The sequence below is a fragment of the Rhamphochromis sp. 'chilingali' genome (genome assembly GCF_963969265.1).
Source record: "Rhamphochromis sp. 'chilingali' genome assembly, chromosome: 3".
Classification (NCBI taxonomy): Eukaryota; Metazoa; Chordata; class Actinopteri; order Cichliformes; family Cichlidae; genus Rhamphochromis; species Rhamphochromis sp. 'chilingali'.
Genome location: NC_137931.1, coordinates 14,880,892 through 14,941,839, shown reverse-complemented (window position 1 = coordinate 14,941,839; position 60,948 = coordinate 14,880,892). Strand labels below are relative to the sequence as shown.

General features: G+C 40.0%; 4 protein-coding genes across 7 annotated transcripts in view; 3 read left to right on the top strand and 1 right to left on the bottom strand.

Annotated features, from left to right (window-relative positions):
• Positions 1–1,044: 1,044 nt before the first annotated feature.
• On the top strand, positions 1,045–34,270 carry LOC308394043 (uncharacterized protein). 2 transcript variants are annotated; one of them, XM_080878178.1, is made up of 36 exons: positions 1,045–1,312; positions 1,444–1,601; positions 2,607–3,181; positions 5,458–5,478; positions 5,570–5,629; positions 8,066–8,119; positions 8,211–8,255; positions 8,445–8,471; positions 8,825–8,869; positions 8,983–9,027; positions 9,367–9,420; positions 12,445–12,513; positions 12,615–12,683; positions 14,375–14,443; positions 17,048–17,116; positions 17,907–17,975; positions 21,569–21,637; positions 22,244–22,312; positions 22,428–22,499; positions 23,280–23,348; positions 23,436–23,507; positions 23,617–23,685; positions 24,175–24,243; positions 24,921–24,989; positions 25,625–25,693; positions 26,635–26,703; positions 28,206–28,274; positions 28,412–28,480; positions 28,572–28,652; positions 28,853–28,888; positions 28,967–29,003; positions 29,168–29,725; positions 30,987–31,267; positions 31,358–31,532; positions 32,981–33,175; positions 33,337–34,270. In XM_080878178.1, the coding sequence occupies exons 2-36, from the start codon at positions 1,451–1,453 to the stop codon at positions 33,342–33,344; spliced, it is 3,627 nt and encodes a 1,208-aa protein (XP_080734304.1). In that variant the 5' UTR covers positions 1,045–1,312; positions 1,444–1,450; the 3' UTR covers positions 33,345–34,270. The 2 variants fall into 2 exon arrangements, with proteins under 2 accessions (XP_080734304.1, XP_080734303.1); XM_080878177.1 differs by having other exon boundaries at positions 1,046–1,312; positions 30,987–31,273.
• Positions 34,271–37,619: 3,349 nt separating this feature from the next.
• On the top strand, positions 37,620–47,612 carry LOC308393220 (kelch-like protein 41b). Its single transcript, XM_080876821.1, has 6 exons — positions 37,620–38,851; positions 39,753–39,910; positions 40,281–40,388; positions 43,665–43,850; positions 46,962–47,108; positions 47,211–47,612. Exons 1-6 carry the CDS (start codon positions 37,739–37,741, stop codon positions 47,320–47,322), a joined length of 1,824 nt encoding a protein of 607 aa, XP_080732947.1. The 5' UTR covers positions 37,620–37,738; the 3' UTR covers positions 47,323–47,612.
• Positions 47,613–47,751: 139 nt separating this feature from the next.
• Positions 47,752–53,556, top strand: LOC308393221 (2-oxoglutarate receptor 1). 3 transcript variants are annotated; one of them, XM_080876823.1, is made up of 3 exons: positions 47,752–49,769; positions 50,668–51,639; positions 51,762–53,556. In XM_080876823.1, the coding sequence occupies exons 2-3, from the start codon at positions 50,677–50,679 to the stop codon at positions 51,993–51,995; spliced, it is 1,197 nt and encodes a 398-aa protein (XP_080732949.1). In that variant the 5' UTR covers positions 47,752–49,769; positions 50,668–50,676; the 3' UTR covers positions 51,996–53,556. The 3 variants fall into 3 exon arrangements, with proteins under 3 accessions (XP_080732949.1, XP_080732948.1, XP_080732950.1); XM_080876822.1 differs by having other exon boundaries at positions 47,752–51,639; XM_080876824.1 differs by having other exon boundaries at positions 47,752–51,899.
• A 1,644-nt stretch (positions 53,557–55,200) lies between these two features.
• LOC308393950 (heparan-sulfate 6-O-sulfotransferase 3-B-like) overlaps positions 55,201–60,948 on the bottom strand; it is a 23,015-nt gene continuing 17,267 nt past the window's right edge. The window contains exon 2 of the mRNA XM_080878025.1: positions 55,201–56,703. Coding sequence (XP_080734151.1) covers positions 55,935–56,703 — 769 coding nt within the window. The 3' untranslated portion in view covers positions 55,201–55,934. The remainder of the gene's footprint in view (positions 56,704–60,948) is intronic.

Here is a 60,948-nt window from a genome sequence, read left to right as displayed (position 1 = left end):
CTTTTCAACTCCCGAGTTTGTTTTGCAAGATCTTGCAAAAGTTTTGCGAGATCCCGAGTTTGTTTTGCGAGATCTCGCAACGGGGCTGCTTGCACTGGTTAACCTACAGAAAATGACCATGGAGTGATTGTTCCCTTGGCTTGATGGAGACTTCAAGCTTTATTTCTTTTACTCTTACTATTCCTTTTAGCCACAAATAGATTCTAAAAATCCAATATACATTAGCGGTATATTCAGACAGAAAAAACAATGAGCTAAATGTTTACCTCTGTTAATGGTGGGGTCCAAAATCTGAGCTAAAAGGCTGGACTTACAATTATCAGGTAAACACAAATATGAATAAATATTAAAATAATATTAAAATAAATACTACTGGCTTAGATGGAAGGCTAATAACATGTACAGCAGGGGGTCAATGGGACATTTTTAGATGAGCTTCTGTCATACATCTATAAACTGCAATGAGTTCACAGTGGCTCCAAGAGGCAAAATAGTTACCTGAAATAGCTAACCTGGACTTCAATGGTCCAGTCATATTGACAGTTAGATAATAGAGTAACACCAGTGGAGAGGCTACAGCTCAGGAGGTAGAGCAGGTCAACTACCAATCAGAAGGGTGGTGGTTTAAGCTCTGGGTACTCGAATCTGGATGACCAAGTATCCTTGGGCAAGGATAACACAAAAAAGCACTTAGGTGTATAAAAAGTGCTTGGATGAGTGAGGCATCTTGTATATTGAAAAACTAGATAGATTGCCCATTTTCTCACCAGACATATTATAATATCGTTATCTTTATGTCCTAAATTGCCCTACTGCCACAAAACACACTGAAAACACGGATAAATACTCACTTGGAACCCAACCAGCAATTACAAAAAAATTAGCTTAGAGGGAAAGGTTACTGGTTGCTCGATCATGTCTTTCTAGAATGTCTGTAACTGCCTCTCTACCCCACCCACACTCTCACCCAAAGGGAGCGATCATCAGAAAAAGGGCCGGACTTCTCTTCATTTAATGCAAGCTTGGGGATGGCTTGAATTTATGGGAGTCCCATGAGAGCCAGAATAAAGGTTTGGGGTTTTTCACTGCTGCTTCAGCTTCTGGTGTGACCATATGCTGCCTGCTGCATCTGGAGACTCTGCAACAACTTCTGCAACAGGCCAATAAACATGACGCACAGGACATGGAATCAAACTTACTCTGACTGAAGAAATTCTTATTTGTCCTATTTTAAACTTTTTCCTGAATTTCACTGCCAGGAGAGCTACGGAGTACAGGGCACAAGTTCTTAAGGAGTCAGCAACACTGCAAGGTATGCATGCTTGATGGCTGAGTCTTAAACATTTATGCTTGTTAAAGCTTGTTCTGTGAGTGTGTACAGGGTTTTGTGCGCAGTATTCAAATGCATCTCTTTTTTAATCGTTTTTCCTTTACCCCTGTTAGAGAAGTCATGGTCCCCTCCATGCACTGGCTCCTGCTGCTGTGGGGACTTCAGGGTCTGTTGGCACAGGACTATGAAGAAGGCGATGAAGAACCAGCGGTAACCCCTAAGAAGAAGAACAAAATATATTCTTCAAACTTCATACCTCCAAATGGCAAATGTAAGTTTTTTGTTTCAAGAATTTCTAAGAAAACCAGAGTCTACTTTTTTTCTTTTCCACTAATACTCTAATTTGGAGGAAGTGGTGTGGAATTTGTTCAGGTAAGGAAACAGTACAGCTACAGGTGTAAAAAGTAGAAGATGATATTCAACAAGGACATCGCTGCAGGATGCAATCCACCTGGATTGATCGTATCTCTGAGGCTTCTCAGAATCATCCATCTCCCTCGTGACCATTCAGTGCTCTGTTACCCAAACGTTTTATTCGCTCAGAGTCCTGTTTCCTCAGGCACATTCTCTCTGTGACATATTCCCGTGAAGATTAATGTGATTTATCCTCAGCCTGTATTAGATCTGTGACCTCCTTCCACCAAGGTTGGTGCAGCAAGTTGAGTTACTTTTATTTTCTTTTTAAAATGACATGTCACATTCACAAAGTCATCACACTGTTCTGGAAAAGCGATCAGCCTATAACAGTCAATAAACCTAATAAATCACCTTTCCCCCCTCTAGAGGACAGTCTGATAAAAATGTCACCCCTAGTAATGAAATTTGTTTGACTGTGATCAGTGGGGTCTTTGCATTTGGCTGGTATCATTAAAATGAAAATTTCCAGCCAACAAATACAGGAAAATTCATTGTATCCAGAGGTTTGCTGTGAAGCTTAACAGCTGTCCTGTAACAGTGAAATGCAACATGTGCTTTGTTTGCTAAATACTTACTTGGTCCTTTACGCTCTGCATTTTAAATGTTAAACATTAGTTGATATCACTCATTGGTTATATATATATAACATAATGTAATATGTTAAACATAATATAATATAATGCGATTCGATTCTGACCTGAGGCCCTTTGCTACGTGTCGTCTCTGCTCTCTTGTCTTGTTTTCTCCTGCCTCTTCTCTAATAGCTTCATTAATATTTAAAAGCTGAGAGATTTCAGTTTAAGGCAGCTGATATTTTTGCTATTGCATGTTTCATAAAGCCTAACTCCTCTCTTTTCAGCGCTTGTTGATGAGGACTGCAGTTTGGAGATAGCTTTTCTTATCGATAGCTCAGAGAGTGCCAAGGACAACCATGCCCAGGAAAAGCGCTTTGCCTTAGACTTGATGGACCGGCTGCAGGGCCTGCGGCTGCAGACTGGACGGGGGTTGAGTTCCCGTGCAGCCCTCCTTCAGTACAGCAGTCACGTCATCATAGAGCAGACTTTCAAACAGTGGCGAGGCACAGAAGACTTTAAGGCCCGAATTTCTCCAATTGTGTATATTGGCCACGGCACCTACACCACCTATGCCATCACTAACTTGACCCGCATCTACTCAGAAGAGTCAGATACCAGCAGCGTAAAGGTGGCCATTCTGCTCTTTGATGGCATCTCTCACCCAAGGAACCCAGACATATTTTCAGCTGTGGCTGATGCCAAGAACCAGGGTGTCCGTTTCTTTGCCATAGGAATCACGCCTGAAGCCAACGAGCTGGCTAATAAAGCACAGCTGCAGCTAATTGCTAACTCTCCAGCTTCCCGCTACCTTCACAACCTGCAGGACAGAAACGTTGCGGAAAAAGTTATTAAAGAAATTGTGAGTAAAAACAACATTTAGTTTTTGCTTGTTTTGGATTGTATGCTACAGACTGGCTTATTAGCTTTTTATGGTACACTGCAATAAAAAAAAATATTTGCCCCCTTTCTTGATTTTTTAGTCTTTGGCATTTGTCACACTTACATGTTTCAGATAATCAAACAAATTTCAATATTAAAAAAGATAACCAGAGTAAACACAAAATGATGATTTAAGTTATTAAGCTGTAATGCTGCCCAAGCCTTCCTATGAGACAAGCCTTTATGTGTTTTTCTGGCTTGGACTTTTCCCACGGATGCCATTTTTGTCCAGGCTTATTCTTCCTGTTGAACCCTGACCTTAACTGAGGAAAGTGAAGATTGCATTTCTTAAGTTTCTTGAAGACGTTTCACCTCTCATCCGAGAAGCTTCTTGAGTTCGTAGAGAGTCCCAGATTTTAAGCCCTATGGGAGTGTCATGCACCCCCTACTGATCGTCTACCTAATCACACGAGCCAAGGTGTCAAAACGGGTGTGGGTCAGTGGGTTCACCTGAAACCTTGGCTTGGATTGTGACCCACACCATTTTCACACCTTGGCTCGTGTGATAAGGTAGAGGATCAATAGGGGGTCCATGACCCTCCTTAGACTTCGATGACCTTGATGACTGAGAACCTTTACAGACATTTAGATGTTGTTCTGGGTTCTTTTGTGACCTGTTGTATTAGTTATTGAGGCACTTTTGGACCACTGTTTCTAGTTTTCTCCATTTGTGAATAATTCTTCATGTGGGTCAGTAGAGTCCAAAGTTTTTCCAGACTCTGTTCTTGACATTGTTTTTCAACAGTTTTTTTTTGTTGTTGTTTTTTTTAAAGAAAGAGTCATGATGTGTTAGTTTCTGAGATCATTTAGCAAACAGGTTTGTCAAACAGGTTCTTTTTAAGTGATTTCAGGATTTATCGAGTATGGCATTAATCAAGCCTGGGCATGCCTAGTGAAAATGAACTAAGCTTTGGATCCCCCCCCCCTCCCCCCTTAAATAATCATTAAAGAACCACATTTTGTATTTATTCATGTTGCTTTTTCTCATGCTAAAATGTGTTTAACCTGATGCAAAATTTCATTTTTTGCTTTTTGGGGGTTTGACAAATACGCACTAACGCTAAGAAATCATGCAGGGTGCAATTAATTTTTCATGGCACAAAAATATAAATTGCCCAATTATAGTTTTCTAAATACATTTTCATTTAAGCACCTTGGAAGAAAAGCCTACGCTCATGCATGTTCAGACTTACAAGTTATCATTCTGAACTGGCTAGAAACCATATACCTACGGCTCTTACACTGCTTGTGAAATTGCATGTATGTTTGATATTTGCCTGTTTCCAGAGGGGAAAAGAATTATGACAGATAAAATCTTCAAAAAGCCATTATGCAGACAGATGCTTTCCAAATCAAAAGTCTTTAGTATCTCAAGGCACTGAATAAGCACTTCCACTGCTGCTGCCATTGTTACCACCCACTGCTTTGATTTCTTGCCTTATTGCATCCCCTATGTACACCTGCTACCGGCTGCCATGGTAATAGATCTGCTGTCATTAGCAATAAAACTCTGTAGAGAAACGTGATGAAACTAAGAAACATTTTATGTTGACTTAAGTTAGGTAAGTTAACTTTTATAAGTATTTCTGCCAAGACAATTGCAGCATGTGTTGCTCTGAAACATTCTCCAGACATGCTTCCAGGCTACTGGCAGCAACATGTGCTTCACATTATAACTCTTTGTGGGAAAATTGGGTGCAGTAAATACAGCAACACAGCAAACCCATGCAAGCATGCTTCATCATTCAACAAGCCCCTCAAATGCCACTCAGGCTTCAAACTTAAGCTGTACTGTTGACACAGGTGGTACACATGACAAAGGAAAATCTTTATGGAAAACCTGCACCGAGGTTCCCAGAACACTGGATCTGACAGACTGAATTCTCATGGCATGCAACAGCCCAGCAGCATCTACACTCACGACTTTCATCTCATTGCCTTGTACAGTCAGCATCTGTATGTCATAATCATGTAGTCCTGTCCCAGCTGAGAACTTGTCTTTTATCTTTAGTTCCCATTGAACAGCAACACTCAGGTCCTCTAATAACAGACGTGTCTTTAGATGTGTGTTTTGAAGCCAGAATACTGAGAATATTGTCTTACCTTCAATTTTGAGCTACTCTGTTGAATTGTATATATGTAAAAAAAAAAAAAAGGTTACAACATCTTGATATTGTTCTGCTTCTTCCATCACAGACGGCTGTGGCTGATGAAGGGGTAAGTCTTGAGCCTCATGTTTTTCCAGACATATTTTGTTATATATGCCCCTGTATGGTCCATCTCACTCTTCTTCTCTTGTTTTTTGAAGTGCCCCCTGCAGAGCAAATGTGCATGTGAGAAGGGTGAGAGGGGACCCAGTGGACCTGCTGTGAGTATGCCAACATCTATGGAGCAGAAAAGTGTCCAATAATCAATAATTACTAAATAAAGTATTTAATATGTAACTAGATAAATAAAATTGGGTAACATTGCCTTTTTTCTTATGTAACAACACAAGGAAAATAACTGCATTTTACATATAAATAAAAGATAAATATTTAATTTAATTTTACAGAGTTGCTCAAAACCAGGTGTGAGAGGTGTGACCTCTATAAAAACAAGGATCTTGAATGTTCACTAGTCTGTAGCATTCAGATATTTGTTAACACAAAGCAGGAGACTCATCATCAGTAACCTTAAAAAAATCAATCACTGTTCTTCATCAATCTGGAAAGAGTTATATGGCCATTTTCAAATAACTTGTAGTCCATCATTGTACAGTGAGCAAGATTATTGAGAGCAGAAAATATTCACAAATTCCCAAACTTCACCCAAATGTCAAATATTGCAGTGCTCAAAGAAATTACTAAAAAAAAAAAGCCCAAGAGCTACTTTTCAGACTTTACAGACTTCAGTTAGCATGTTTAATTTTAAAGTTGTTGCCAGTACAGTTAAAAAATTGACTGAGCTATCAAAATTACATATACTGGCTCATATATATATATATACGTATATATTTGGCTGGATGTCCTTTAGTAAGTCAACTCTGCACCAGATGCTTCCTGTATCATTCTGATGGATATTTGACCAAACTTGTTTTTCATAGGTCATTTAAATTGGTTGGTTTCCTGATAGAGACCCTGTTTTTAATCATAGTTTCAATATGGCTGAGGTCAGAGCTTTGAGATGCCCACTCCAAAAAGTTAATAGTTTGCTTTATCTTGCTTGTGTTATCTATTCAAAAACCAGTTTTGATGTGGGTTTGGGATCATTATCATGTTGGAACACCCAAATATGTCCACGTTTCAACTGTTTACCTGATGATTTTAGATGAAGTTAAAGAATTTGGAGTTGGTCCTCTTCATTATTTACTTTTTGTAATGTACCAGTATCGCTGGCAACAGAAAAGCCCCAGAGGCTAGAGGCTACTAGACAGTTGGTACAGTGTTCTAAGTTTTGAGCCTCACCCACCGAAAGCCTCCAAACATACCAGGGTTGGGGTTGTCACTCACTATAGAGCTCTGTTTAACAGAAGCAAATAACTGCAGCATTTGAATTCTAAATATCTTCTTCAGAGAAATACAATTTAGAAGAAGTTAAACAGTTTGAGTACACTGCTAAACAGCCTTTCTTCAGTTACATTTTTAGCTTTAGTCATTAGAAAATTGTATTTTCTGCTTTTCCAGATCAAAAAATAATAAATTAGAATGACATTTAAAAAACGCCACTATGTAAAAATTTCTGTAGTATAAAGTTATGAAATTATATTTAATAATTCATTTATCAATTTTCAATTGTTATCATTTATTTTACAGTCATAATCCATACTTTTCTACTGTGCTGAAAAGACAGTGACGCCAAAACTGGCTTGCTTGATAACAAGCACAGCACAGATAACAACTCAGTGTCTATGCCAAAAGACTACTTGCACATTTTTGGAGGGAGTTTAGTAAATCTTATGGTTTTAAACAACCCTGAAGCAGTTAGAGTACATTCCTCTAGCGATTTTTTTCAGAAATGATCTAAATGTACATGAGAAATCTGCTGAATCACGTCTGTTAAAGCAACCCGTGAACTTTGGATTGTGTGAGGACACATCTCAGCAGATACAATGTTACAATGAAAGACCTCCTTTGCCTGCCAAAGCCATGTCGTGACAAGAGGATATCTTTTATTGTGGCGAGAAGGTCAGCTTCAATTAGACACTGCAGTTTTTCTTTGATGTATTTTCACAGGATGAGAACAGCGTAATTACCCTCTCAAACCTAATGCTCCAAAACCACAGCTGTGTCTATCTGCACACACTGACGGAAACACTGTATGAAGACAGACACACACAAGAAGGCGTATACTTACAATGTAAGAGCATGCATAGTTCACAACACAAAAACAGCAAAAACAACCAGACGGTTGTTCGTCTACGGACTTACACTCGCATGCAGACCACATCTCTTTTGTCTCATCTGCTCCCAGACTCAGCGGCTGTGATGAACTGGAAACATGTTTCTGTTAAACAAAAAGAGCTGTTATACTGTGCATTGCAGCACAGCAATAGGAAGAAGGAAGGCTATTTTATTGGCCTTCGCTTCCACTGACAGCTGTTCAACATGCTGAAGGGTCTCCTGCAAGAGATGGCATGGGCCACACTTAAAGGTGTATTGCTAGGTAGTTACAGTAAAATACAGTTATTCACTATCTGTACTGGGAATAAAGTTAATTAAATAAGATTTAATATATTTATTTTATACAAAGTATTAACAAACAGAAATGTTACTCTGTCGATGATTATGTATCTTTAACCTTGCTACAATGTTTTTCTCTACAGGGCAAGAAGGGTCGTCCTGGAGAGGATGGAAGCCCTGGCCCAAAAGGACAAAAGGTGCAGACTTGTATTTATTTCACACAGTTAAAGCACATGCAAACAACGTGGCCTGCCTTTCCTTTTTAAACTAAAATTCCCTTTTTCACAGGGTGAGATTGGGCTCGGTGGACTTCCAGGTCGAATTGGAGCAGAGGTGAGCTTAAATCAAGTTGGTAAGGTCAAGGCTAAGTCAAGACTGACAAATTCAGTGTGAAAGCCTTAACATCGCTCTTCCATAAATCATTATTGTAGAATGAGAAGAATGAAGTATTTTTTTGTTAACTGTATTCCAGCGCTTTTCTCTTTGTCTTTATCCTCCTGACGTGATGTTTTGTACACACAGGGAAAACCAGGATACAAAGGGGAGAAGGTAATGTATAGATTCTAGTCTCTCTTTATGTCTCTCTCTCTGTCTTCATGGTTACGCAAACTTCCCCATGCTTGTGGGAAACTACAGAATTATATCCTCCGTACATGATATAATACAGTAATACTGGAAATGTGATGCAGTTCAGTTTTGTTTCAGTTTTACAACTTTGTTCAACTATCTTTGATGCCAATCTTGTGTTTACATATTTCCCATTGTACAATGATAAAGTTATCCTTGGGCATTACACTCTGTGTCATAAATGTGTCACAGAAAAACCATGGGATACAAGTCCTAAATTATGCATAATGATGCTATACTAAAGAACTCACCTAACACTTTTTATTCTATCACAGGGAGAGAGGGGGGAGTGTGGCACACCTGGAATTAAGGGAGACAGAGTATGTTGCAATTTGAATGTTGTGAAACAAATCTTATATATGTGTTCAAATATTACAAAGTTGCTAAAGCACTGCTTGTGAATATGAAGCTTAACAAATGTCATTTATTACAGGGTCCTGAAGGACCAGTTGGACCAAGAGGAAATCGTGGACTTCAAGTAAATTTAAATTTTATTTCTCTTGGTATCAAATCACCTGTCAAAACATCCCACAATGCACTTAAGAATGATAAAAAAGAGGACAAATTTGTATCATTAAATTGTATGATATTTTTTAAATAGTGACTGTTAGTGGCAGGTACACATCAACAGGTGTAGCCTATCCATACAGCCTTAGCATGTTGTTGTTCAGGTCAGTAGGACATCAGGACAGTATTTTTATTTCAAAGATGTCGGTCTATGTTATCCATAATTAATTTACATTAACTTAATGTACTACTTCTGTCTACTACTTACTTATATATAAGTGTGTCACTCACACACTCATTTAACTTTTAGGGCTTATCCGGCCCACCTGGTGATACTGGACCTGAAGGTGTGATGGGCAAAAAAGTAAGTACTCCTCTGTCTCAATGAAGCCAATTGCAGTGGTTGACATGTTTGAAGCTTCCATCTAAAATACTGATTGTATGTAGTGTAGTGTAGCCTCGGTTCACATAATGGGTAGAGATCACTGCATCAGAGAAAGCCTCCAGCAGTCTAGGACTATTGCACCGTAACTAAAGGAGGATTCAGTGTGATCTGATCCAGCCCTGACTATAAGCTTTATCAAAAGCGTAGATGAGAGTACTTGAATGAAGAAGTTTGAATGGGTGGGTAAGTTGTATAAAATGCTTTGAGTTCTCAGAAAGAGTAGAAAAGCGCTATGTAAGAATCAGTCCATTTACCATTTACCTCACCTTATCCAGCCCTAACTAAGCTTGATTACAAAGGAAAATTTTAAGCCTTATTCTAAAGGTAAACAGGCTGTCTCGTGGGAGTTTGGCCCACAGAAGAGATGCTAGACTTAACGGGGAGCCAATGAAGGGAAACCAATATGGGAGAAATAGGCTCTCGCTTTCTTGTCCCTGTAAGTACTCTTACTGCAGCATTTAGGTTCAACTGAGGGCTTTTCAATGAATTGTTAGGATATTCTGATAGTCCAGCCTACATTCAATGTATTAACTTGTTTTTCAGGTGATTGGCTATTCAGAGTAAGTATCTGGTTAGTGTTGATGCAACCCCACTTTGATTAATACATCTCCAAATGGATACAGTAGATTTAAGTCATTTTAAGGTGGCTGGATTTAAAGTCACACAATTCATGTGAAATAAAGGGTTAATGTGTTTTATTTATTGCTTTTCTTTCAAAAAATTTTTTTTTCTTGTTACACACAAAAAATGTGTTGATTTTCTTACTCTTCCAGGTGTCCAATAAGTTAACCAGTAACTGACAGGTTTAGCCAGAAGGTAATAATTAATGTGAAGACAGAAAATTGACTAAAAGAAAAACAGTTTATAAGTAAGAGCAGAAAACAAATGTTTGAAAAACATGGCACAGGGAAATTAAAAGTTATGTTAAAAAAATGGGGAAATTACTTAAGAAAAAGAAATGAAATAAAACCGTTAGATGTCCCAATGAAAACACTGATGAGAGTAAAAATTCTCCAAAAAGCACCAGCATCACTGGTTGAGTTGAAGCTTAAGTCACCTGTGTAGGTAAACCTATACCCATGCAGGTGTACCTGTCAATTAAAGCAACCATAGATACACCTACAATATCATTTTAAGCCTGTATCCAAATACTTAATTAAAGCAGTAGTACAGTTGAAGCCAAAATAGTTTTTGTGCCATACTCAAAATAAGGGGCAGCACGGTGGCACGGTGGTTAGCACTGTTGCCTCACAGCAAAAAGGTCCTGAGTTCAATCCACTATCAGTCTTTCTGTGTGGAGTTTGCATGTTCTTCCTGTGTTTGCGTGAGTACACTGGCTTCCTCCCACAGTCCAAAGACATGTAGTTTGTGGGGATAGGTTAATTGAAAAATCTAAATTACTTATAGTTCTGAATGGCTCTCTGCGACAGACTGGCGACCTGTCCAGGGTGTACCCTGCCTCTTGCCCTACGACAGCTGGGAAAGGCTCCAGGGACCCTGAGAAGGATAAGCAGAAGCGAACGGATGGATGGATTCTAAATGAGGTTTTTAATGTTGTAACGTTGGACATTTTAACTGGTGAGTCTATCAGGACTCACTCACTTTCAGAGCCACCTTAAGTGGCTTTAGAGGAACTTTATTTTTGAGCAATCAAGCCAGTCCCTACTTTTGTTTGATTGTTGTGTAGAGAATAAAGCATTTTTTACATTTAAGATAGATGCATCTGATTGTGGCAGCCTTTTCACTCCACCTTCCACTGTGGCCCCTGTGGAAGGGCTAGAAGTTCATTTGATTTTCAACAAGGCTGCACTACATGTCTTTAGAACTTGTTCCGAGAGTACAAAAGTGAACTAAAGGAGACATAAATCAGACATTCCTTTATATGTGATGGAATTCTCTCTGAACCAGAGACTGGCCTTTCCCCTTGTCCAGCCCAAAATCATTCATCAAAGGTGACCCAAAATCTTAAAAACCAGATGTATATCTAAAGGATACACTTTTTTTTTAAGCTGGACACATAAAGTCCTTTGAAGTCTGCTTTGGGTTAAGTCTTACATAGCCGTATCAAAGGAGCCTCCAATAATTCTGGTACCTGTGGAGTAGTAGTGGTGAAACATGAAACGCTTTGCTGCCTATGGAAGAATGTGACATAAATAAAGTGTTTGATCGTCAGATGCAAAATATCACACGCACAACATTGACATTTAAAATGCAATTTGATTAACTTCATCCAGCGCCGGCATAAATAACATCACAAATGTCAAGTAGTTCTACTAACTGATAACACTGATTCAATGACTATACATTTGAACGCTTTTATTGTGAGTTATGATCCGTCCCTGCTGGAACATTGGAAAGCCCTCTGAAGTAGCTCATCTGTTATTACCTTGTCAGCTTATTTGTCTGTTTCCACTTTTTAAGCCCCCAGTCCCGTGTTATACCTGCCAATTCTGCCATAAGCACACACTCCCCCACCAAGTGTTCCCTCCTTAATTATTTTGGAAGAATGTTCATGTTGATAATCTGGCTGTCATCCTATATCACCTCAATGGCAGACTAATGTCTGGCATTAAACATTGTCCCAACTTGCTTGAAAGGGCAACAGAAGAAAAAAAAATCTACTGGTATGCGCCTGCTAACATTTCTACAGCCTCTTCACGCCTTTTGCTCGCCCTCCTGTTGCACAGCAAAGCTGTGATTTATGACCTCTGCGTGAATAATTGCATTCTTTAACAATAAAGCTAAAGGAATGAAGGAACCCCGTAGTCCTAAATCCCCTTTAAAAACAGCTGAGAAGGAGAGGAAGCAGAACATGTATGTTTATGTGGGTGTGGGAAAGAAAGTCAGTCATTTCGGATTTTTTTTGCTGTTGTTTACAACTGTACGTGCAACTGTTTATGCGCCTTTGTATCCACAAGTCTGTCCCTGCTTGTCTTTTTATAGGGGGAAAGGGGACTTCCTGGGCCACCTGGAATCCAAGGGGAACAAGGGATTGGCCTTCCGGGACCCAAGGTAAAGTCTGCTACCCAATTCTTTTGGAAAATTAAGTTACAAAGGCATAATAATCCACTTGACTCTCACCCTGTATGAGCACTCCTCTCACTTTCTTGCAGGGTGATATTGGTTTCCAGGGGCAACCAGGGCCTCCAGGTCCTCTAGGAATTGGTGAGCCTGGACCACCGGTGAGATAAACTAGCAACTCACACTTCACATTAGCATTGTAGATGATGGCAATGTAATGTCAAAATGCCAAATGTACAATGTAATGGGTATGGAGTAATGATGTCTAGGGGGTACTTAAACTTCTGGATACATACATAAATAAATAAATAAAATGCGAGAAGATAGCATTTTTCGCTCTTGGTACCTTCTTCCAAGCAGCTGAAATAGTGAATGGTGAAACAACCTGAGTAACTATGGCAACTAGCTTGCTAAACTGGAAAAGTGCTGTTTTTGGACAAGGCAAAGGAGGCAGAAACAAGAGCAAACCTTGAAAGGTGTGAAGATTTGTCCAGTGGACATTAAATAAAGACCATTATGAGCATGTTTAGGAAGAAAAATACCTCTTAGACACATACAGCTTCAGCAGTGTATTAAATAGTTTAAAAAGTGATCTATTTCTGTATAAATGTGAATGATAGAATCGTTTGACATGTAAAGAAGCGACAGAAGAAAATATGGACAGCCATGCAGAGACATATTTTACCTGGAGAGACAATCTAACTTACATTAATTGTACCATTGAGATCAGTGTGACTAAAACTCAAAGCAAAGTGCTTGACAGCTGGGATATGCCTCTCTTTTTCCCTTGCAATGTTTTGCACCCTGCATAAGCATTGCAACTTTAGAACAATAATTGCTGAGGGAATAATGTATCTTTTGTGCAATATGTTGACCATTTTCTTATAGATTTTGTTACTTACTGTGTTTGTGGACAAATGCCTTCAGCCATACAGAATGCGGGCATGTGGTCAGGCGCTGATATGAGGAATACTTGATCTGGTAATATCAATCTGTCATGTTAATTTAATTACGGGAACCCAAAATCGTGATTGAGATTCAAATGTTATTAATTTTGGAGGCTAACATTGTGAGCTGGTTTTAAAAGTCTTATATTTCAGGGCTTTCAATATATATATATATATATATATATATATATATATATATATATATATATATATATATATATATATATATATATATATATATATATATATATATATATATATATATATATATATATATATATATATATATATATATATATATATATATATATATATATATGGGCTTTTTTTTTTTTTGCCATCAACAGTTTTTATTAAATGTAACAAATACTCAGGAGGGCTAGCTACACATAATATCTAATTCAAGTTTTAAACTTCTGCCGCAGGTAAATGATGGCTAAATCTAAAATCAAAGTGCAACTTAAAAGTAATTTAAAAAATTTAAATATGAAAGAATAACAATAAAAATCAGAATTTTGATGTTTGGAGACACATGGAACACCAACCTCAGTCTCCTGTCTCTTGTCTGTCAGACATCCAATAAAACCTAATATATATGTGAGCCTTGCTGCTCTATAAACTACTACACCTGACTTTTAAAAAAGCTTTCTGGCAAAAGTCCCTGAAGGCAAACCTTCCCCTCTGTGAACCCCCCTCACTGTTTAAGGATCTATTGCTAATACCTTGGCCAGATGGAAACATTTGGCGGGGGTTAGATCCAGTTTGTCACCACACCTTAGACAAGAGACAAGTAAAGAAGCAACAGAACGAAATGTTGACATCCAAGCAGGGACATTACATTTTATCTTCAGAGACAACCTAGTTTTCATGTGAGACATCTTTTCAGTTTCCTTTGTTTTACTCAGGGACCTCAAGGACCACAGGGAGTCCAAGGAGAGAGAGGGCTGATAGGAGAAGGTCTGCCTGGACCAAAGGTGAGTTAGCGTTCATGCTTTTTAAGTCTGACCTTTTTCGTGTAAAAAACAGCCAGGGAAACTCTTTTAACCCCTTTGACCCTGTTTAAGGCATTCATACCTTTCATATCTACAAACTGACCTACACAAAGATCCATCTGGGCTCCAGATTCCAGAATGTAATGACAGGAAATTGATGATGTGTAGGATTACAAGACATGATAACTCAACACAAAAGTTCCATAAATTAACAGTGTGGTATGGCTCTCATTACCTCGTGCTGTGATCTAGTCCGTTGATCGTATCCAGCACAGGACATGAGAACATCTCCACATAAAGCATAAAAAAGTTTCAGAGATGGTTCAAGAAAAAAGCCAGGGCATCATGTCAGTGACTCACTGAGAGAGGAAATAAAGAGTCTTTTCGTATGTCTGTGTTTTCTCAAGGCCATCGGGCACACACATTCATATATGCACACTCAGTGTCTTTTAAGCACATGTGGATATATACGTTCTCTCATGTTGTTTTCGTTTTCCAAAGCAATTTCCACATGAGAGATATCTTTGACATTTTTGGGCCAAAAAAATTTTTCATTCAGTATTTGAGTGTGTCCTTATACTGTGCAGAAGACATACACAGCATGTTTTTGTGATGCTTTAATGTTTCCTATTGTTATTCTTAGTTTTCCCGTCCTTTTTCAGATTGCACAGCGTGTTTTTGTTTATGGGCTTCTGATTGGCCAACATTTCTGTATGTTTAGATTTATGCCTCCACCTGTTCTTTTGGCATGATTTTGAGTGACATGTTTTTTTGTGTTTTCATGCAGACAGAGACATTTTTGAAATGAAAGTGGAAAATTTAAGACAATTTGAAACATCCAGCAGAGTTATTTCATTCTTTTTAATGTTGAAAAATATTAAAATATTTATCAGACTCAGCCCTAAGATCATTTTAATTATCTCTCACAAAAGTTGTATTGATTCCCCAAGCAATTAAAAACAACATAGCTCAACATCAGTGTAATTGCAAAAATGTATTATTACTTTTGGAAGCGTTCCTTTGTAAAATGTTTGTGGTTTCTTTCAAATTACAGGTGTCAGATCTGTGCATTTGTCATGCAGCTCTGTTGTTTTGATAAATGCACACAGCTAAATTAAACATAGTTACTGTAAAAACTCTGTGACTTTGTTATAAGACTAACAGAGCAGTTTTGTATCACAGGAAGTGGAATTCAGGTGAAATTTTCAACTTTAGACTGCTTCAGACTACTATTTGATTTATCACTTGGCGACTTGCCTTGGTGATGGTATCAGCCATGCCCCCCCCCCCGACACACACACACACACACAGGAGAAGGTGGATCCCCCACTGCTGAAGATTGGCCTCAAGGGTGCTTTTTCCCCACTTTTTTTAATGGCGTTCTTGTTCCAAAGCAGCATTCTTCACATGACAAGCCTCGACAGGCTCCAGATTCACAGGAGCTCTGCAGCTTTTTCCACATCATTAGCACCTCAGCTTGTGAGGGATCATAGAGTTACGACAGTAAATCTTTACCTCTTGAGGCTAACATGCAAGAGCGGCATGTTAATCAGTGTACTCCTCTATGCGACATTGTTTCTGTTGATCTTGGATGTCCTTGGAAGACGCAGAAATATTTCCTTAAGGGAAATCGGATTTTTCTGCAGTCTATAAAGTGCAGGACATTATGCAGCATTTTTTTTTCATTTTACTGACTGTCATCCTGTATTATCTTTCTAATCCCTCAGTGAATTTCTCCTCCTGCTTTTTCTCTTTGTGTAATACTTATATCTCCTCTAGGCACGTTTTGATATACATGAAATACCACAATATTCCTATATACTATATAGTATGGCTACTTCTGCTTTCCGTAGAAGAAACAGAAACTGTGTGCAAGTTTGGATCTTTCAGGCCACTTCTGGTGAGCAAGTTACACTCTTCTATCAGTAACTGACATAAATCAAACTGAACATTTATAATAACAATAAGCATTTTGTTTTTGCTAAACCATCACAAGAAGCCATGAAACTAACTGAGAAACAGCTCGTAATGCACATTACTCCAATGGCAGCTTTTCAGTTACAAAGCCATCATTCTCTTTAAAGTCAGATTAAAAAGATGAAATAATTCATTGTGAATGAAAAGCATGCTGTAGTGGTTAACACATTTGCTTTACATATAAGACATCCCCAGTCTGACACTGAGGAGACATAAATCCAGCCTTGGGTGGGTGAGTGGGAGGGGTTATAAACCAGTGTATTCTTAGTGCAGGGCCCAGGCCTGTATGTTGTGTCAGGAAGGGCATCTGGTACAGAAACTGTGCCAAATCAAGTATGTGGATCCATCTGCTGTGGTGAAACCTCGGGGAATGAGGAAGCAGCTGAAAGATGATACATTGGTTAAACTAAAACTCCTGTTTGGCTTCAAAGTCGTGTAATGTTTTACACTGTGTGAGTTCTTTTGGAAAATAACATCTGTATTTTGACTAATATCTTATTATTCTAACTTTTATACTTATTTTTCTGCTCCTATTTTGGCATTATTTTCATACATCTTACTGATATTTCAAGAGTCAATTTGCAGTAACTTTTTTGTCCATCTTGGCAGGGAGAGCGAGGCTTGGAAGGGCCACGGGGACCCAGAGGACAGCCGGGTGCTGGAATCAAAGGAGACAAGGTGGAGTTTAAAGAGGCCTTAACTAAGGCGCCTGCTGAAAAGCCTTCACACAGCCATGAAGAGAAAGCCGGAGTCCTGTTGTGAAGAAGGCCATAAGTTGGCAGAGCCACGGATGAATGCATTCAGTGCAGTGTTATGTAGGAGGTCACAGTCCACAGATGATGAATCAAGGTCAAAACATGGATAGTGTAGGAGGAGCGCAGTTTCACTGCTTGTGCTGATGAATGTGGAAAAGTTAGCCTGCAGTCAGGTACAGTCAGACATAGACATAAAGGTAAAGGTTTGTCTTTCAGGATGTGTTTGTAGAGCTTCACAGCCATCTGGCAGCATTTTAGCTCACAGACTTACAGACAAAGAAAGGCTGAGTTGATTTTTAGCTATGTAATTCTTTCTGCTACATGAAAAATCATTTCCCCCCCAAAAAAACTTTTTCGTTGTGATTTACACGGGTGTTCTCGACACCGATGTTGCTGACAGTTTTACCGTGGGCTTTGTAGTGAAGTTTATTGGAGGTAATCACAAAGTTTTCATGCAGTAATGACAAACACCGCCTGCAGGGTTCTCTGCATTACCATCATATATTTGTGATGTGATTATAGCATGTGACAGATAAAAGGAAGTGAGGCAAAAGGAGCAGATGTCATCAAGTGTGGCCTATATTATTAATTCATTAAAATGCAGCGCTATAGAATTGTATACAGATGGGTGTTTTCCACATATAATAAATCACATTTCAGTGTGAGGCACTGTCAACCTATTAACATTTACATGTTGTTATCTGAACTTGTAGGGGGATTTTGGGCCACCGGGTCTTCCAGGGCTTGTCGGTCTCCCAGGACTAGGCATACAGGGTGAGAAGGCAAGTGTTGGACTCATAATATGATTCCCACAGTGGCTCTAATACATTGATTTTTTCATGTTTTTATAATCACAGTGGGCTTATATTGATTTTTTTTAATAGTTTTTTTTAATTGTTACTGTCACCATCCATGTTTTGACTTGTTAATGTAAGGCAATAGTGATGAACTGACAATTATCAATAACATAATGAGGAAAATGTATTGTTTAAGTAAGATACCATATGCAATATGACAGAAGTTTGTAGTTTATCAATGATTCTCAATCCAAGCGAAGCCCTTTTTTAGTGCTAAGGAGCGTGCAAACATTCCTGCCTGTGCACTACTGGCTCTGTTGTGCTGGCTCCGGGTCCAATGTGTAACTGATGCTACCAACATTAACAGGACGCTTACAGCCTCTTATTGCGTGTTTGTCTGGGTTTCCGGTGTTCTGACAAAATGTCCTACTTTGTCAAAACATCTTACCGTAGCGTAAATTTATAGTCATGTCAATCAATCTGTGCTACCTTATCAGAATATACTGCCTTACGTGGTTTATGCCTCCATCGTACATATCTATAGGTAGGACGCTTTGATGGCCAAATCACACTTATCAAAACGTGCTTCCTGCTTGGATTTATACAGTAAATAAAATGACCAATGTCAAGGTTCTTAGAAATTAAACAACGTTATCACTCAATTAACAAGTATGTAGTGCAATATTACTTTCTTCGACATAACAACGGAGCGTGGTGTCCACTAACTGCAGGAGGACTAAAATTAATTGACAAGGTTTACACTGTATGCCAGTTTACAGAAGTTTAGAAGTACTAAATCAAGACTTGAAATATGACTTCAATTGAGACTCCAAATTGGAGTATTTTTGCACAAATGAACGCATGTTAGCTTGAAAAGTTAACAAATTGACAACAGCTTAAGGAAAACAAGTATCAACTGTAATAAACTGTCAGTAAGAACAAGTAGGAGAGCTTGATAGGTAGGGTGTTTTGTCAGAACACCGGCAATGCGCAGAATTACCAAAATTAGAGAGGGGATAACCTAACATATGAAACAGGAAAAAACTGCTGTGTAATCCATTTATTCCACCAAAGTAACTGTATTCTAATTATCATCTATTTAAGCGGTAACTGTAACAGAATACAGTTACTCATATTTTGTATTTTAAATACGTAACGCCTGTTCGTGTATTCTGTAACTCCCCAATACTGACCACAGTAAACAATAATTCTGCCAAGATCTTCATTGTAGCACGTTCATTGAGAACAGGTCAATCTGACATTAGCATTTAGCTTAAATCATGCCCGTGCCAAAATAGAACACCTTCAAGCTGCTAGCATCAGTACAGGGAGTGCAGAATTATTAGGCAAGTTGTATTTTTGAGGAATAATTTTATTATTGAACAACAACCATGTTCTCAATGAACCCAAAAAACTCATTAATATCAAAGCTGAATGTTTTTGGAAGTAGTTTTTAGTTTGTTTTTAGTTTTAGCTATTTTAGGGGGATATCTGTGTGTGCAGGTGACTATTACTGTGCATAATTATTAGGCAACTTAACAAAAAACAAATATATACCCATTTCAATTATTTATTTTTACCAGTGAAACCAATATAACATCTCCACATTCACAAATATACATTTCTGACATTCAAAAACAAAACAAAAACAAATCAGCGACCAATATAGCCACCTTTCTTTGCAAGGACACTCAAAAGCCTGCCATCCATGGATTCTGTCAGTGTTTTGATCTGTTCACCATCAACATTGCGTGCAGCAGCAACCACAGCCTCCCAGACACTGTTCAGAGAGGTGTACTGTTTTCCCTCCTTGTAAATCTCACATTTGATGATGGACCACAGGTTCTCAATGGGGTTCAGATCAGGTGAACAAGGAGGCCATGTCATTAGTTTTTCTTCTTTTATACCCTTTCTTGCCAGCCACGCTGTGGAGTACTTGGACGTGTGTGATGGAGCATTGTCCTGCATGAAAATCATGTTTTTCTTGAAGGATGCAGACTTCTTCCTGTACCACTGCTTGAAGAAGGTGTCTTCCAGAAACTGGCAGTAGGACTGGGAGTTGAGCTTGACTCCATCCTCAACCCGAAAAGGCCCCACAAGCTCATCTTTGATGATACCAGCCCAAACCAGTACTCCACCTCCACCTTGCTGGTGTCTGAGTCGGACTGGAGCTCTCTGCCCTTTACCAATCCAGCCACGGGCCCATCCATCTGGCCCATCAAGACTCACTCTCATTTCATCAGTCCATAAAACCTTAGAAAAACCAGTCTTGAGATATTTCTTGGCCCAGTCTTGACGTTTCAGCTTGTGTGTCTTGTTCAGTGGTGGTCGTCTTTCAGCCTTTCTTACCTTGGCCATGTGTCTGAGTATTGCACACCTTGTGCTTTTGGGCACTCCAGTGATGTTGCAGCTCTGAAATATGGCCAAACTGGTGGCAAGTGGCATCTTGGCAGCTGCACGCTTGACTTTTCTCAGTTCATGGGCAGTTATTTTGCGCCTTGGTTTTTCCACACGCTTCTTGCGACCCTGTTGACTATTTTGAATGAAACGCTTGATTGTTCGATGATCACGCTTCAGAAGCTTTGCAATTTTGAGACTGCTGCATCCCTCTGCAAGATATCTCACTATTTTTGACTTTTCTGAGCCTGTCAAGTCCTTCTTTTGACCCATTTTGCCAAAGGAAAGGACGTTGCCTAATAATTATGCACACCTAATATAGGGTGTTGATGTCATTAGACCGCACCCCTTCTCATTACAGAGATGCACATCACCTAATATGCTTAATTGGTAGTAGGCTTTCGAGCCTATACAGCTTGGAGTAAGACAACATGCATGAAGAGGATGATGTGGACAAAATACTCATTTGCCTAATAATTCTGCACTCCCTGTATTTGTTTTTTGCAGACCTACTAATAAATAAATAAAGAAGCATCTGCTTTGAGCTACTTTTTCCCTATTCTTTGATAACAAATGACAGAAAATATGATTACATGGTGTTGCTTTATTAATACAAGCTTTTGATCAACAATCATAATTTAACCAACATGATGCAGAAGTGCATACAAATTCATGCTCTGACACAATAACCACAGCTAGTGGAAACTGTTGGTTGCTGACAGCTTAGCCAAAGAGTTTTTCACTGTCATCAAAACATCAGCTAATTGCTATCAGAACAGGTCTGGTTCTAGTTCACCATTCACTCACTTGTGGAAGAGAGGGAGACAGGTGTGCTCTCACACTGGGCTTTGTGTACAGCTGAAGTTATTTAAAGAAAAGGCTTCATAATAGGACTGAAAAAGTCTCCATTAATCACCTGATTATAGAAAATAATAAACCAGCCTACTGGAAGAAGAAAAACTTTTCATGCTAAACTGTTTTTAATTTTAATATGTGTTTAAACCAGAAACATATATTGCACTGAACCAATGAAATCATTTAAATTTTGTGTTAGAAGAAAAGTTTGCCTCCTTCTGATGTCCAAGAAAAAATTCTAATTACTCTGCCTTCAGCAAAAACACTCCCTGTTTACAGATTCCATTCAGGCTTCTTTTAATTACTGCATTTATTCATACCTGCAGGGCATAGAGGGTCCAAGGGGGCCACCGGGAAGCAGAGGTCCACCAGGAGAAGGCATGCCTGGGCCCAAGGTTTGTACATATGCTCAAAATCTTAGTGGTAATAACAAGGGGTCAGGATTTCTATGTGGAGGCCACAGAGTTTATAGTTGGAACTGGATCATATGACCCTGAAACGTCACATAGTTAAGTGGTATAATGCTTAGCAATAATGACTTAAACTGCAGGATCTGGCAAGCTGATTAATGATTTGATAGCCAAGCAAGCAAGGCTGATGCTTTTAGTCACATTTATCTCTATTGTACGTGTTCTGCTCTCAGCACTGAAGACAGAAATTAAAGGTTAACCTACAATTGGAGCGATACTGTATATCCACATAGATTATCAAGTGTACAACTGGGTGAGGATGTTAAATCAAAGTAAATTGAATGCTAAACTGACCAGGTACTCAGTCCGTCCTGTATTTTAAGCTGTTATGTAAACTTTCATTGCAAGTCTTCCTGGTGTCTCAGCATAAACGCTGGTGTGACCAGGCCTGTACAAAATAATGCCAGCAAGTATATTTTCTTAAAAAATACGTGGCTCTCTGGTAATAGTCCGCTTAGCAAATATTAACAATACTGGTGTAAGTGTTTTAGTAATTACGACAAGATGTGAAGATGTTATTGCCTAACACAGGGAGACCAAGGGTTTCCAGGTGAAATTGGTGCACCAGGGGAGAGAGGGGCTGGAGACCCTGGAGCTAAGGTGAGTTGAAACCATTTGGTAAAAACCCACATCAGCAGCAGTTATCAGTATACATTATTTAAAGTATTAAACATTCCCTCCATAAACTCATACAGAGCCACCAATCTGTCCTCAGGGTGAACCAGGATCATCAGGAATGCCAGGTTTGCCTGGGCTTCCAGGGGAGGATGGAGCCCCTGGACAGAAGGTAGTTTGAAGATGTTTTAACCTGAGCAAACGCAAAATGCAGTTTTTAAATGATCATTTTATTTATTAAGGGAAAAAGCTATCCAAATCTATCTCGCTGTACATGGTAATTAAATTTTCTGTTGTATCAAAAAATCCCTTAAGTAAAACCTGTCTGATCAAGTGTAGTAGGCTAAAAGGTCTCAAGAACCAATGCAGCATCCCATGATATATAGAAATTTTCTAAAGATAGTTGACATCTATCAGTTTGGGAAGGATTATATATCCATTTCTAAGGCTTTAGGACTCAATCAAACCACATTGAGCTCCATTATGAACAATGGTGGTATGATTGTCTGGGGATTTGCTGTTTTAGGAGCTGGACAACTTGCCTTAATTGATGAAACCATGAATTCTGCTATCTGTGAGAAAATCCTGAAGAGAATGTCCAGCCATCAGTTCATATCCTGAAGCTCAAGCCCACTTGGCTTACTCTGAATCACTCAAAAACAACCAAATGAAGGTTTTGGGTTTTTGAAAAGTCTCCAATTAAAAAGTTTGTGCAAAGAGTGAGCCAAGATTCTTCTGCATTGATATGAAAGACTCTGAAGAACTGCAATTCAGCAACTGCCAGTTGCTGAATTGCAGTTCTTACTAACAAGGGTGTTACAACCAGGTTAGCAATATCTATTATTACATTTTGTTTGATGATGTAAAACATGTAAGTATGACAAATAGGCAAAACATTAAAAAAAACAAAAACAGGATGGGGCCAAATACTTGGATGCATGTGTGTCTTTAGGGCGAGCCCGGAGCTATTGGCCTAAGAGGGCCAGATGGCGCTCCTGGAATTGGTATCCAAGGTGAAAAGGTAAAAAAGTAATATTCCATATTTCATTTTCCTGCAAGTCAGTAAGTAAGTCAGACCAGTGAGTATATTCCTGATGTGACCTTCAAGGGTGACCAAGGCCAAAGAGGAATCAGAGGCTTGACTGGGCCGCCAGGCATTGCTGGACCCTCAGGACCAAAGGTGAGCAATCATTAGGCCATCATTAACATTTACCTGGAAAGAGATAATGAGAAAATATCCTCTGTACGTTTTTGGTCTTAACCAGTTTTCATACAATAAACTTTGTCAGGGAGAACCAGGAGCGCAAGGCAGGCTGGGTTTGCCTGGTCCTCCAGGACGCTTCATCACTGGACCCAAGGTATAAGATTCAGTTTTACTGAGCCATCAGTGTAAGACTGCGGAGATTCGTCATGTTTTCTTCACATTTTCACAAAATATGTGGTTATTATTTTAGGTTGTTCCAAGACTCTTTGTAGAAAGAAACATTGATTCTCCTGATGCACGTAAACTTGTTATTGGCATTATTGTTATTGTACTACATACATACTACATTATTGTAGAATCTCTGCTGTGATTTGGCACTATATAAATAAAACTGAATTGAATTGAATTAGTATGTTTTGTTCGTAGCATTAACCCATTATTAAACAATATTATCAGTGGTAGAAGTCTTTAATTTGCTTCTAAGTAGCAACAGCACAGTTGCACAATGTTCTACATTTTATATTGTATATACAGTGTCTATTAAAGTTAACCTTTTTATTTTAGATGTACAACATCCATGTTGCACATCTATGTACAACCTTCTGTACTAAGGGGCAGCTTTGTTACTAAAAATGTGTTGTAGGGTGATCCTGGTCCAAATGGCCCTCCTGGTCCAGTTGGGGAGACTGGCTATGGACTTCCTGGTCCTAAGGTAAAACTGATATTATTATTCTCTGGTTGAAAAAGAAATACACATATAAATATGTATTGCATTTCTATTGGGTGCCTGCCTGTAGAAACAAGCATGAGTCAGATTTTCGAACAAACACATTTAAACATGTGCTGAGTGCGTCCAAATCTGGAAAAGAATCAATAATCAAACAAGTAATGAGGGGCAGATCAGGAAACACGTGTTTGTGCTTTCATCATCAAGGCCATTTACAGTCCATCTAGAAAGAACAGAGAATATGTCAAAAATTAGGATGGGAAGCACAGCTGTACATCCTGTCATGCTTTCCATACGCTAACATTTGCTGAAAATCTCAGCTAATAAAATGCTACAACCTGTTTTTATGTTTTGCTCAATACTTAACCCTCTCAGGCTCAAATTAAGTTTTTGTTGCTAATGCACAAAAGAATACCTGCAGTGGTACTTCTAAGTAAAAAAAACCTCATAAAATATGTATGTGGGGTAATCAGGTTGTTAGCTTTTACTTGTTGCAAATCTGCAACGCCTGCCTTGAGAGGGTTAATATAAGGGACCAAGCAAAGGAGCATATGTGTCCATTTATGTGCATATTCCACTTTAGTTTGTTTTGCAAGTCTGTAACTCTCTTTGTATCCTTTGTATGAATGAATTATTGATTCCTATGTATCTGCCTCCTGTAGGGTGACCGAGGAGATCGAGGCCCTCCAGGCCCATTTGGTCCCAAAGGAGACGGCTATCCTGGCCCCATGGTGAGGAGCTGATTTAGACAATGACATATGTCTCCTCATAAATCTGTACAGCCATACCTTTCATCTGCATACTATATCTAGTCCTCCATCCATCTAGCATTTGCCTCTCTTGTACTGCCGCTCAGTTCCAACCCTCTATCAATCAGTGAGACATTTATAACCCAACTTTACAGTAGGTGGCCCTTACACATATCCTGAGTATGTTTCCTTTAACTTAAACCAGAGGGAGATGAAATTAACATGACTTTCATTAAGGGCAGTAAGAATAAAGGTGGTGCCTTAAAAAAATAAGAAAAAAAATCACTTACTATATTTTACTTTCTCATTGAGGGTTGGATATGAAGATTGAAACCAAATGTTTGGTCTGTAAACCAGATGCTTAGCTTACCTTAGCATAAAGTCCGGGAACAATGAGAAGCCGCTAACCTGGTGCTGTCCAAAGGTAACAAAATCCCCCTGTGGTGCTAACTGTTCCAATTTTTACACATTAAATCCTGTTTTATTGCATTATTTTATAAAAGCCAGACAATTTCTTATTCAATTTCAAGTATTATACTCTGCTTGTTTCAGAGTACAATATTAACTTACTCTTCTTTCTGGAAATCCATACTTAAGTTAGCTTTTTGCTTTTTCAGGGTCCTCCTGGGCTGCCTGGACTTCCAGGAGAACCTGGGCCGGAGGGAGTGGGCGTTCCTGGACCGAAGGTGAGAATGTGGATCCATAAGATAGAACTTTCCAGCGTGCATTTCTTTCAAATGTCAGTGTAAAGTTGGGTCTTTGTTTAAAAAAAGTTGAGAATTATAGTAAGGTTACAGTAGGTTTCCACACTTTCCAGCAGACTTTGTGGTTTGTACAAAGGTCCCAGTATAGTGATGTGTTGGTAATTTGCAGGTCTACATAGTCATTTTAAAAATATGTCTACACACTAAAGCTATATGAAATCAATTCACTTCCATTTTCAAATCAATTTTATTTATATAGCACCAAATTACAACAACAGTTGATGTGCTTAAAATTGTAAGGTAATGACGAAACAGTACTGCAGAAAAACCCCAACATTAAGACAATACCCTATCAGCACACACTTGGCAACACTGGGAAGGAAAAAACATAGGAACTATGCTAAAGGACCAGCAACAGCACAAACATGAATAACAGAAGCCCACATTAACAGTTGTTGCTGTTTATGACGCTTCCCGCAGGTTCAGTATACAATTATAACATGTAGACATGCGGTCTGCAAAGCTCCTGGATCTGTCATACAGTATTGTGATGATAGTTAGTCACTGCTTATAAACATTATGGAATTCATTATTGGTTTGAATGCAAAATTCAATCAAAAATGTCCCATGTTTCAAAAATCTTGTAGGATGTAAACCTTATATGACATAGATGGTTCTTTCTGTGAGGTCAGAATTTAGAGCCAAAGCCATTGTCAAGTCCTGGTAAGATGAATTTCCAAGTTGTGTTTGAATCTGCACTGAAGATAAGTGAGATTATCTCACCATGGAAAGATTTGGTCTTTTGTTTAGGGAAGCTAATTAAGGGAAACACGATTTTAGTCAGTGCACGAGTTTGTTTGACAGATTGTAAATTGCTGTGCTGTCAGTGTTCATCTATCTTTGCTGTGCATTCATCTTTGCAGGGCGATATTGGATTTCGAGGGTTGCCTGGTTTACCAGGACTTCCAGGTGAAGGCCTCCCAGGACCTCTGGTAAATTTAAAACCTTTACATTTTTCAAATCTTTAACCTCTGCTGTTTTAAGCAACTCCCTTTTACCTGTTTTGTAATCAGAAATATTATAATATTATTCATTTTTATTTGGTTTTTTATTTGGTTTATGGGAACATGAGCCGAGGACAACATTCTAAGATGTTTACTTGAGAGGAGCCTTTTTCAAATTTCTCCTAAGTACTGCCAGATGGTTGTGACTGAGTTACATTCTCTGAAGAATAACAGGTTGAAAAAAAAAAACACAGTGCATCGTCTTCTGTGCAAACATGCCCACAACTGGGCTGCTTGTTCATTTTTTGGTGGCATTTATCGTGATTTTTCCAACAGCACTGTGACACATGGGTGCAGGGTGTGAATCTCCACAGACATATGTGTCTGATGAGAAACACTTGGCCTAACAGGCCTTACTAAAAGAACACCCGGCACCCCGCATGTCCTCACATATCATATCCAGATTCCCCACAGGCTTCAGGCCACTGTCTGTGCAGGTCCGAGCTCTGTCAAAGTCATGCAGCAGTAGGCAGGTTTTAATTGAAGACGCAAATAATAGGAAAAAATGGGAAAGCAGAGCACACTGACACTTATCAGCTCTTGTCCGTGCTGAGAAAATGGTGATGTGAAACATTCACAACAACACTGGTAACCTTGAAGTTGCTGCTCTTTATTACAAGAATACAAAGTGTGTTTCATACTCTTATAGATAAAGTAAATTTTTTGTTGGGTTGAGTTATTAATTGCACATGTGATATATATAGCTGCTATTGCCTTTTCTCACATTATGAAGTCAACCCAAACAGGAAACGTATTACAGTCAAAATCTTTTGTGGGTCATGACATCAGATAATTTCTTGGATTAAGCTGTTTTCACAGATGCACTGCAGCCCAGAAATCGAGTTGTCATAGCAGCATACAGACAACAAAGCATTCAAAGTAGAGGAGTGTACACATGTCACACATGCATGTGCAAGATTGAGTTGTGTATGTTTTCTAATCAAAATCAGTAATCTTATTTTACTTATTTTCTTTTTTTTAAGCCATTCAAGAAAAATTGAGGATATTTTGCCAACTTTAAGCTTTAATACTGAACACAGACAAGAGAAAACACATTACTGAATTCACTTTGGAGTTTGATGATAACTGGTAGCTGCACGTGACTTGAATTTGCTGTAGTCATGACTAGTTGACATTCAGTCATGACTACAGCAAAAGGCTTAAGTAATAGAGTATTGTTCCTGGCTTTTTTAATAACATTCCACCTGACAGGTGTCTCCCTGCCTACACCTCGCCACAGGTGGAGCCTGTATACTTATGTGAACAGCAAGTCAGCAGGTCTGCTGCCTTGACCCCAGTAACTGTGCCATTTGTATGGCTGCAACAAATATTTCTTTCATAAATTACAAATCTGCTTTTTTGTCACATTGTAGCTATTTTGTAACTGACCTTGAGCTGTAGTTATATAAGCAACATGTTTTGACTTGCAGGGTAACCCTGGGAGACCTGGTCCACCTGGGCCAACAGGTCCTCAAGGGCAAGGAGTTCAAGGGCCAAAGGTAGGCTGTAATTTATTGTCCTTGATAGACATTCACATATCTATAAAATATCAAGACATCCAGGGCTCTGTGTACTACCTAAACCTGTAAGTATCTATCACAAGCTGTAACACAACTGCCTTGTGTGTTTGATTCAGGGTGAACAGGGGGCCCAGGGTGTGGTAGGACCAAGAGGAATACCTGGAGAAGGCTTTCCTGGAGCTAAAGTCAGTTACTGTGTTACCCGGGACTGAATGTGGGGTTGTGAGCATTTATAATTCTTTGAGTGCTGATGTTTTGCAATGTGGTGTGCAACAGGGTGATCGAGGTTTGACAGGGGAGAGGGGGCTGAAGGGGATCAAAGGAGATGTAGGAGACCCTGGAACCCCAGGGCAACCTGTGAGTGACGCTAATGATTCCTTCATGTCTCACTTTGTTGTGTTCTGTTTTGTGATGGCTGGGGAGAGGGCTCCAACCCCTGAACCTGCTCCTATTCTGCTTGTTATCGCTACTGACATTTGTCTGCCCCATGAAACTGGAAGATTTGCAGAAACAGTGACACTTTGTGAATAAACGTTTTTTAATATTTTTGATCCTAGGGCCGACTCGGTGCCAAAGGTGAAGCTGGCCTCACTGTGAGTGTCATGTGTTCATATCTGTATTGTTTTACTTTTTGTGATTATCCATATGCTTATATTGTGTATTCATTGCAGAGAGAAGACGTCATTCGATTGATCAAAGAGATCTGTGGTAAAATATCTTTTGATAGCATAAATATTGTAGTAGATTTAATTTCTCAATGAAAGCCACTGTGTCATCTGATCTGTAAAGTGCTGGATCCAGTTCCACAGACTGGAACTCATCAATGTGACATTTCCGCCATGATCTCATATGTTGATGTGATGTGATTCTAGGATGTGGGATCAAGTGTAAGGAGAGGCCTATGGAGCTGGTGTTTGTCATTGACAGCTCAGAGAGTGTGGGGCCTGAGAACTTTGAAATCATCAAGGACTTTGTGAATGCATTAGTGGACCGGGTAACAGTGGGCCGAAACGCCACCAGGATTGGCCTGGTCCTGTACAGCCTTGAGGTGAGAACTGTATTCAACTTGGCCCGCTATGTCACCAAACAGGATGTCAAGAATGCAATCAGAAACATCCCATATATGGGAGAGGGCACCTACACTGGTACCGCTATCCGCAAGGCGACGCAGGAGGTCTTCCATAGTTCACGTTTGGGAGTAAGCAAAGTGGCCATCGTGATTACTGATGGGCAAACCGACAAGCGAGAACCAGTGAAGCTGGATATAGCTGTGCGAGAAGCACACGCTGCCAATATTGAGATGTTTGCCCTGGGGATCGTTAACACCTCAGACCCAACGCAGGCCGAATTCCTGAAAGAACTGAATCTAATCGCATCTGATCCAGACACGGAGCACATGTTCCTCATTGATGACTTCAACACCCTGCCAGGTAAGAGGCATTTTCTTTACTTACCCTTAATATGAGTCTTTGTTAATGAGTTGAGTTGCTTGCTGATTGTATTCTGATTATATTCCTATAGAACAAGAAAAAGCAACATAAATGTGATTTTCGGTGATTTATTACAGCTAACTGTAATAAAGCATTCTTCAGCAGCATCCTTCACAAAATGTGAAGAATTGACTGAAGTATTGTGATAATATCCCTAAGGAACTGAGACAAGAATTCTAAAATTAAAATAAAAATAATATCCTCTGGCAAATTAGTTGTATTCATTCAGCACAGCCAAAATAGCATGAAAAAACCCCCGTAATGGCACAAAATGTCCCCAGGATTACCTTAGGGATGTCGTATTGTGAGTTGCCTGGTGATTCCCGCCTGTAGTGAACCAATTTTTAAAAAATAGATTTTTCCATTTTTATACGGATCCATTTATATGTGAAGTGCTTGTGTGACTTGAAATCTACAATTTTTGTGTTATATTATTAAAAAATCATATCTTAACTTATATCTTATACAAGCTATTTTAGACACCTATTTAGCGCACGTTTATGTACCCTATAGTTACATTTACTTTTTTTTTTTAACAATGCACCAAGTCTAACTACAGATATGCAAGTCACATATACTCATTATTATTTAATCTAGGCAGAATAACCTCATAGTGGTTTCAAATCTCATTAGCGTTCTGATCTTCCACTGTTAGTTGGTTAGTTTGTGGTTAGCCCTACTGTCTGTGGCAATCCATAATTTAGCATTCTATGTTGATGTGAGTGACAATTTGAAGAAATAATGGATTATGCATCTTCAATAACACTTCTGAAGAGCTTAACCTAAACCAGCCAGCTACTGTACTTTTGCACACTTAGCCAGTTTGGTTTCACTGTAGCTTTGCACGTTACTGGAGCAAAAGTAGGCATTATTATAATGAATGTAGTGTGTTCACGACCCGGAATCTGCTAATTAGCAGAAGGCAAAGCTTTATAAAGGCATGGGCGATAGGAATGTTTATTTCTCAAGTTTTATCTGTTACTGGCACTAAATGAAGTATATTAGTATTCCACCTCTGCATATGACCTGTATGTTTGTTTGTGCACAAAATTAATGCAAAGCCATCTGATAGTTAGAAATTTAACAGAAAAGAATTCCTAAAAAAATCTTTTAGGCTATGTCTGGCGAGCGAATAGTGACAAAACAGTAATTAGTTAAATCCTTTTTCCTAGTTCCTAACTTCTGTGTCTTTGTGTCACAGCCCTCGAATCCAAGCTGGTCAGCCAGTTCTGTGAAGATGAGAATGGAGCCCTAATATATAACAGAATAACTAATGGCTACAACGGCTATGGAAACAATGGTTATAATGGGAACAAAAATTTAATCAATGGAAAGTATGCTACTGGTGGCTATGGGTACAGGCCTGTGACCCAACCGGAAGTAGAGAATGGACGTCAGACTGGTATCAACACTGGTATCAGCACACACAGCCATGGAGGAATGATAGAGACCACCCAGCATGAGATTAAAGGATCCAACAAAGTACATGTATGAAAACAAGAATACATCTTTATATGTACATTACACACATTTATTATTCTAACAACTGGTTTCTGTTTTTTTCCTCAATAGGAAGGAGGGGTGCAGCGTGGGGACACATTTACCCACAGCACCTCAGACAAACATCTCTCTCCATCCAGGGAACACTCTTCATCGTCATCATCATCTTCATCCACAAGCATAAGTACAACATCCTCCGGTGTTTCTGTACAGTATGTACCTGTACCAAGGCCAGTTCTTCCCAAAGGTATATGAAGTCCAATACTCTGCTCTACTTTTCTATCTTTCTTATGAGCAAAATTATTTTTATTACAGAGATCCAAAATAAATAAATTCCCTCACTGCAAAGACATACCATGAGCAAAAATTCAGTTAGGACCTCAATATTTAAAAGACAATACACATACTATGTGTATCTGCCCTCACATACATATGAACTCGATTGATGTCCCATTCATAAACAATAGGGTTTAATATGACATTCAATTCAGTTTTATTTATACAAGGCCAAATCACAACAACAGTCGCCTCAAGGTAGACCCTACAATAATACATGCAGAGAAAAACCCAACAATCATATGATCCCCTATGAGCAAGTGGTTTGGCAACAGTGGGAAGGAAAAACTCCCTTTTAACAGGAAGAAGCCTCCAGCAGAAACAGGCTCAGGGAGGGGCGGCCAGATGCCACGACCGACTGGGGTGAGAGAAGGAAGACAGGATAAAAGACATTGGCCAAACCTTTGCAGCTGTTTCAACTCTTCTGGAAAGGTCCAATAAAGTGCGACTCTCAGTGTGACTGTGGCCCAAGGTGTTACAATCAATGCAGTATATTTACAAGGTTAAATAGAGCTAAAGGTTAGCAATAAGTTAGCTAGCTAGTTGACATGTTAAAATGATATGTCACGCTATAACTAAACTATTTTTTTTCTAAATGTACATTATCCTTAATTAAGGACACGAGAGGAGGATAATACTTTATTTATCACATGATAGGAAAATTCTTTATCTTTTAATAACTTTGGACTAATGGCAGCTTTCAGAGTTACTTAAAATACTTAAAATGGACCTAAAATGATACGCCACCTCATGGCCACAGTATTTTTTTGTGACATGAATATTTTTTGTAAGAACCTGCAAACAGATGTTAATGTCAACAACTGAAATGAATAATGGCACAGAAAATTACTTATGATATCAGATAATTACTGAAATCCAAACCTCTGCCTTCAGTGTGGGGGTGGTACATAATAATCCGTTCATGTTTAAATGTTTTCTGTGTTTTGCACCCTGTTATATTTTTGTCCGTATAGTGCTGATAGCAGTATAGTATAGTGCTGATAAGGGATAGTGACACTGGGGCATTAAACGAATAGTCAGCAATCTCAGTTTTGAGATGGCTGCAAATGTGGTGTGATGACACCTGATGGAGTAGATGAAGCTCCTTTGGAGTTCTAGTCCAGTGTGCTTTGAGTACAGGCAGCAGAAAGGGAGCAGCTTTCGTTGATGTGGCCTTTCTGCTGTGTGCGCAGCAAGGTGAAGAACAGGGAAGCCAATTATTTTTGATGCAGTGTGGCTGATTTTGTGCAATCTGCTCTTTTCTGACAGCATGGTGAAGAAACGGAGCAGAAAGGGCCACTCTGAGGTTAGATTAGGTGGAAACGAGTTCTCTCATTCATATGACATCTTCTCCTGCAGAGACTGTCCCCTTGGACCCCCGCTGTGGCTTGGTTCTGGACCAAGGCACGTGCAGGGACTACAGCATCCGCTGGTACTATGACAAACAAGCAAACGCGTGCGCCCAGTTCTGGTACGGAGGCTGCAATGGCAACAAAAATCGATTTGACACAGAGGACGAGTGCAAGAGGACATGTGTGGAAGTCAGATCAACTGGTATGCTCTCATGATTTATGTCAGCCATATTTTTGTCTTTTATGTCTTTCACACCTTGCTGCTTTATTTGCCTATTTCATGACTGAAATATTGAGGCTTTGACACTCCGCTTCGATCCAAATGTTTGGGAGTATTGACTTTCTCATATATTTTTTTTCCAGGTGGCTGAGTGAGGGCATCCGTCACACATCTGCCTACATTTCGAGGAGGGGCAGCTATGACCAGCCATTTTTCACAGGGTTATGTGAAGTTTTAGCATAATTCTCAGGCATATACATGTACACTGATGTTCTGTATCATCTCCACATTTTTGCCTCCTCCTCCAGGATCTCTTGTAATTACAGTGAAAAAAAGGAACGTAGCATGGATAGATAGGGCAGGAGATCATCCGTCTTCTCTCAGGAATACAGATGAGGGCTGGCTCGTAGCGTGTTAGGAGTTCCAGAGGACTTGACATACCCACAGATCATTTTTTTCATACAAAGCCTGAGTGCTGCAAACGTGTTGAAAAGATGGACTATAACTAATAACTCCAGTGCTTCATGACTTGTCATATAGATTTAATTTCCTTACTCAATCACTCTGAGGTCTATTAGTGCATATTCACAAAAAACTAAAAACACACAGTAGAGATGAAGCTTCTCATCCCTTGTATCGATCAAATATCGTTTTTTTTTTCTTTTCATATATATGATTCCTAACTTTATGGAATCTTTTTGAGCATTTGAATGTGTTTTTTCTTAGATTTACTGAATGAAAAATGTTTACACTGTTTCACTTCACAAGCTGTAACAATAATGGAAATACATGCATGTATACTCACACACAATGCCCTCTACTGGGTAACAAGTATTAATGTCATAACTGACGTCTGCTGTATGAGCAGAAAACCTACTGTTGAGCACCCCATCTTTGTTGCAAGGCTATACTGACTGCATTCATACATACTGTACTAAGTGCTACATGGTCATCATTTAATATCAAACATTTTTTAATTAATCATTTCTAAAGTAATATGTGTAAAATGCACCAACGTTATTGTATAAACATGATTTGGAGTATGGGGGTATTTTTTCTAAAATAAAGCTGACTTTTATTCTTTTCCAATGTCTATATTTTATTTAAGCCTTCCTAAAAATCCCAAAATTGATCATATAAAAAGTGTCCTAACATCGGCATTTGTAGTATTTATTAATATTATTAGGAGAAACATTTTGACTGAGGATGTTTAAAGTTTGGAACATGTTTCATGTTATCAGTGCGTCGATTCAACGGTTCATCAAGGCTCATAATAAAACCAAATTGCTTTTAGCGTAGCAGTTCATGGTTCTTGATGGTTAATGGTTCAGATATGAACATTAACATAGGCTTTCATAGACTGAATATAAAAGATGGAATGCTCTGTGACTATTTTCATGATGACTTCATGAGCTCCATCAATTATGTTAAGTCACATTAAATACAACATGAAATTATTTTTGTAAATGTTGGTCAGCATTGGTAAGAAAGGAGAGTAAATCAGGTAATGTACCAAGAGTGGGTGGTGTCCATTGGTTTCACAGTCAAATCATCTCCACAGTTGGGATGCCCCATTTGAAAAGGGTAAAACTTTGTTTGTGATCACTGCTGGCTTTATTATTACCGCAGCCCTGTAACCATTTATATTTGTGTTGAAAAACACCAGAATCTGGGCAATGTTCTTCTGACGATACGCGATCATAGGGGAAAAAAAACCTCTGCATTGGCGCTGGTACAGAATATAAATAGCTTCCTGTTTAAACTTCTTCTAAGTGATCGCTAAGGGTTTTTACATCTTTCTGTTGCAACATTCTCCTCTCTGTAATCGGTTATATATTGAAATGCCTGTACATGTCTTCAACCTGGGCATGCTTTGTGTGCCAGGTTACAAAGGCCCTGGTGGGTGACCGACCGAAACAACTCCATCTTTTATAAAACAAGTAAGCACCCAACGAGAATAAGGGGCCAGTCAGAGTAAAATATAATTTAATTTTGATCCACTTTCCCCAACAGTAATTTTTATACAGTCCCTTAATACCCTGGACAAATGGCTACTTAAATGTGATTTCAATATGGTGTAAGTGTGCATAATTAACCTCCTGTGGCTTTAGGGAAGTGGCAGAGTCAGCTCTATCCTTCTCCTTAAATTACATTAGACACTCCTCGACAAGTGGCATAGTGTGATCTATCTTTAGCGCTGCCCACGGGAGAAATGTTACCTAACTCTACACACTCCTCACTTTATCAGGCAACAGGAATAAGACTCATATTGATTCAGACGCACCAGTAATTACCTTTTTTAATTGGCATTTTAACATCTTGTAGTAACTTCTGCGGTGTGACCATCCATCCATTCAAGACCAAGGAGATCAAATAAATGTTTTCATTTTAAAATCATCTTGGTGAATGGAAGAGTGTTTTAAAAGGTTCAATAGCGGAGTGCCACACACACATGCTGACACATACCAACAGCCAACAAGGAAAGTGCTGAATAATGCTGATTGGTGGAAAGAAGTTCTTCTAGAGACAATTTTTGCTGTCATTATGCAAAATTCACTCATATCAATAGACTCCTGCTCATGTGAGTAATTTACAAGAACTTGCCACATTAGCTTATTATTATCCTGAATTTTTTGTGTTCTCTGTAAAGTGCACAAATGCACGTTACAAATGACCCATTTGTGGTGGACTATCAGTCTGCTGTAATCCATTAGCATTTGATTTCCATGAATTGATTTTGAATTTCATTTCTTTTCATTTCTCGTCAATATTTTTCTGTTTGACTTCGAGCTCAGATATTAGCATAAATATAAATGTTAATATTGTCAGTTAAAGTGAATTGTTGATGCTATCTCCATCCATCCATCTTCTTCTGCTTATCCAGGGCCAGGTCGTGGGGGCTGCAGCCTAAGTAGAGAAGCCCAGACCTCCCTCTCCCCAGCTACCTCCTCCAGGTTGTCTGGGGGAACACCAAGAGGTATATAATCTCTCCAGCATGTCCTGGTTCTGCCCCAGGGCTTCTTCCCGGTGGGACATAACACCTCACCCAGGAGGTGTCCAGGAGGCATCCTCGTCAGATGCCCAAACCACCTCAACTGGCTCCTTTTGATGTGGAGGAGTAGTGACTCTACTCTGAGCCCCTCCCAGATGGCTGAACTTCCCAGCCACTCTTCAGAGGAAGCCCATTTGTGCTGCTTGCCAGGCATAGCCCGAAAAAGGGACATGGGCAGGGGTGCGCATAAGTGGTCCGCAGGTGCGCATGCGCTGTCAAAATAAAAAACGCGCACCAGATAAGAAGTTGCAATGTCAGAAGGAGTCTGAACCGCAAAAGAAGCGCTTCTGACATTTGTTTGGAGGTGGAGGAACACCAAAGTAATTGCTTAAAGGAGCTTGCTTCTTCGACATCTTTAAGTGTTCTAAACAAATGTTTGTCCTCCTCCAGAAAATTTAATGTATGCAAACATGCGCTGCAACTTCTTATCTGGTGTGCGTCTTTTATTTTGAAAGCGCATGCGCACCTGCAGACCACTTATGTGCACCCCTGGACATGGGCCCATCTTCCTGCAGGCCCACCGCAGGAGGCACTGTAGGGGTCGGGTGCATTGTGAGCGGTGGCCAGGAGTGGAGGCCCTGGCGGTCCAATCCCTGGCTACCAAGACTTGATGCAATACTATAATGTTAAAATACATCAAACAGAAAAACCTACTCACAGTTAAACACAGGTGGTTTTCATTTGGAACGAAGTTCACCTGAAAGTTCTTGTGTGAGTATCATACTATCTCATTTCATAAGCCTAAAAAAAGCACTGATAGCACTTTTCTTTTATTATCATAGGTTTACTTATTTAGGCTACTTTTTTACTATGATAAAACAAGAACTTAAGAAGGATGGTATCATAACGTTGGGGGAATCTTTTGGTCCTAGGTTCAGATGTGCCACAATTTAAAACTGACTTTATATTATCTGCAAAATCTGATATCAATAATATAATGCGAAGCAATGGAAATTGGAGTATGTTTCAGTACAAAAGCACATCAGTGGCTATAATTATCTGAAAATGTAAATGCAAAAAAACTCAATGAGCCAGTGAACAATATGTCCAACTTTAAGAGGGTGCACTTATTTTGAATATGACAGCGATTGCTGTAAATGTCTCTTAAGACTCCAGCTTAAGGAAAGCTATTTGTAGGATGTGACCACATTGTCTCCACTGTTACCTACCCTGTGACACTCTGGGAGCTGAATCATGGTGGCATATCCCCAGCCAGTTGCTTCTTTCAGTCTATGGCAGCAGCTGCTCAACCCTGGCCTGTGGTGCACTGTGATTTGGCCCAGTTAAATTCCATAGAAGCTGAACCATTCAGGGGGCCAGAGGGAACTATATTTAGAGTGGGACAGGATTAAATTGCAGGGTCTTCACACAGGGAACCTTTTCTTTGCTCTGCCTTTTCCAGCCAGCACTGACTGCCAAGAGGACCTGTGGCCACTGTCTCTTTCCTCTCTCCACCAACTCCTTTGTTCTCCTACTGTTTACCTCCTGACACCATGGACCCCAACGCCATCAAGGAGGAGCTGCGCCTGTTTCAGAGCACCCTGCTCCAGGACGGCCTGAAAGAGCTTTTGAATGAGAACAAGTTTGTGGACTGTCACCTGAAGGTAGGCGATCGTAGCTTTCCCTGCCATCGGCTGATCATGGCTGCCTGCAGCCCTTACTTCAGGGAAATTTTCTTTACTGAAGATGGGAAGGAGGTGGAGAACACCAAAGAGGTGGTCCTTGAGGATGTTAACCCTTCCATCCTGGACATGATTATTCAGTACCTCTACTCAGCTGAAATTGATCTCACCGATGACAACGTTCAGGATATAATTGCTGTGGCAAACAGGTTCCAGATCCCTTCTGTCTTCACAGTGTGTGTCAACTACCTTCAGAAGAAGCTGTCCTTGGGTAACTGCTTGGCCATCTTTAGGATGGGCCTGGTGCTCAGCTGTCCCAGGCTGGCCATCGCAGCACGCAACTACATTGCTGACCGCTTTGAACTCCTTTATAAGGAAGAGGAATTCCTAAAACTCGCAGCCCATGAACTGTTTGCCATTATTGGTGGAGACTCGTTGAATGTTGAGAGAGAGGAACTGGTTTTCGAAGCTGTCATGGCCTGGGTCCGCCATGACAGGGAGAAACGCCTCAAGGTCCTGAAGGATGCTTTCAACTGTATCCGATTCCGCCTCCTGCCTGAGAAATACTTCAAAGAGAGAGTGGAGACTGAAGAGATTATCAAAGCTGACCCAGAGCTTCAGAAGATGATTCAGGTCATCAGGGATGCTTTCAAGGGCAAACTGCCAGAGAAACCCAAGAAGAATGAGGGAGAGGAGGGGGCCAGCAAGGAAGGAGGTGAAGAGGAGGACAGTCCATTCCCTGGATTCCTGAATGATAATCGCAGACAAGGCATGTATGCTCGTGACTTCATCCTGATGATCAATGACACGGCAGCAGTGGGATATGACGTCAGTGAGAACGAGTGCTTCCTGGCAGCCATGTCCGAGCAGGTGCCACGTAACCACGTTAGCCTGGTGACAAAGAAGAACCAGCTATACATCATTGGAGGACTCTTTGTCGACGAGGAAAACAAGGATGTTCCTCTGCAATGTTATGCATATTTGGTGAGGAGGTTTTCTTTTCATTTGACATTATCTTTTCTCTGTAGTAGGCGATCTCCTATTTGGTAAGGAAAAATGTATATTTCCTGACTGGTCATGAGTCGTTGCAGGAGGTCGCTGGCTGCTGCTGGGTGAAATCACTCAAAAAGACGGTATTGCACCAAAGCTAGCTAATTACTAAGTGGTAGAGAAACTTGAAAAAATGTCACATGAACCAGAAACTGAGGATATTCCTTATTTGAAGTAAAATGTGTTCCTCATCCTGAAACTAAGACACTTTGAAAACAGCAAACAGTCTCATTTTTTGCAAGAAGCAAGAAGCTTAAAGGCAGGGAAAAAGTCCGTTTTTTTATATTAAATGTTTATATCAACAGTACAGAAATACAGTATAAATCTGATTCAGTATCACTGGGTTATATTGTGTTACATAGTTAGCTTTAGATGTTATGGTGGTTGTGAAACTTTTAAAAGTTAAATGATAGCTGGTCTAGCACTAGTTTTCAAGTGTAGTGGATAAAAGAAGCAGTAGTATCAGTTAACCTAAACCATCTTGTGGGATTTTATTTTAATTCCTTATTCAAACTATAAATAAACTAGAAGGAAAATATAAGTGAAAGTTATTTTTTTAGCATGTGATAACAAAAAGGCTGCAACATAGTTCTATCTGAATTCTCTTTCCAATAAAAGATGAATTACATTATCCATCAGGTCTAAGCAATATACACAATTAAGAATGTGATAGAGGCCTTGAACTGCTGTATCTTACAGCATAATCAATATGCGGATATCATGGAGCATAACAAGCAGATTCATGAGGTGAAAAAGACAAAGAGCTAATGGGTGCTAAAAGTATGCTTTCTCCACTCTTGTGAGTTATAGTTTTGTTTTTTTTCCTCCTCCACAGTTGGATCCGTTCAGCTCAGACTGGATCGCGCTGCCCCCAATGCCTTCTCCAAGATGTCTCTTTAACATCGGAGAGAGCGAGAACCTGCTGTTTGCTGTGGCTGGAAAAGACCTCCAGTCCAATGAATCATTGGATAGTGTGATGTGCTATGATACTGAGTCAGTGGTATTTCTTTGTTTTGATCCCTACTTCCCCCATTTCTCATTAAACATCTCACATTTGATCATTTTTAGGTGATAATTAACCAAGTAGATTTAATTGCATTTCTTTGTTTTAACTAAGGATTTTCTGGTATTGAATTTAGTTAATTAATTATGGTAAATCTGAAGTTGTTGATCGGCTCTGGCTGTTTTTATTTTTATTATTTTTTTTTTCATTCTTGCATTCATTTGTGGGCCATTTAAGTTATTGACATTACTCATATATATAACTTTTTTTTTAAATCCCAAAGAAATTAGAAGCAATGAATTCAAGGGAAGAGAATAACACTTAATGAGTTCAGTTGCTTACAATTGTCACATTCTTCAGGAAGATGAGGTGGAGCGAGACCAAAAAGCTTCCCCTGAAGATCCACGGCCATGCAGTTGTCTCCCACAAAGGGCTGGTCTATAGCATTGGAGGAAAGACGGATGACAAGTGAGTAAAGGACCTTCTGTATGTTTGTATGTTTCTTGTTCTTATACTTTAGAGTGGAAACTTTAATCTGAATGCTCACTGCAAAGAATTCCGACCCAACACACCATTCGGTTTGAGCTTTTTATCAAGCACACAGTAATACTTTTCCGCTCGGCACACATGGCAGCCAACTTCCAGTCAGCTGCACACCCCTCCCCCTCTGGTCTCCAACATCACTGAAAAAGGGAAATCCTTGACATCAATGACATCCACCTGTCCCTCCAACCTCCCTGGCACCACCCCTCCCCTGTAGCTGGGCCAGGGATCACACCTCCACCACACTCACTGATTATCCTATAGTCTTAGGGTAAAGATTAGTATGGGTTTTGTATTCTGTCGTGATATTTAAGACAAGGGTGTTTATTGTGAGAATCAGAATCAGGAGACTTTATTTATCCCCAAGGAGCAATTAACAAACAACAGAGGAGCATAACGTTGAAGATAAGGACAATAAGAACGGGCAATAAGAGTGAAATAATAAATACACAGAATATACAATATATACGGTTTTGAAATTAAAGTGACTGAAAGGTGAATAAATAACTGTAAGTGACTAAAAATTAATAAAGTGTCGGTAGTATAAGAAGAGTGTAGTTTATGTTTATCGGTGTGGGAAATGGTCTTACCGGCTGGAGTTAAAAAGCAGAGTGGCTTTGGGGACAAAGGTGGCTCTCCTCCTCTCAGTCCTGCAGGAAATGCAGTGGAGGCGTCGCCCAGAGGGGAGCCATTGAAATGTTGGGTGAAGAATGTGAGATGGGTGTCCCCACAGAGATAGCTGAATAAATGTGAGTGTGTAATCTAATATATGCTGCAATCATGGAAAATACCAGCCCTGTGCATCTCTTGTTACAGCCAGCATATGCTATTTTTCCTCTCTCTCTATGCCTGCGATAGAAGCCAGAGTTGGGAAGGGACACACTTTTTACAACAAAATGAACCTTAGGCTTTAAAACTGTAATAAGACATGCAGTCAGCTCTTGAGTTCAGCTGTCAGTAAAACAGGCTGCTAATTATCAAATGTAAACAGGTGTGCTCGACCTGGCTTAATATAGCTGGGACTATCACCAGAAGGTCTCAACCAAGAGGAAAATAAGAGCAAGAGGTAAGGGTAAATGGCACTTTTCTACAGCATACTACAGTAGCCCATTCACTCCAGCACTTTTCTCTACACCCAACAGCTTGTCATAACTAAAGTTACAGTTTTAAGTTACAACTTTAAACTTTAAATTCAGATCTTTAAAAAAAGATCGGTTAGTTTTGTAACCACATAAGAATACTTTTTGGTCTAGCTGCTCCGTTTGCCCATTTAACAACATTTAACTGTTTCCAAAACGGACACAGCAAATGTTTAATTATGAGGAAAATGGAATCACTGTTCAGACTTTCAGTCTTTGGATTAAGTAACAATGAATGTCAACCTAACATTGACTGCAATTAGTAAAGGTTTGTGAACCTTTACTAATTTTGTCCCTATGTCTTTAAGCGCTCCTTCTCAGGACACCTTTGTTTGTTATATAGATTACGTTTACTAACTTGCTTTTTGTGTCATTTCTCTTTTCTTTTCTTGTAGAACTGTTTTTAGTCCATTTACTCACTCCTGTTCTGCTCTTTATCCACATGAAGCTTTTCTTTCTTCAAATGTGTTCCTGTTGATTGGTGTTTAGAGGCTGTGCCCTTTCAAATTAGGGCTGAACGATTATGGAAAATAATCTAATTGCGATTTTTTTGCCCCAATATTGCGATTGCGATGCGATATGCGATTATTTTTTAAGGTCTTTGTCTTCTGTATTATTAAACAAAGACAAGCAATACATCTTATAGTATGGCCAATACTATATTACATTAATTTTAAACTGTTCTTTCCTGGAAGACAGACCTCTGTTATGATGACATGAGGTGATGCATGAATTGATGACTGACATTTTTATTTAACTTCTTCAATCACAACAGTATATTTGAACATACACAATAGTTTATTTTTAGCTTACAAACATCTGAGCATAAAGTGCTGACAAGGAACCCTGGTGTAAACATTAAAATGAAAGTCAGTACAATGTGCAGATTGCAGAAATATACATAAACAAAATCAGTGGCTTTACCACACTCAGTTTTTCGACATCTGTGAACTACTAGACAGTCATTAAATTAAAAAATAATATTAAATAAATAAAACTAATAAATAAAAAATACACACATCTTACTGATCTCTGCAGTCAGTAACATTACACATAAAGTGCAAACATAATAGCAATTGTATAAACACACACACAAACACGCCATTAAAATTTAAAGGCGTGAAATTGGACGGTCTAGTTCTGATTAGCGTCACCGCTGTCTCGGTGGAGTTTAATAAACTCGGCCGTCTGCTTCATGCTATCTAAAATATAACCAGACACTGGTGTAAATTCTCGACTGTCTCTACTTCTGTTTAATCAGTTTTCTGTTTGACGTTTAGTCAGCTGTGTGAAAACCAAGGAGGAACCCACCCGGGGGATTAATAAAGTTTTATTTTATCTAATCTAATAACTTTAATCTCAGCCAAACCGATTTACTCACGAACAAACAAAACACTGAAAAAAGCCCAACAATAACATTTTTAGGTTGTCTAAGTGACTTATATATTACGTTTAACCCGAGCAGCGAAACTCCGCGGTGATCTGAACATGATGTGCCGGGAGTTGTGCCGTTCTCGGACAGCCTTCGGCGCGTCGCTGTGACGTAATCGGTCTACAAATGCGTCCTCAGGAGGATGCAGCCCATGAATTTGGACATGTCCAGAGTATAATCGCAGCCTTTGCGGTTAGAAAATTGCACTTGATCATGTCGCGATATTATCGCAAATGCGATATATCGTTCAGCCCTATTTCAAATAGAGAAATCATGATTTTTTTAATGAAGGCTTCATGTTGAAACACACTGTGAGTCCATTAGTCCAATTAGTAAAAAAAATAATAATAATGAAGACATGAGGATACATTTTTATAATCAATCATTTAAACATTGGCTTTAAGATTAAATTTCTTTGTCGGTAAACAAACATGTATCTTTCCTTATTTAAAAGCAATTGATTTAAATTATCATCATTTTAATTTTAGAGCTTTAATTATAGATGCTTAAAGCACCCATTAATTGCATCTATTTGTGTAGGTGACATCACCAAATCAACACCAAAAATGAACAAAAAAGTTTGACAGCTTTTGATGCTGAAAGTCCCACATCTTTCCTTCATCTTCACAGCAAAGCCCTTAACAAGATGTTTGTGTATAACCACAAACAGTCAGAGTGGAGGGAGCAGGCCGCCATGAAGACACCCAGAGCCATGTTTGGAGCAGTTGTCCACAATGGCAAGATCATAGTGGTTGGTGGAGTCAACGAGGAAGGCCTCACTGCCTCGTGTGAAGCCTATGACTTTGCAACGAACAAGTATGAATATGTTTGCAACTTTCCTGTTAAATGAGAACACTCACTGGTCACTTTATTAGGTACACCTATTCAGCAGTTTGTTAATGCATATATCTAATGAGCCAATCGCATGGCAGCAACTCAGTGCATCATGTAGGCCTGGTCAAGGAAGTCTGCTCAAGCTCAAACTGAGCATCGGAATGGGTAAGAAGGGTCATTTAAGGGAGCAAGTCATGGTCTAAGGGTTTTAGAAACGACTGAAATTTTCTACTGAAGTTTTCCCACACTATCATCTCTAGGGTTTCCTGGGAATGTTCTGAAAAAGTATCCAGTAAGCAGCAGCCCTCTTGTTCATGTTAGAGGTCAGAGATAGACAGACTGCTCAAGTCACCAGTCCCAAGGTCTTACTCCAGTGGACAGGGCTGGACTGGGACAAAAAAATCAGCCCTGGCATTTTTGGTCCAGGCGGCCAACCATCATTTTCTTATTATTATTTTTTTTTTTAAGAATATGTATATCTGTCAGGCATACACATATTATGCATTTTTTATGTTTTTGTTTGATTATAGATATTGAAACAGGTTCTCATCAGGTACAGTTGTTTTTGGGTTATTTCTTAGTTGCTACATTTTAGATATAAGCAGTGGCTCATGATGAAAGTAGCCATTTGCTCCTTTCCTAATTACACTCAACAAAAATATAAACGCAACACTTTTGTTACTGCTCCCATTCCCCATGGGATGGACGTAGAGACCTAAAATTCATTCCAGATACACAATATAACCATCCCTCCCAAACAGTGGTCACAAATCAGTCCAAATGTGTGGTAGTGGGCACATCTGCTATATTGAGATAATCCATCCCACCTCACAGGTGTGCCACATCAGGATGCTGATCTGACATTATGAGTAGTGCACAGGTGTACCTCAGACTGCCCACAACAAAAGGCCACCCTGGAATGTGCAGTTTTTTGCGCTATTGGAGGTCTGGGGACCCAGAACCGGTCAGTATCTGGTGTGACCACCATTTGCCTCATGCAGTGCAACACATCGTCGCATGGAGTCTATCAGATTGTCAATTGTGGCCTGTGAAATGTTGGGCCACTCCACTTCAATGGCTGTGCGAGGTTGTTGGATATTCGTGGGAACTGGTACACGCTGTCGTATACGCCGGTCAAGCACATCCCGAACATGCTCAATGGGTGACATGTCCGGTGAGTATGCTGGCCATGCAAGAACTGGGACATTCTCAGCTGCCGTCTGCCCTGAACAATGTGAACCATGATTCATCCGTGAAGCGCACACCTCTCCAACGTGCCAGACGCCATCGAATGTGAGCATTTGCCCACACAAGTCTGTTACGGCGACGAGCTGGAGTCAGGTCAAGACCCCGATGAGGACGACGGGCATCCAGTTGAGCGTCCCTGAGACGGTTTCTGACAGTTTGTGCAGAAATTGTTTGGTTGTGCAAACCAATTGTTCCAGCAGCTGTCTGGGTGGCTGGTCTCAGACGATCTTGGAGGTGAACCTGCTGGATGTGGAGGTCCTGGGCTGGTGTGGTTACACGAGGTCTGCGATTGTGAGGCCGGTTGGATGTGCTGCCATATTCTCTGAAACGCCTGTGGAGACGGCTTATGGTTGAGAAATGAACATTCAATGCACGGGCGACAGATCTGGTTGACATTCCTGCTGTCAGCATGCCAATTGCACGCTCCCTCATTGCTTGTGGCATCTGTGGCATTTTGCTGTGAGACAAAACTGCACATTCCAGGGTGGCCTTTTGTTGTGGGCAGTCTGAGGTACACCTGTGCACTACTCATGATGTCAGATCAGCATCCTGATGTGGCACACCTGTGAGGTGGGATGGATTATCTCAATATAGCAGATGTGCCCACTACCACACATTTGGACTGATTTGTGACCACTGTTTGGGAGGGATGGTTATATTGTGTATCTGGAATGAATTTTAGGTCTCTACGTCGATCCCATGGGGAATGGGAGCAGTAACAAAGGTGTTGCATTTATATTTTTGTTGAGTGTATGTCCCTCCATCTATCTTCTTATCATGTGAGTTTCATCTTCCTCCATCTCTTACTCACTTCTACACAGCTGGTTCAGCAGCAGCCTCCTGTAACTGTGAGGTCTGGTTACTAGTTGCTGTTCACGGTGCAGCAGCGCCAACAACAAATATGTTGTTAATTTGACCCATTTTGCTGCATCTATTTTTAAGTTTCTTTTTATTATTTTCTCTTAGCTTTTCAGCTCCACCTTTTACTCACTTCTTCTACACTAAACTTCTTCCACAAGCTGCACCAGTGAATAGAGAAGGGAGGAGAGGGGAGGGGAGGGGCTGATCGCATTTAAGAGATTTAATTGGGCAATACAGTGTCAGTAATAAAAATGAACCAATGGGCCCCCATCAGTGCTTGCACGGCAGCGGCCTTTCAATCCATTGGCCCAAAATGCCAGATGACCAGTCCAGCTTTGCCAGTAGAGCACCTTTGGGATGTGGTAGAACAGGATGTTTTATTACATGTCACATTTAAAATCATCCCACATCCCCCAAGATGGTTAGAACAATCACAGCGCTCACTGGTTCTTCATGCTCATTGAGTCAAACCTTTCTCTAATAATTTTAGCTAGCTGGCTTCTCAGTGCGATTTATCTGCCCTAGCTAGTGCAGCATCTGGATAGGATTAAAAGGAGCCTCAATACTAATAAAACATAGATTTATCTTAGTGTGGTTTATTTATTTGCAGCAGGAACCTCTATCAGGTTGATTTAGATTTGCTTTAGCGATGTAGTTGCTATAACTAACTGGAGCCTATTGGCTCTGATTAACAGTATTTAAGCTAGCTAGTTTAAACTCTGACATTAAAATTTCTGCAATTAAGTGCAAAATATAAATACATTTAAGTTACAGGACTGGTTAATTTACTTGTTTATAACCAACAGAATTTTTTCGTTTAAAAAAAAATGTTGCACTCATTTGGCTTTGATAAACTACAGTTCAGTTATCTGCCAAAAGAAAAGAGAAATACTGAAACTGGAAAAAATGACTGCGGTACAAACTACAACAACAGGGATAGCTTAGACTTATTTCCTACCTTCTCCTAATGTTGTGTCTCCTCAGGTGGGAGCCCTTCACAGAGTTTCCTCAGGAGAGAAGCTCTGTCAACCTAGTAAGCAATGGTGGCTCGCTTTACGCTGTGGGTGGCTTTGCTATGGTTCAGATGGAGAACAAGGAGGTGACTCCCACAGAGGTCACTGATGTCTGGCAGTAAGTCTTATTAAGTTGAGGGACCCAGATTTACAGGCTTTTATTTTTTATATTGCTACTTTGCTCGTTTGGGAAAAATGACCCAATTCTCGCTCTTGTTAGGTATGAGGAAGACAAGAAGCAGTGGAGCGGCATGCTGAGGGAGATGCGCTATGCTGCTGGATCCTCCTGTGTTTCTATGCGCCTCAATGCTGCAAAGATGCCTAAACTGTAGACAGAAGCAGTTTCTTTTTCTTACACATCCCCACCATCAACACCTTCTGTCACCCTCTCCTCCTTAGGCGAGCTACCCCCTGGCCTCCTAATCCTCTCTACTCAGATTTCTGTGCGTCGAGTTGATCTTTGACATTCATTTTTTTCTGAACTAAGATGATTTTTATCTCTACAATAAAACACTTGCTTCTGGACTGCGCCATCCCGACAGTGAATAGGAATCACAATTTAGAGTGATTTCTATTCACTTTTCTAGCTTCCCTTTTGTAAAATAAACATTTGTAAACTTCAGCTTCTTTTACTGCTTTTAAGTGCGTGCGTGAGGGACATTACAGAGAACATCAGCATGTCCAGGGCAGCCAAGGGAAAAAAGACATATATTTGTAGATGCAGATGTGTTATGCTTTGAGGTAATGTCAGGTGTAGACTTGACACTCAGCGTAATAACCTTTAAACACAGGACAAATATTAAGCATGACTGCGGTCAACACTGCATGCTCTAGCGATAGCAGCAGTCAAACATAATGTGAGAATTGTAGGCGTATTTTTGCAGCTTACCCCGACAATGAGTGAAATATATTCACACTGAAAAATAACAGCGTGCATGTTTTTATGTTTACATTATAAAGACTGACACAAAAGGAAGAGGAAATTGCACAAGGTTTAAATCAATATTTCAGTGTGGTCTGTAGCTGATGACTACATGAGGTGGGAAGATGTGTTAAGGCGGCTGCAATCATTAATGCTTGAAGTGAATCATTAACAAAGACAAGCAACCTATTTATAAGTACCGAACTACAACGCTATGAAAAAGTACCCCCCTCCCACTACCTGATTTCTCTCCTTTTTTAAATTTTTGCTTGTTTTTCAGACTTACATGTTTGAGATCACACACACAACCTGAGTAAATGCAAAATCCAGTTTTTAAATAGACATTTTATTTATTAAAAAGAAAACAGGTAGCCAGACCTACCTAATCATATGTGAAAAAGTAATTGCTGGTTTGGTACTACCTTTAGCAACGAAAACTGCACCCAAGTATTTGTAATGACTGCCAATGAGTCTTTCACGTTGCTGTAGAGGAATTTTGGCCCATTCCTTTATCCACAATTGTTTTAATTCAACAACATTGGAGGGTTTTCATGCATTATCAGCCTATTTAAGATCATGCCAAAGTACCTTAAATGGATCTGACCCTGAATTTGACTAGGCCACTCTGAACGCTTAAATTTAGTTCCTTTTTTGAGCCATTCAGAGATTGTCTTACTACTGCATAACACAAGTGTGATTGAGCTTCTGGGTATGAATTGAAGGCCAGACATTCTCCTTCAGGATTTTCTAGTGAAGTAGAGTCCATGAATTTTATAAGTGGAAAAAAATGGATGGATGGACAGATGGAACGTGTCCAGGTCCTGTCGTGAGGCAGAGAAGAAGCTGCATAGGTCAAATGCACTTGGTTTTAAATCTTGTCTATTTCTAGCAGCACTTGTGAGCTCTTTGAGATGACTAGGAACAAAATGCTTTAATTGCCTCAGGATAGAAGTGCAGAAAACTCAGCCGTTGTGCTTTTGGAAATTGTCCTTATTCACACTTTGCTGCTCCTTTCTCCTGTTTTTATCCTCAGGTAAGTAGTGGTAGCAACATCAGGAAGAAGGAACACAAGAAGCCAAGTAGTCAAAAAAATAAAAACACATGTTAGAAAAGTAAAATAGTCTCAGAACCACTGTAAAATATAATATTCGTTTTTTGCTGGACATTACATTTGCTGGACAGAACTAATTATATTACTAGTTACTGATATCTGACTTCTAGAAAATGCTGCATTTTACTGTGAGCAGCAGTTTGTTGATTACAGATGTGCACAACTGAAGCACAGTTCACAACATATAAGTTTTAGTGTGACACTTTTGATTGAAACTTACGGTCGAATTTGTAGAAAGTTAAAGTAAAATGGTAACACACTATTATAATTAAGTGTTCATTCCCTGCTTCTAAACCTTCTTGTTCCTTTAATCAGAAACCGTGTGCTAAATTTAGCTCGGTAGTGCCATGCTGAGGTATTCACATGCTCGTTTCAAGAAATAATAAAGACCTCATTAGAAAGTCTTGAGTTCATTCTTGTAAATGAACACTGGACTGTTTCCTGTGTTGCTAGATCCCCGACATTCCATTCCCTCACCTCACCACCTGAAACCTAAGCTACATAGACAAATTGACCCTTGAGCTTTGTCAGCTTAAGCGTGATACCAGGAAGTATGCACTTCACATAGCTGAAGCTGAAGCACACAACACAGGACTTCAAGTAAAAATATTCTGGACTTTCCCACTTGTGGTGTGTAACAGTAAAAGGAAAGAATAAAAGAGGGTGTGACTGTGGGATGGAAGTGAAAATAGAGACGAGATGCTAAAGGACTGAAGTGCATACTGGTGAGGATACTGGCAGTAGAAGTGAGTAAAAAACCTTTTATATAATCGAATGTTACCTTTATGCTGAGATGTAACACTGAAATAATAATTTACAGTTTGTAGTTTTTTGCAAAATGTAATCATTTTAATGAGTGCAAGTTCCTGCCTCATGAAAACCAAGTGTTTATGATGTGTAAGTGACACCTCACACATCCCCTGACATCCATAATGAGAACAGATCGTACTGACAGCATTACAGGATGCCATAGGCACTGTCATATACTGAGAGGCTTTCAGAAATCAGACTGTTGAAAAAGAATGATTTTGCTTGCTTCTTTCCCACCGAGTTTCCCTGATTGTTTGTTTCTTTGCTTGTCCTGCTCTCGCCTTCCTTCCATGAGCAGTAATTGCTGCCTGCTGTGATCTGACAGCTGGGGGGAAATGAAATGATTTGCGTGTTGCCTATTGTATTGCTCAGAAAACATATATGTCATGAATACAGTACACAAGAATAGAGGTGTTGTTAAAGAAAAGGCATTTGTTCAATGCGTGCCAATTATATTTAATATATTAATATTTCTGTTTGTTTTTATGTTAAGGCCTGCACTACTCATGTTGTGTTCATTCCCATGTTTCTCACGGTGTGATTTCCAAATTTTAGTGATCAGAAATAGCAGCTATACCAAAAACATCACTAACATTAAATGTGAATATTTGAAGTCTGTTTGAAAACTCTAACCAGCCCTTCTTGTAATATTAATAATTTTGAATAATTAAAAATTAATTAATTTATAGGATTGCTAATTTTGCTACATTGTGTCTCCCCAATTCCTTTTAAATTGCTTCAGTTACATTTTCATAAATGCAGGGGACATTCTATTTTGCGGGGTTTTTTTTAGTTTTCAGTGTGGTTATTAAAATCATTTCTCATTCTCAATAGGACTGAACTATGGCCATCAACCATTCCAACAATTCCAACTGTACCGATTTGGATGAACTGATGAAACACTACTACCTGCCTGTGGCTTATAGTCTCATCTTCATTGTGGGCTTGGTTGGAAATGTAACATCTATCAGCATTTACTTGACAAAGCTGCGTCCCTGGAAGAGCAGCAGCATCATCTTGGTCAACCTGGCGGTGACCGATCTTCTCTACGTCCTCAGCCTGCCGTTCCTGGTCTACTACTACAGCAGATGGGATAAGTGGTCTCTCTGCGGATTCATGTGCCGTGTCGTGCGCGTTGGGTTTCATTTGAACCTTTATGGGAGCATCCTCTTTCTAACATGTCTGGCAGTTTTTCGTTATGTAGTGGTGATTAAACCACTGAGTGCAGCACAGGTACAGCAGAAGCGCTGGGGTATAATTGCCTGCTCAGCTGTTTGGATCATCTCTGCCGCTGAAATAACCCCCATGTTGAGCATGATATCAGTGAATGATAACAAGAAGTGCATAGACTTTGCAAGTACTGAACCCGTCGCTACTGTGCGGTTGTACGGCTGGCTACTTACTGCGTTTGGATTTCTACTTCCCCTTGTGGTGGTGTTTATGTGTTACACTGGGATAGTAAAACAGCTGGCAAACGGACCACGCACAACAAGTTTCTGTCGGATGCGAGCACGGCGTGTGACTGTACTGATCCTGGTGGTGTTTGTTGTATGTTTTATGCCATATCATGTCCTGCGTGTGTTGCGGATAGAATCAAGATATCATAACGCGACTTGTCCGGCAGAGAACATCGTGCATGCAGCGTATATCATCTCCCGGCCTCTGGCTGGATTTAACACATTTTTCAACCTGGTGCTCTACACTCTTTCAGGTGATACATTTAGGAGGGCCTTTCTCAACGCTTTCCACTGGGAACGCTGCCTGACCAAAACAAGGTCACTGGTCCACCTGGCCGTCATTAGCAAGGCAAGCAGGGACAAGTCTGCTACATGACTGACAACACCTAACTTTCTTTCTTCAGTAGCTCTGTGACTCATACTGTAGACATGCTGTAATAATATGCACTCATTGTGTCGTCTTTACCGTAGGTTCGTCTTGGGAAACTTTGCAGCAACCCAGAAGTGAAAATAATAAGGACTCAATGTATTAATGACTCAATAGTTAAGACCTTTGTCTACAGTTTTTCTTTCTCTGACTGGAAGTCCCCTGAGCATATTTACCTGACTTACAATGGATTCCTTTGTTTGAAGCCCCAAAAATATTTACTGTGTAGCTATGGACCTTGGAAGAGAGTTTGTATTTCTAAACTCTTTTGTTTGTGATTCAGATTTCCTAACAGAATGCCTGAGCCTCTGACATGCTAATTTTATTCAGATTCTTTCAGCTAGTAAGACAACCCCCTATGAGCAATCAGGTTGAAAAATAAAGCCACAAGATACAATGAGGGCAGCTTCTAGGACAGAACATTGAGATACTAGGAGACTTGCTCACATTGTTTTCCATTTGTGTCTATTTTTAGATTTCATAAGGCAAGCACTGCCTACTTTGCTCTCCCCAACGAGATGCCACAGTGGTGCCTGAATATAGAGAACTGCTAGATCTCACCTTAAAGTTTCAGAGTATATCAAAAATTGATGGGCAACGTGATAGATAGATATGTGAAACTTTTACAGGCATTATTGCTGTTACAGCTATTTTATACATTTTAAAACATCTACTATAACAACATGCTAAAATTCAAAAAGGAGTTGTAGCTAGCTGAGTCATTTTAGCCTATCATTGTCTGGTTAAATAATCTTAAAATATTATGCTGTCAAACGTATCATATTGCATTAAGCATATTTTATTTTATTGAGTTACACCTCTACTGGAATGCTGAATCTGATTTTTTCCCTATAAGCACCAAAGGCTTTGGCTCATTTGACTAAATTTGATAAAGGAACAAACCTATTTAAAGTTGGATGGATTACCATTTTGTTAAACCTGCTTCACAACATGCTACTTTGTTATTTAAAGCACATTAAAAGACAGCAATCTTTATATCCAAATCTGGTGAAAGTAACAGGAAATATAAATTTCATGTACAGTGCTTGATGTGGCTGTTGAAGGTCTCAGTATGAATAATGTGAGCAATAATGCTTTTTGACAAGATAAGCAACATTTAAATAAAACAATAACCAAAATAAATAAATGTATTCAGTGTGTGAACTTTTTCTAACAGGAGTCATCAAATATAATTTAGAATCAGCAAATTGACTCGTTTTAATTCACCTCCACCATCTATCTCTAGCACTTTTTTCTTTGAGGTTTCTCTTTGCGTCACATTGGAAATGGTCAGAAACGTTTTAATTGCTGGCCCTAAAAACACTGCATTAGTCATCCTGCTTTGTTGCATTTCCCCAACAGTGCTATAAAACGATTATATAGCCCGACAACACCTCCTCCAGTCATGATCTGTGCTAAGTGCTCACATATCCCAGAGTCTTTCAGAGTTCTCCGTGCAGATGCGTTCACCTTTCCCATGTGCTAGCAAGACAGGCTGTGCAATTTTCTCATTTCTCAAGCCTAGATGCTCTAAGAGCAAGAGCCAAGGACTTGGGACCTTCAAAGAGGCCGATATTACTAAGTCAAACCAAAGCACAAAATTTGTGAGAACACACAAACAATCACCCAGAAGTCCTGGAACAAAGTCATACTGTCAACCCAAAGACATCCTCAACAGAAGCTTTTATATCATTTGTCTATTGCTGCTTCTTCCTGGATACAGCGTATTGTTCTGCTGTTGTTCCCTTTCCTGATTTATATCTGAGATTACATTTACAAAGAAAGCCTAAAATTCGTGATATTATTTGTTGTAAATGTTAAGGAAGCCATCAGTCCTCTGGTTTTGTACGAGGGGGGAAAAAATCCTGCATCACTAACATGTTTTTTGTTTTGTTTTGCTCTCATACAAGCTGTGCAAGTAGAATTGAAGCTACAGCTGGGAATAAAGAGGCTATTTTTGTCTATGGCATTTCCTTTTCTGCCTCCTGACTGATCTTCTCCTCATCCTCATTTGCCTTCTCATAGACAAAACACCTGCATGGAGCAGTCTCCCACATAGTAGACAGGTCTGGCCCAGATCTAGGATCAACCTGGCACTGCTTGCTGACTTCTGGAACGATAAGACGTATGTCATCCAGATATGGACCAGGCCTGGCATAGATGGCGCTGTCTATGTCATGGCATGCCATATCTGTCTTGATTGTGGTTTGGGTTATGTGGCCCAGGCTCATAGAAAACAGGTCTTCCCTGCAACCAGCATCAAGCTGGCACCTCTGACTGACTGATGTTATGGCGGGGTGTAAGTCAACCAGATGTGGGCCAGGTCTGGCAATGATGGCACTATTTATGTTCCTATTTTAGTTAGAAGACCCAAATGCCATGTTGCAATACTATACTGCTATGGTAGCCAACATTTCAAATGCAGGTTTGACAGGTTTGTGAGGGTACACTTTATCCAAAACCTAGTGACGGTTTACTCATCTTTGCCAGTGGGTGGCTGTAGCTCAGGTCACCTACTGATCGGAGGGTTAGTGGTTAGACCCCTGGCTCCTCCAGTCTGCATGTCAAGAGTGTGAATGTGTATGAATGTAGTTAGGAAGCACTCAGTTTAGAGAAAGTGTGTGATTGGGTGAATGTGGCATGTTGTATAGAGCACTTTGAGTAATATGGGAGAGTAGAAAAGCGTTATCTAAGAATCAGTCCATTCACTGTCTGAACAGAGTTTCGTCATGTTACTTTTGCACTATTATGTTCCGGCACATGTTGTTATTACATGGCTTGATTAAGTTACACATTAGGCTGACATCTGGGGTCAGAGCTGAAACTGTTCTGGGCCAGCACAGGGTCAGCAGTGTGTCTGCAACTGACCCGTGGCTGCACACAACTTACATATTGCCCACATACCACAAAGAATGACGGCCCTTTGGTATCCCAGATCTGGCTTTGCCAGAGGTAATCCACACATGGGCCAGCACAGGACCACCAGCGTGTCTGCAAATGGCCTTGTGCTGGCCAATGTGTGGGCCACATCTGGCAAAGCCAGATCTGGGCCACCAAAGGGGCGTCATTCTTTGCGGTATGTGGCCATGTGTAAGCAAATTGTGTGGGCCAGATCCGGGCCATACCAATTTTGCTATGTGGGCTACTGCAGTGTAAATGGAACTTCAGCAGAGCAACATGTTTGTCAAATTAGGGAGGAAAATGTGTTCAGCAAGCTGCTGGGTTTTTGTTACTTTGTGCTAAGCCGGAGTCATGGTCAATTGAACTTTAAATGATCAATCTGGAAGCAAAAAGCCCCATAATCAATGGCCTAATGGTGGAAATACCAATGTTCTGTCTCTGTGATGTAAGAGTTCTGAAATTGGCTCTGACAGCCTGTCTGTCAGGCCAACAGCTCTCCTCCTCTCCTTGAGAAAAAGCTTCATCAGTGTGCGTCACTGTATTTGTGCGTGCATGGTGGTGGAAGAAGTCGGCACACTGAGGGAAGATTTCAGATTTTTATGGTGAGAACATGCTGTGAAAAAAAGGAGCAAGGAACACTTGCATGTACACATGCATAACAGAGAGTCCATCAGGTACAAATTAACACCACTGGCTGCTGCATATTTTTATTGAACACATTTCCTGCGAGAAATTGCTTTGACTGTTTCTCTTATATTGCAGCTTAATCAGTCGGAAAGAAGAAAACACACTGCAGACTATTGCCAGGTTTGTGCTTTGATATTCCTACGAAGCCAAACACCACAGATTAACTACAAGATTTCACTGTTCAACACAGCGCAAGATCACACACATGACACTGAGGATCCTTCACCACAAGGCAGTCACCAGTTTGAAATTTACTAAAATGGGCCTCCTTAATGACACTTGTTTTTCACTTAGTTCTTCTAACGATGGTTTAAGAAACATTTTTGCTGCTTTGAGAACACTCAGAGCACTTGCTAATAAATCAATCAATCAATTTCGCAACCGCAGTGCCAAAAATAGCCATAAGAAAAAAATGTAAATACAAAATGTCGCCATGAGAAATACATCCATCATAAATATTAAGACACCATTCGGCAGTCTGACAAAGCGCTATGAGGCTGGGAGGGCAGGAGGTTTTGGCAGATTCACAGCAGAGGCGAGATGGAGGAAGACAGAGGGAGGGGAGTAAAGCACAATGAATCAACCAGCCGTCAGTCACCGATGAAGTGTTTGCAGTTCCCGTGTTCTCCTCACCACCGCACGACCTGGCTGCCATAGTCCTCTGTGGTGGCTACCTCCTCTAGCACCTTCACCTCCACCTCCTCCTCTTCCACCTCCTCTGCTCCTCCTCCTCCTATTCCCAGTCTCCAGAGTTCAGCCAAATAGGTCCTGTGCAGCCGCTGTCTCTGCTGCCTCTCCTGCCGTCTCCTGAGCCGCTCCTCCTGGTGTTGCCTCTGGCGGTTATACTGGTAGCGCCGCAGGAACAGCTCCTTGGCATACTCGTAAAGCTCCATGTCGAGGGCGTTGAGCCCTTCGATGCGCCACCGCACCTTCTCGCTGATTCCCACGCTAGCAGCTCGCGTGCTGTTGATCTGCATGAAGGGCCGGATGAAACGCAGGCCAAACGTCCGTTCAAACAGATACTGCGTCTTGCGCTGAAACTCCGTCAGGCCAAAGAAGGCCATGTTGCGTAGGTTGGACTTGGCGCTTGCGAGCAGCACGCGGCCTCTCTCCAGCTCGCTCATGGACGACATGTTGTAGCATCCCACCAGGCTCAGGTCTGCCAGCATGCGGACTTGCCGGTTGTTAGCAAGGTTCGAAGGGCAGTTCATGAAGTCAGGAAGGGGCACCCCTGTCCAGTCTTCACCGCTGTAACAGGCAGGAAGCTCATCCTGAGTGGGAGGGCGACCATCACACATGTGGAGGGCAGTTTTCCAGGTAGCCCCACGCTGCACGTGCTTCCACTCACTGAGGTAGCGTGACACAGGGTCACGTAGCATAGTGATGTAGTAGAAATTCCTGCAGAGACAGATTAAGAGACGCGTTAGACAAGGTGCTTGGCATGCACATCGCACTAGCTTAAAAATTAATTCCAAGGTAAAGACCCAACAATATTGGACATGACAGGAGGAGGTACCCAACAGCATTCAGAACCAGGCTCCTTTTTTCCAAGAGGTAGATAAAAAATCTGAACCCACACTCATTTCTGTATAAACATAAAGTTCACTAAGTGAACATTGAGCAAACATGTTTAAAAAGGTCTCCATTTCCAGTCGGCATCGAGTGTTAGCAAACGAGTTGGTGTCTTTCATGCAAACTACAGGCAAAAATGACCGTGTATGTGTGGGCGTAGCCTAACTGGCACAAAAAAAGAAGAGTAAAAGTAAGCCAATATTTACATTAGCATAGCTGAAAAATAATAATGAAGGTTTACCAGCAAAAAATTCATAAATCATAAACATGACTTCCCCTAATACCACAAATCAGGCTTTTTGTTTGTTGTTTTAATGCCATGCTAAACTAAACACCTGCTGCCTGTAACTCAATATTTGCATACTGACATAATTTCACTTACAAAGGCAAAAATTCATATTTCAGCTGATCCGCTCACAGTTTATGATGTTTTTTCAACCACTGCATAGATATATTTTCTTTATCATTCTCTTTTAAAACCTCAAACTTCAACTGAGTTGCAACAGCACGTGGTATTGAGTACAGGCAGTACTCAGAGAAAGATACTAAAGTCGAAGAAACGTGTCAGCGAGTCACATTTTCAACACAGCAAAGGAGGATGAAACTATACATCAAATTTCTCATATCCTGCCACAGTAAAAAAAAAGAAATATGAGCGGAAAAAAGATAACACAGCGTTGGAAGTATATGGAGTGCACTGAAAGTCTGATTAGGGTTTAAATGAAAAACATCACTGAGTATGTCTGAGGGTGTTAGAGAATAATGACATTGAAAGAAACACAAACCAAGCACGCATAGCATTTAATATCCTGCAAATGTGGAATTATTTTTGTTTTTGTCACACCAATTTGCTCCTTCCTGCCTCTAGTAATGAGTTTTTTCATCTCCAGCACCTTTCCTGTCTCTGATCTGCCTCTAACAGCGTTTCAAAAATTGCTGTAACCTAGCTGCACGGAAGCCTTTCAGCGAACAAACACAGCTTTCTGCTCTTATCTATTGATTTCAGTGATGACCAGCATAACAACAAGGTGACTGAGGGAGTCATCGGCAGGAGAAATTCAGCCATTTTCAAAAAGTTTTTTTTATTCCTTCTTCTAAACGAAAACAGCATAGATAAAGGAGAAATTGAAAATGTTCGTCTTGTGTGCACAGATCACCATGACCTTACCATGTCATGCAGAAGCCTGACATAAGGCCTAAATAAAATAAAAAGCGGAACATTTTCTTTCTTTCATTCCGCAAAGCTGAATTTTACTTTCTGGGAGGTTTCAGCTCCAAGGACACTTACCAGCAATGCTGCACTGGAAAATTCTCTTTTAAACCTATTTGCAGGAATGGTTTCAGCACATAACGCAAAAAGAAATTTCCTCATCTACTGGTCTTATGACTTGTTGATGTACCTTTCTTGAACCAACTGTTACCCTGCAGGTGTAACAATCCCTTATGGTTTGTGTGTTTCTTTTTATAGTGTAGCACATGAGTGTGCATGTGTGCGACTGCGTGATTAGCTGAAGGTGGGTTTAGTATGCTGGTGCTAATAAAAGCAGTGCTGGAACACACACATTTCACATGGTGCTTTAATTTGAGTTACAGTTTTTATCAGTCAGGCATGAAATGCTTCACAGTTATTGTAAAGCCTCTTTATAAAACAAAACACTGTAAATTGCCCCGAGCGACAGCCGACAATTTCTGAGATCTAAAAGTCACAGATGGCTAACACAGAGGAAGAGATGATTCAAACCTAAGGCCAATTAATTAGAATTAATAAACTCTTAATAATAAAAAATTAATAATAAACTCTTTAAATAAATAAAAGAGTTGTGTCTTTGGACTCTGGGGGGAACCTAGAGTACGTGGAGAGAGCCCCGTGCAGACATGAAACTAGTGTACAGACACGAAACCATTGCAGTACTGAGTGTATACTGCAATGGTAAAAATTATCCTAACGAACTCGGATTTTTGCTGCCATCTAGGAAGGGTAGCAAAGTGTAATCATTCATGTGGCTGTTCTATCATTAGCAACTCAAATTTCTTTTATTTGTGTTGTTATTTTACACAGCCCTTAATATCTTCTATGCTTTCTATACTGTTCAAGCCCTCTCGCTCTAAGCTTTCTGCTTAATTTTGCCTTTGTTTGACCTGTTTTTCAAGACATTATACATTTGATTCCTGTTTTACTGAGCTTTTGTAAATTTTTTCTTTCATATTGTTTTAATTTTTAGTCATCGTCCTTTAAGAAAAATACTTTTGATTACATTTTTACAAAGGACAAAATGAAAATCAAAAAAGGACACCTATCATGAAAGGAGAGCTGACTGCAGTGATGTTATAAAAGAAATTAATAAAAAGGAGATGAATTTCATCTCATTTTGCTAGTGGAAGAAAAGCAGAAGTGTTTGACTGTAGCATTAAATACTTCTTTGGGTGATGCAACACAACATTAAAACCAGATGCCAAATATCGTTTAGGTTCCTCGAATGCTGTGAAAACAGTTTTGAATCGTCGAGGTATGGACAAAGGGCCTCTGGATTCAATTCAATTCAATTTCATTTATACAGCGCCAAATCACAACAACAGTTGCCTCAAGGTGCTTTATATTGTAAGGTAGACCCTACAGTAATACATACAGAGAAAAACCAAACAGTCATATGACCCCTTATGAGCGAGAACTTTGGTGACAGTTGGAAGGAAAAAACTCCCTTTTAACAGGAAGAAACCTCCGGCAGAACCGGTCTCCAACTACAAGATGGTGACATCTTGTAGTTTATCTCGCCAGAAAGGTGGTAGTGAATTCTTTTGATTGGAATAATCTGACGTCTGAATCTCTTGCCAATGTAACATCCACATGAGTCCCAGGATGTGGTATTAGCAGAATGCTGGACTGTTGGATAATGTATACCGGATGTAAAAAGAGCATCTGTACAGCTGTAATAGCTTAAACTTCAATGCTAAACTGAATAAAATGTGATTAATTGAGAGAGCATTTGTGCTACAGAGTAAAGACTGCACAGCCAAACAGCCCTAAAAGGTCAGCAATTTAGCAATTATTGCCAGACAGCAATATCAATCAGTTGTGATATATACTTAAGTGAGTGGTGTAATGATATCACAGCAGAACACCCGCAGACAGACACACCATCCAGAGATAATAGCCATGCACAGTGCAAGCTAAGTGAATTACTCTGCCGTCTTTACCGAGTTGAACAGACAGCAGTAGATGGATGGGCACACAAGAGCGCCTCACAAAAACAGCCTTTGTTGTACTTCCTGGAAAACAGCTCAGCCTTTTCCTCCTCCTGCGCCTATCATCTATCTGTACAGCTAACCACAAGACAGTCAGATCAATAAATGTCCATGCAAAGCAGCCTTTGTGTGTCTGTGCTTTCATCATGACCTATTGACAAAGAGCAGTAAATGTCAAAGCTCTCTGCTTACTCGTGTCAGGGACAGAGGCGCGGGTCACGCGAAGAAGGTCAAGAATGATTCCTCACTGGGTGTGTAGTTGGAGTCTTCTCATGCAGCAAACATAAACTCTCACTTTGATCGAGAATTTTATGGCGTTTATGAAAGCAGAAAATAACCATGACCTCAACCATAGGAAGTGTTCTTTTGAATCTGAAGTTGCTAAAGTGCTTTCAGTAGAAACATTTCACTCTAAAACGGAAGGTCTTGTTAGAGAGCATTTGTTGAAAGCTGAAGTAAAGTAAATTTGTTTTGGCTACTTGAGAATATTAACTCATTTGTTAGAATAAATGTTTCCCTGCATTCATGAGCTAACGTTTTCTGTCCACTAGTTGTGACAGGGCAGAGAGCGAACAGGAAAGAGGACAAGCATAATTAGCTAAAAAGGGCGAAAACAATAGCAGAGGTTCGGAGTCCTGCAGAGTGAAGGGATCATTTTCTTTTCACATAAAAGAAAATGTGAAATGAACTGCAGAGTAGCCCCTCCGCAAATCACTACCTGAGGGGTTTGTGTCTCCCAGGAATCCCAGGGGCTATATTGTCTGGGGGCTTTTGCACCCTGGTAGGGTCTCTCATGGTAAATTGGTTGTGGGTGAGGGACCAGACAGA

Excerpts from the sequence above, each read along its gene's own strand:
- LOC308394043 (XM_080878177.1), top strand. The coding sequence starts at position 1,451 with ATGGTCCCCTCCATGCACTGGCTCCTGCTGCTGTGGGGACTTCAGGGT. Across the intron at positions 28,889-28,966 it reads AAGGTGAAGCTGGCCTCACT|AGAGAAGACGTCATTCGATT; the intron begins GTGAGTGTCATG and ends TATTCATTGCAG. Across the intron at positions 31,533-32,980 it reads AAGGCCAGTTCTTCCCAAAG|AGACTGTCCCCTTGGACCCC; the intron begins GTATATGAAGTC and ends CTTCTCCTGCAG.
- LOC308393220 (XM_080876821.1), top strand. The coding sequence starts at position 37,739 with ATGGACCCCAACGCCATCAAGGAGGAGCTGCGCCTGTTTCAGAGCACC. Across the intron at positions 39,911-40,280 it reads GTGATGTGCTATGATACTGA|GAAGATGAGGTGGAGCGAGA; the intron begins GTCAGTGGTATT and ends CACATTCTTCAG. Across the intron at positions 40,389-43,664 it reads GGAGGAAAGACGGATGACAA|CAAAGCCCTTAACAAGATGT; the intron begins GTGAGTAAAGGA and ends TCATCTTCACAG.
- LOC308393221 (XM_080876823.1), top strand. The coding sequence starts at position 50,677 with ATGGCCATCAACCATTCCAACAATTCCAACTGTACCGATTTGGATGAA. Across the intron at positions 51,640-51,761 it reads ACCTGGCCGTCATTAGCAAG|GTTCGTCTTGGGAAACTTTG; the intron begins GCAAGCAGGGAC and ends TCTTTACCGTAG.